We start from the raw sequence: 71742 nt of genomic DNA on the forward strand, positions 1-71742 counted from the left end.
CTGGTTTCTGTAGCTTAGTGGTAGTCGCGTTCGCCTAACACGCGAAAGTTCCCCAGTTCGAAACTGGGCAGAAACTGCTTTGTTCGTCAACTGCGGCCTTTTGCATGGACAAGAACGGAGCTTTCTTGCCTGCTTTCCCATCTGCAAACCTGCCTTCGAATTTGCTTGAAAGAACATGCTCTCGTCGTGAAATGTAAGGCAACTCCATTTAATTACTGTGTAAAGCATTATAAAGTTTTTCTCCAACCTGGTTCTGATGCATATGCCATTCTGTTTGAGAGTGTCCTTGCCGCGTTCTGATCCTTCCACGATAAGCATTACCGCATTTGCATTCCTTGCGCAGGCGGCCCGGTTCAAAGGCAGGGAAGAAGCTGCTGCGCTGGTGTCACAGCGCACCACGGATTCCTGAACTTGTCTGTCTGTCAAATGTACCCCAAAGTCGTCTCTGAAAGGCCTCATTTGGAAGCTGTCTGTCGTTATTCAACGCGCGAGAGTTGGTACCAGATTCCTGAATCATATTTTGGGGCAGTTCGCACGTTAGTGGCTCATTCAATCAGCAACAGCAATGAAATAATTTACACTCTCAGAGGAACCTTTGAACTTGTGCTTTCATAGCGCCGCTAATATTAAGGTGCGCCCCGAGATCTAAGCCATGTTGGAACTGAAACGGAGGAATCGACAGAGAGGCTACAGAATGACATCGCATCCATTTGGTTTTCTTTAAATCACTGACGAGAAGGAAAATGTAAACGGGGAGAGCGAGTGGGGAAGTGAGGCGGTTGCAGCTCTGGTAAAAGTCCTTCTTTGTGATTCACTCCGCAAACAGAGACTTGAAGGTGACTCAGAGGCGTGTGAGCTCTTCACATCGAGATCAAAAAGCACTCAAGGGCATTTAGCACCTCTTCCGGAGTGGGGGTGGGGTGAGGTAATTACCTTTTGACTTCTGTTACTATGTTCAGAAACTGCCTTTTCGATTGACTTGAACAGAAACTGCATTTCCAATAAGCACCATGGAAGTTAGCAAAATTTATTGAATCGCTTCTCGTCGATTCCCGCACAGGTTTCCGACTCAGTTGGTATCCACGTGGCTCATGTCCAGGAGTGAACATCTCTGCAGCAAATTGCACGGTTAAAGTAAAAGGCACGGAAAGTGGCATCTCGAACCGGCCCCGAGGTCAGAGCATGCTCACAATGTGATCTGTCGTTCTCGGATTGTAATGCGACCTCCGGTTTTAGGGTGGAGAACATTCTTTGGGACCCTTCATCTGCAAAACAGACACAGTGACTGAATAAATGCTGCACGGTTTGATGTGGAACACGGCCTGCTCAGCTTTGTGCATTTTCCCTGTAGTCAGGTGTGTTTCGTGTTCCGTGTAAACGTGAAAGTCGTCCTGTTTCGAGCAATGTGTGAAATCATTTAGCAAAGCAAGAATCGAAATTGTAGTAATGTCTAGCAGCTCATGGTTATTTGACCGAAGTGTCCAAGTGTCTCTGCTGTCATGATCGCGTTCGCCTCCCGCCCGGAAAATCGCAAACAGCTCTGCTGTTCCAAAGCGATTTGTGCTTTTACTGGAACCGAATGGAGACAATTATTTCATCGCTGTTGTGAAACAAAGTCCTGCGGTGACTCGACTCGTCGTTATTTGGTTTTCTGTCCAATGGGAAAATCGTTCCAATGAATTTCGGTGTCATATGTTATTGAATTTCTCCCATTTCCTTCATTTCCGTCCTGGAGACATCAGAAGGAAAAGGTAATCTCACCGAGACTGTGATTGGTGAAATTCACTTTTTATGGCCCGTTCTTATGATGTTCTTTCTATCTCTCTTTTCAGCATTGTCTGGAAAGTGGTGGTGCACTAACGCTGCAGTATGTTTGAAATTGCCCTGTTGGGAGTTGTGAGATTACTTTATGACTCATGCCCTCGGACTGTGACACATTTAGCATTCATGCATCTCTCTGTCTGAAAATGCATTCTGCATGCCAGTTTTGTTTGTGTTCCGTGTTAAATGCTTTCTGTTTTGCGATTCGCTCAGCACATTACGAGTTAACAGGGTTTCTGAGGTAACTTCGAGCAGCAAAAATCCTCAATTGAGGTCTGGGAAAATTTCACGGAGTATGGTCAGTCGGGGCAAAATTAAGGAAGTCGTTCGTTTCTGCAGTGTTTCACAATACTACCTTTCCCGTGAGCAGTCGAACAGACTAAACGATTGTGCCACAGACTGCGATGGATAACTCCGCTAAAAAGTAATCCTTTAAAGCCAGTGTAAGCAACAAGACGTTATGGGGGTACACGGCGTGGAAACAGATATTTAGGTGTATCTCATCCATGCTCACCACATAACCAAAATTAAACAAGTCCCGTTCCCCAGCATTTGGCCCCAATCCCTCTAAACCCATCCTGTCCAGAAACTCATCCGATTACCTTTGCAATTTTCTGAGTGTAATAGCCTCCTCCACTTCCTCTGGGAGCTCATTCCATACACGCACAACCTTCTGTGTGGGAAATGTGCCTCAGGTCTTTTGTCACTTTCAGCCCACTCACCTTAAACCTATGCTCTCGAGTTTTCAACTCACCCCAATTTGGGTAAAACACAGAAATACTCAGTTTACAACCCTTCCATAAGATCATATCGCAGCCGTTACGCTGCAGGGAAAGTCGTCCCAGCTTATTCCACCTCGCCCTACGGTCCAAACATTGACGAAATCATTGTCTATATATTGTCATCAATTTCACGTGTCTTTTTTTTTATCGTTTTCAAGATGTCAATTACGCTGGACAACAACGAGCGATTGGAAACAGAAAGGTGAAACGGAGAATGGCTTCAACTTTCAGTGCTGGATGCCACTGCGCCGCAGGGCGGCGACCGCGGCTGGTTTCTGTAGTGGGGTGGTCATCACGTTCGCCGAACACGCGAAAGGAACCCAGTTCGAAACTGGGCACAAACTGCTTTGTTCGTCAACTGCAGCCTTTTACATGGACAAGAACGGAGCTTTCTTGCTTGCTTTCCCATCTGCAAACCTGCCTTCGAATTTGCTTGAAAGAATCTGCTCTCGTAGTGAAATGTAAGGCAACTCCATTTAATTACTGTGTAAAGCATTATAAAGGTTTTCTCCAACCTGGTTCTGATGCATATGCCATTCTGTTTGAGAGTGTCCTTGCCGCGTTCTGATCCTTCCACGAAAAGCAGTACCGCATTTGCATTCCTTGCGCAGGCGGCCCGGTTCAAAGGCAGGGAAGAAGCTGCTGCGCTGGTGTCACAGCGCACCACGGATTCCTGAACTTGTCTGTCTGTCAAATGTACCCCAAAGTCGTCTCTGAAAGGCCTCATTTGGAAGCTGTCTGTCGTTATTCAACGCGCGAGAGTTGGTACCAGATTCCTGAATCATATTTTGGGGCAGTTCGCACGTTAGTGGCTCATTCAATCAGCAACAGCAATGAAATAATTTACACTCTCAGAGGAACCTTTGAACTTGTGCTTTCATAGCGCCGCTAATATTAAGGTGCGCCGCGAGATCTAAGCCATTTTGGAACTGAAACGGAGGAATCGACAGAGAGGCTACAGAATGACATCGCATCCATTTGGTTTTCTTTAAATCACTGACGAGCAGGAAAATGTAAACGGGGAGAGCGAGTGGGGAAGTGAGGCGGTTGCAGCTCTGGTAAAAGTCCTTCTTTGTGATTCACTTCGCAAACAGAGACTTGAAGGTGACTCAGAGGCGTGTGAGCTCTTCAAATCGAGATCAAAAAGCACTCAAGGGCAGTTAGCACCTCTTCCGGAGTGGGGGTGGCGTGAGGTAATTACCTTTTGTCTTTTGTTACTATGTTCAGAAACTGCCTTTTCGATTGACTTGAACAGAAACTGCATTTCCGATAAGCACCATGGAAGTTAGCAAAATTTATTGAATCGCTTCTCGTCGATTCCCGCACAGGCTTCCGACTCAGTTGGTATCCACGTGGCTCATGTCCAGGAGTGAACATCTCTGCAGCAAATTGCACGGTTAAAGTAAAAGGCACGGAAAGTGGCATCTCGAACCGGCCCCGAGGTCAGAGCATGCTCACAATGTGATCTGTCGTTCTCGGATTGTAATGCGACCTCCGGTTTTAGGGTGGAGAACATTCTTTGGGACCCTTCTTCTGCAAAACAGACACAGTGACTGAATAAATGCTGCACGGTTTGATGTGGAACACGGCCTGCTCAGCTTTGTGCATTTTCCCTGTAGTCAGGTGTGTTTCGTGTTCCGTGTAAACGTGAAAGTCGTCCTGTTTCGAGCAATGTGTGAAATCATTTAGCAAAGCAAGAATCGAAATTGTAGTAATGTCTAGCAGCTCATGGTTATTTGACCGAAGTGTCCAAGTGTCTCTGCTGTCATGATCGCGTTCGCCTCCCGCGCGGAAAATCGCAAACAGCTCTGCTGTTCCAAAGCGATTTGTGCTTTTACTGGAACCGAATGGAGACTATTATTTCATCGCTGTTGTGAAACAAAGTCCTGCGGTGACTCGACTCGTCGTTATTTGGTTTTCTGTCCAATGGGAAAATCGTTCCAATGAATTTCGGTGTCATATGTTATTGAATTTCTCCCATTTCCTTCATTTCCGTCCTGGAGACATCAGAAGGAAAAGGTAATCTAATCGAGACTGTGATTGGTGAAATTCACTTTTTATGGCCCGTTCTTATGATGTTCTTTCTATCTCTCTTTTCAGCATTGTCTGGAAAGTGGTGGTGCACTAACGCTGCAGTATGTTTGAAATTGCCCTGTTGTTAGTTGTGAGATTACTTTATGACTCATGCCCTCGGACTGTGACACATTTAGCATTCATGCATCTCTCTGTCTGAAAATGCATTCGGCATGCCAGTTTTGTTTGTTTTCCGTGAAAAATGCTTTCTGTTTTGCGATTCGCTCAGCACATTACGAGTTAACAGGGTTTCTGAGGTAACTTCGAGCAGCAAAACTCCTCAATTGAGGTCTGGGAAAATTTCACGTAGTATGGTCAGTCGGGGCAAAATTAAGGAAGTCGTTCGTATCTGCAGTGTTTCACAATACTACCTTTCCCGTGAGCAGTCGAACAGACTAAACGATTGTGCCACAGACTGCGATGGAAAACTCCGCTAAAAAATAATCCTTTAAAGCCAGTGTTAGCAACAAGACGTTATGGGGGTACACGGCGTGGAAACAGATATTTAGGTGTATCTCATCCATGCTCACCACATAACCAAAATTAAACAAGTCCCGTTCCCCAGCATTTGGCCCCAATCCCTCTAAACCCATCCTGTCCAGAAACTCATCCGATTACCTTTGCAATTTTCTGAGTGTAATAGCCTCCTCCACTTCCTCTGGGAGCTCATTCCATACACGCACAACCTTCTGTGTGGGAAATGTGCCTCAGGTCGTTTGTCAATTTCAGCCCACTCACCTTAAACCTATGCTCTCGAGTTTTCAACTCACCCCAATTTGGGTAAAACACAGAAATACTCAGTTTACAACCCTTCCATAAGATCATATCGCAGCCGTTACGCTGCAGGGAAAGTCGTCCCAGCTTATTCCACCTCGCCCTACGGTCCAAACATTGACGAAATCATTGTCTATATATTGTCATCAATTTCACGTGTCTTTTTTAACGTTTTCAAGATGTCAATTACGCTGGACAACAACGAGCGATTGGAAACAGAAAGGTGAAACGGAGAATGGCTTCAACTTTCAGTGCTGGATGCCACTGCGCCGCAGGGCGGCGACCGCGGTTGGTTTCTGTAGTGTAGTGGTCATCACGTTCGCCTAACACGCGAAAAGTCCCCAGTTCGAAACTGGGCAGATACCGCTTTGTTCGTCAACTGCAGCCTTTTCCATGGACAAGAACGGAGCTTTCTTGCTTGCTTTCCCATCTGCAAACCTGCCTTCGAATTTGCTTGAAAGAATCTGCTCTCGTAGTGAAATGTAAGGCAACTCCATTTAATTACTGTGTAAAGCATTATAAAGTTTTTCTCCAACCTGGTTCTGATGCATATGCCATTCTGTTTAAGAGTGTCCTTGCCGCGTTCTGATCCTTCCACGAAAAGCAGTACCGCATTTGCATTCCTTGCGCAGGCGACCCGGTTCAAAGGCAGGGAAGAAGCTGCTGCGCTGGTGTCACAGCGCACCACGGATTCCAGAACTTGTCTGTCTGTCAAATGTACCCCAAAGTCGTCTCTGAAAGGCCTCATTAGGAAGCTGTCTGTCGTTATTCAACGCGCGAGAGTTGGTACCAGATTCCTGAATCATATTTTGGGGCAGTTCGCACGTTAGTGGCTCATTCAATCCGCAACAGCAATGAAATAATTTACACTCTCAGAGGAACCTTTGAACTTGTGCTTTCATAGCGCCGCTAATATTAAGGTGCGCCCCGAGATCTAAGCCATGTTGGAACTGAAACGGAGGAATCGACAGAGAGGCTACAGAATGACATCGCATCCATTTGGTTTTCTTTAAATCACTGACGAGCAGGAAAATGTAAACGGGGAGAGCGAGTGGGGAAGTGAGGCGGTTGCAGCTCTGGTAAAAGTCCTTCTTTGTGATTCACTCCGCAAACAGAGACTTGAAGGTGACTCAGAGGCGTGTGAGCTCTTCACATCGAGATCAAAAAGCACTCAAGGGCAGTTAGCACCTCTTTCGGAGTGGGGGTGGGTGAGGTAATTACCTTTTGTCTTCTGTTACTATGTTCAGAAACTGCCTTTTCGATTGACTTGAACAGAAACTGCATTTCCAATAAGCACCATGGAAGTTAGCAAAATTTATTGAATCGCTTCTCGTCGATTCCCGCACAGGTTTCCGACTCAGTTGGTATCCACGTGGCTCATGTCCAGGAGTGAACATCTCTGCAGCAAATTGCACGGTTAAAGTAAAAGGCACGGAAAGTGGCATCTCGAACCGGCCCCGAGGTCAGAGCATGCTCACAATGTGATCTGTCGTTCTCGGATTGTAATGCGACCTCCGGTTTTAGGGTGGAGAACATTCTTTGGGACCCTTCTTCTGCAAAACAGACACAGTGACTGAATAAATGCTGCACGGTTTGATGTGGAACACGGCCTGCTCAGCTTTGTGCATTTTCCCTGTAGTCAGGTGTGTTTCGTGTTCCGTGTAAACGTGAAAGTCGTCCTGTTTCGAGCAATGTGTGAAATCATTTAGCAAAGCAAGAATCGAAATTGTAGTAATGTCTAGCAGCTCATGGTAATTTGACCGAAGTGTCCAAGTGTCTCTGCTGTCATGATCGCGTTCGCCTCCCGCGCGGAAAATCGCAAACAGCTCTGCTGTTCCAAAGCGATTTGTACTTTTACTGGAACCGAATGGAGACTATTATTTCATCGCTGTTGTGAAACAAAGTCCTGCGGTGACTCGACTCGTCGTTATTTGGTTTTCTGTCCAATGGGAAAATCGTTCCAATGAATTTCGGTGTCATATGTTATTGAATTTCTCCCATTTCCTTCATTTCCGTCCTGGAGACATCAGAAGGAAAAGGTAATCTAATCGAGACTGTGATTGGTGAAATTCACTTTTTATGGCCCGTTCTTATGATGTTCTTTCTATCTCTCTTTTCAGCATTGTCTGGAAAGTGGTGGTGCACTAACGCTGCAGTATGTTTGAAAGAGTAGTTTGGAATTGCCCTGTTGTTAGTTGTGAGATTACTTTATGACTCATGCCCTCGGACTGTGTCACATTTAGCATTCATGCATCTCTCTGTCTGAAAATGCATTCGGCATGCCAGTTTTGTTTGTGTTCCGTGTTAAATGCTTTCTGTTTTGCGATTCGCTCAGCACATTACGAGTTAACAGGGTTTCTGAGGTAACTTCGAGCAGCAAAAATCCTCAATTGAGGTCTGGGAAAATTTCACGGAGTATGGTCAGTCGGGGCAAAATTAAGGAAGTCGTTCGTTTCTGCAGTGTTTCACAATACTACCTTTCCCGTGAGCAGTCGAACAGACTAAACGATTGTGCCACAGACTGCGATGGAAAACTCCGCTAAAAAGTCATCCTTTAAAGCCAGTGTAAGCAACAAGATGTTATGGGGGTACACGGTGTGGAAACAGATATTTAGGTGTATCTCATCCATGCTCACCACATAACCAAAATTAAACAAGTCCCGTTCCCCAGCATTTGGCCCCAATCCCTCTAAACCCATCCTGTCCAGACACTCATCCGATTACCTTTGCAATTTTCTGAGTGTAATAGCCTCCTCCACTTCCTCTGGGAGCTCATTCCATACACGCACATCCTTCTGTGTGGGAAATGTGCCTCAGGTCGTTTGTCAATTTCAGCCCACTCACCTTAAACCTATGCTCTCGAATTTTCAACTCACCCCAATTTGGGTAAAACACAGAAATACTCAGTTTCCAACCCTTCCATAAGATCATATCGCAGCCGTGACGCTGCAGGGAAAGTCGTCCCAGCTTATTCCACCTCGCCCTACGGTCCAAACATTGACGAAATCATTGTCTATATATTGTCATCAATTTCACGTGTCTTTTTTTAATCGTTTTCAAGATGTCAATTACGCTGGACAACAACGAGTGATTGGAAACAGAAAGGTGAAACGGAGAATGGCTTCAACTTTCAGTGCTGGATGACACTGCGCCGCAGGGCGGCGACCGCGGCTGGTTTCTGTAGTGTAGTGGTCATCACGTTCGCCTAACACGCGAAAGGTCCCCAGTTCGAAACTGGGGAGAAACTGCTTTGTTCGTCAACTGCGGCCTTTTACATGGACAAGAACGGAGCTTTCTTGCTTGCTTTCCCATCTGCAAACCTGCCTTCGAATTTGCTTGAAAGAATCTGCTCTCGTTGTGAAATGTAAGGCAACTCCATTTAATTACTGTGTAAAGCATTATAAAGTTTTTCTCCAACCTGGTTCTGATGCATATGCCATTCTGTTTGAGAGTGTCCTTGCCGCGTTCTGATCCTTCCACGAAAAGCAGTACCGCATTTGCATTCCTTGCGCAGGCGGCCCGGTTCAAAGGCAGGGAAGAAGGTGCTGCGCTGGTGTCACAGCGCACCACGGATTCCTGAACTTGTCTGTCTGTCAAATGTACCCCAAAGTCGTCTCTGAAAGGCCTCATTTGGAAGCTGTCTGTCGTTATTCAACGCGCGAGAGTTGGGACCAGATTCCTGAATCATATTTTGGGGCAGTTCGCACGTTAGTGGCTCATTCAATCAGCAACAGCAATGAAATAATTTACACTCTCAGAGGAACCTTTGAACTTGTGCTTTCATAGCGCCGCTAGTATTAAAGTGCGCCCCGAGATCTAAGCCATGTTGGAACTGAAACGGAGGAATCGACAGAGAGGCTACAGAATGACATCGCATCCATTTGGTTTTCTTTAAATCACTGACGAGCAGGAAAATGTAAACGGGGAGAGCGAGTGGGGAAGTGAGGCGGTTGCAGCTCTTTTAAAAGTCCTTCTTTGTGATTCAGTCCGCAAACAGAGACTTGAAGGTGACTCAGAGGCGAGTGAGCTCTTCACATCGAGATCAAAAAGCACTCAAGGGCAGTTAGCACCTCTTCCGGAGTGGGGCTGCGGTGAGGTAATTACCTTTTGACTTCTGTTACTATGTTCAGAAACTGCCTTTTCGATTGACTTGAACAGAAACTGCATTTCCAATAAGCACCATGGAAGTTAGCAAAATTTATTGAATCGCTTCTCGTCGATTCCCGCACAGGTTTCCGACTCAGTTGGTATCCACGTGGCTCATGTCCAGGAGTGAACATCTCTGCAGCAAATTGCACGGTTAAAGTAAAAGGCACGGAAAGTGGCGTCTCGAACCGGCCCCGAGGTCAGAGCATGCTCACAATGTGATCTGTCGTTCTCGGATTGTAATGCGAATAATGGAGATAATTATTTGGGACCCTTCTTCTGCAAAACAGACACAGTGACTGAATAAATCCTGCACGGTTTGATGTGGAACACGGCCTGCTCAGCTTTGTGCATTTTCCCTGTAGTCAGGTGTGTTTCGTGTTCCGTGTAAACGTGAAAGTCGTCCTGTTTCGAGCAATGTGTGAAATCATTTAGCAAAGCAAGAATCGAAATTGTAGTAATGTCTAGCAGCTCATGGTTATTTGACCGAAGTGTCCAAGTGTCTCTGCTGTCATGATCGCGTTCGCCTCCCGCGCGGAAAATCGCAAACAGCTCTGCTGTTCCAGGCAATTTGTGCTTTTACTGGAACCGAATGGAGACTATTATTTCATCGCTGTTGTGAAACAAAGTCCTACGGTGACTCGACTCGTCGTTATTTGGTTTTCTGTCCAATGGGAAAATCGTTCCAATGAATTTCGGTGTCATATGTTATTGAATTTCTCCCATTTCCTTCATTTCCGTCCTGGAGACATCAGAAGGAAAAGGTAATCTAATCGAGACTGTGATTGGTGAAATTCACGTTTTATGGCCCGTTCTTATGATGTTCTTTCTATCTCTCTTTTCAGCATTGTCTGGAAAGTGGTGGTGCACTAACGCTGCAGTATGTTTGAAAGAGTATTTCGGAATTGCCCTGTTGTTAGTTGTGAGATTACTTTATGACTCATGCCCTCGGACTGTGTCACATTTAGCATTCATGCATCTCTCTGTCTGAAAATGCATTCGGCATGCCAGTTTTGTTTGTGTTCCGTGTTAAATGCTTTCTGTTTTGCGATTCGCTCAGCACATTACGAGTTAACAGGGTTTCTGAGGTAACTTTGAGCAGCAAAAATCCTCAATTGAGGTCTGGGAAAATTTCACGGAGTATGGTCAGTCGTGGCAAAATTAAGGAAGTTGTTCGTATCTGCAGTGTTTCACAGTACTACCTTTCCCGTGAGCAGTCGAACAGACTAAACGATTGTGCCACAGACTGCGATGGAAAAGTCCGCTAAAAAGTAATCCTTTAAAGCCAGTGTAAGCAACACGACGTTATGGGGGTACACGGCATGGAAACAGATATTTAGGTGTATCTCATCCATGCTCACCACATAACCAAAATTAAACAAGTCCCGTTCCCCAGCATTTGGCCCCAATCCCTCGAAACCCATCCTGTCCAGAAACTCATCCGATTACCTTTGCAATTTTCTGAGTGTAATAGCCTCCTCCACTTCCTCTGGGAGCTCATTCCATACACGCACAACCTTCTGTGTGGGAAATGTGCCTCAGGTCTTTTGTCAATTTCAGCCCACTCACCTTAAACCTATGTTCTCGAGTTTTCAACTCACCCCAATTTGGGTAAAACACAGAAATACTCAGTTTCCAACCCTTCCATAAGATTATATCGCAGCCGTTACGCTGCAGGGAAAGTCGTCCCAGCTTATTCCACCTCGCCCTACGGTCCAAACATTGACGAAATCATTGTCTATATATTGTCATCAATTTCACGTGTCTTTTTTTTATCGTTTTCAAGATGTCAATTACGCTGGACAACAACGAGCGATTGGAAACAGAAAGGTGAAACGGAGAATGGCTTCAACTTTCAGTGCTGGATGCCACTGCGCCGCAGGGCGGCGACCGCGGCTGGTTTCTGTAGTGTAGTGATCATCACGTTCACCTAGCACGCGAAAAGTCCCATGTTCGAAACTGGGCAGAAACTGCTTTGTTCGTCAACTGCAGCCTTTTACATGGACAAGAACGGAGCTTTCTTGCTTGCTTTCCCATCTGCAAACCTGCCTTCGAATTTGCTTGAAAGAATCTGCTCTCGTAGTGAAATGTAAGGCAACTCCATTTAATTACTGTGTAAAGCATTATAAAGTTTTTCTCCAACCTGGTTCTGATGCATATGCCATTCTGTTTGAGAGTGTCCTTGCCACGTTCTGATCCTTCCACGAAAAGCAGTACCGCATTTGCATTCCTTGCGCAGGCGGCCCGGTTCAAAGGCAGGGAAGAAGCTGCTGCGCTGGTGTCACAGCGCACCACGGATTCCTGAACTTGTCTGTCTGTCAAATGTACCCCAAAGTCGTCTCTGAAAGGCCTCATTTGGAAGCTGTCTGTCGTTATTCAACGCGCGAGAGTTGGTACCAGATTCCTGAATCATATTTTGGGGCAGTTCGCACGTTAGTGGCTCATTCAATCAGCAACAGCAATGAAATAATTTACACTCTCAGAGGAACCTTTGAACTTGTGCTTTCATAGCGCCGCTAGTATTAAGGTGCGCCCCGAGATCTAAGCCATGTTGGAACTGAAACGGAGGAATCGACAGAGAGGCTACAGAATGACATCGCATGCATTTGGTTTTCTTTAAATCACTGACGAGCAGGAAAATGTAAACGGGGAGAGCGAATGGGGAAGTGAGGCGGTTGCAGCTCTGGTAAAAGTCCTTCTTTGTGATTCACTCCGCAAACAGAGACTTGAAGGTGACTCAGAGGCGTGTGAGCTCTTCACATCGAGATCAAAAAGCACTCAAGGGCAGTTAGCACCTCTTCCGCAGTGGGGGTGGGGTGAGGTAATTATTTTTTGACTTCTGTTACTATGTTCAGAAACTGCCTTTTCGATTGACTTGAACAGAAACTGCATTTCCAATTAGCACCATGGAAGTTAGCTAAATTTATTGAATCGCTTCTCGTCGATTCCCGCACAGGTTTCCGACTCAGTTGGTATCCACGTGGCTCATGTCCAGGAGTGAACATCTCTGCAGCAAATTGCACGGTTAAAGTAAAAGGCACGGAAAGTGGCGTCTCGAACCGGCCCCGAGGTCAGAGCATGCTCACACTGTGATCTGTCATTCTCGGATTGTAATGCGACCTCCGGTTTTAGGGTGGAGAACATTCTTTGGGACCCTTCTTCTGCAAAACAGACACAGTGACTGAATAAATGCTGCACGGTTTGATGTGGAACACGGCCTGCTCAGCTTTGTGCATTTTCCCTGTAGTCAGGTGTATTTCGTGTTCCGTGTAAACGTGAAAGTCGTCCTGTTTCGAGCAATGTGTGAAATCATTTACCAAAGCAAGAATCGAAATTGTAGTAATGTCTAGCAGCTCATGGTTATTTGACCCAAGTGTCCAAGTGTCTCTGCTGTCATGATCGCGTTCGCCTCCCGCGCGGAATATCGCAAACAGCTCTGCTGTTCCAGGCAATTTGTGCTTTTACTGGAACCGAATGGAGACTATTATTTCATCGCTGTTGTGAAACAACGTCCTGCGGTAACTCGACTCGTCGTTATTTGGTTTTCTGTCCAATGGGAAAATCGTTCCAATGAATTTCGGTGTCATATGTTATTGAATTTCTCCCATTTCCTTCATTTCCGTCCTGGAGACATCAGAAGGAAAAGGTAATCTAATCGAGACTGTGATTGGTGAAATTCACTTTTTATGGCCCGTTCTTATGATGTTCTTTCTATCTCTCTTTTCAGCATTGTCTGGAAAGTGGTGGTGCACTAACGCTGCAGTATGTTTGAAATTGCCCTGTTGTTAGTTGTGAGATTACTTTATGACTCATGCCCTCGGACTGTGACACATTTAGCATTCATGCATCTCTCTGTATGAAAATGCATTCGGCATGCCAGTTTTGTTTGTGTTCCGTGAAAAATGCTTTCTGTTTTGCGATTCGCTCAGCACATTACGAGTTAACAGTGTTTCTGAGGTAACTGCGAGCAGCAAAACTCCTCAGTTGAGGTCTGGGAAAATTTGACGGAGTATGGTCAGACGGGGCAAAATTAAGGAAGTCGTTCGTATCTGCAGTGTTTCACAATACTACCTTTCCCGTGAGCAGTCGAACAGACTAAACGATTGTGCCACAGACTGCGATGGAAAACTCCGCTATAAAGTAATCCTTTAAAGCCAGTGTTAGCAACAAGACGTTATGGGGGTACACGGCGTGGAAACAGATATTTAGGTGCATCTCATCCATGCTCACCACATAACCAAAATTAAACAAGTCCCGTTCCCCAGCATTTGGCCCCAATCCCTCTAAACCCATCCTGTCCAGAAACTCATCCGATTACCTTTGCAATTTTCTGAGTGTAATAGCCTCCTCCACTTCCTCTGGGAGCTCATTCCATACACGCACAACCTTCTGTGTGGGAAATGTGCCTCAGGTCGTTTGTCAATTTCAGCCCACTCACCTTAAACCTATGCTCTCGAGTTTTCAACTCACCCCAATTTGGGTAAAACACAGAAATACTCAGTTTACAACCCTTCCATAGGATCATATCGCAGCCGTTCCGCTGCAGGGAAAGTCGTCCCAGCTTATTCCACCTCGCGCTACGGTCCAAACATTGACGAAATCATTGTCTATATATTGTCATCAATTTCACATGTCTTTTTTAACGTTTTCAAGATGTCAATTACGCTGGACAACAACGAGCGATTGGAAACAGAAAGGTGAAACGGAGAATGGCTTCAACTTTCAGTGCTGGATGCCACTGCGCCGCAGGGCTGCGACTTCGGCTGGTTTCTGTCGTGTAGTGGTCATCACGTTCGCCTAACACGCGAAAGGTCCCCAGTTCGACACTGGGTAGAAACTGCTTCGTTCGTCAACTGCAGCCTTTTACATGAACAAGAACGGAGCTTTCTTGCTTGCTTTCCCATCTGCAAACCTGCCTTCGAATTTGCTTGAAAGAATCTGCTCTCGTAGTGAAATGTAAGGCAACTCCATTTAATTACTGTGTAAAGCATTATAAAGTTTTTCTCCAACCTGGTTCTGATGCATATGCCATTCTGTTTGAGAGTGTCCTTGCCGCGTTCTGATCCTTCCACGAAAAGCAGTACCGCATTTGCATTCCTTGCGCAGGCGGCCCGGTTCAAAGGCAGGGAAGAAGGTGCTGCGCTGGTGTCACAGCGCACCACGGATTCCTGAACTTGTCTGTCTGTCAAATGTACCCCAAAGTCGTCTCTGAAAGGCCTCATTTGGAAGCTGTCTGTCGTTATTCAACGCGCGAGAGTTGGGACCAGATTCCTGAATCATATTTTGGGGCAGTTCGCACGTTAGTGGTTCATTCAATCAGCAACAGCAATGAAATAATTTACACTCTCAGAGGAACCTTTGAACTTGTGCTTTCATAGCGCCGCTAGTATTAAAGTGCGCCCCGAGATCTAAGCCATGTTGGAACTGAAACGGAGGAATCGACAGAGAGGCTACAGAATGACATCGCATCCATTTGGTTTTCTTTAAATCACTGACGAGCAGGAAAATGTAAACGGGGAGAGCGAGTGGGGAAGTGAGGCGGTTGCAGCTCTTTTAAAAGTCCTTCTTTGTGATTCAGTCCGCAAACAGAGACTTGAAGGTGACTCAGAGGCGAGTGAGCTCTTCACATCGAGATCAAAAAGCACTCAAGGGCAGTTAGCACCTCTTCCGGAGTGGGGCTGCGGTGAGGTAATTACCTTTTGACTTCTGTTACTATGTTCAGAAACTGCCTTTTCGATTGACTTGAACAGAAACTGCATTTCCAATAAGCACCATGGAAGTTAGCAAAATTTATTGAATCGCTTCTCGTCGATTCCCGCACAGGTTTCCGACTCAGTTGGTATCCACGTGGCTCATGTCCAGGAGTGAACATCTCTGCAGCAAATTGCACGGTTAAAGTAAAAGGCACGGAAAGTGGCGTCTCGAACCGGCCCCGAGGTCAGAGCATGCTCACAATGTGATCTGTCGTTCTCGGATTGTAATGCGAATAATGGAGATAATTATTTGGGACCCTTCTTCTGCAAAACAGACACAGTGACTGAATAAATCCTGCACGGTTTGATGTGGAACACGGCCTGCTCAGCTTTGTGCATTTTCCCTGTAGTCAGGTGTGTTTCGTGTTCCGTGTAAACGTGAAAGTCGTCCTGTTTCGAGCAATGTGTGAAATCATTTAGCAAAGCAAGAATCGAAATTGTAGTAATGTCTAGCAGCTCATGGTTATTTGACCGAAGTGTCCAAGTGTCTCTGCTGTCATGATCGCGTTCGCCTCCCGCGCGGAAAATCGCAAACAGCTCTGCTGTTCCAGGCAATTTGTGCTTTTACTGGAACCGAATGGAGACTATTATTTCATCGCTGTTGTGAAACAAAGTCCTACGGTGACTCGACTCGTCGTTATTTGGTTTTCTGTCCAATGGGAAAATCGTTCCAATGAATTTCGGTGTCATATGTTATTGAATTTCTCCCATTTCCTTCATTTCCGTCCTGGAGACATCAGAAGGAAAAGGTAATCTAATCGAGACTGTGATTGGTGAAATTCACGTTTTATGGCCCGTTCTTATGATGTTCTTTCTATCTCTCTTTTCAGCATTGTCTGGAAAGTGGTGGTGCACTAACGCTGCAGTATGTTTGAAAGAGTAGTTCGGAATTGCCCTGTTGTTAGTTGTGAGATTACTTTATGACTCATGCCCTCGGACTGTGTCACATTTAGCATTCATGCATCTCTCTGTCTGAAAATGCATTCGGCATGCCAGTTTTGTTTGTGTTCCGTGTTAAATGCTTTCTGTTTTGCGATTCGCTCAGCACATTACGAGTTAACAGGGTTTCTGAGGTAACTTTGAGCAGCAAAAATCCTCAATTGAGGTCTGGGAAAATTTCACGGAGTATGGTCAGTCGGGGCAAAATTAAGGAAGTTGTTCGTATCTGCAGTGTTTCACAGTACTACCTTTCCCGTGAGCAGTCGAACAGACTAAACGATTGTGCCACAGACTGCGATGGAAAAGTCCGCTAAAAAGTAATCCTTTAAAGCCAGTGTAAGCAACAAGACGTTATGGGGGTACACGGCGTGGAAACAGATATTTAGGTGTATCTCATCCATGCTCACCACATAACCAAAATTAAACAAGTCCCGTTCCCCAGCATTTGGCCCCAATCCCTCGAAACCCATCCTGTCCAGAAACTCATCCGATTACCTTTGCAATTTTCTGAGTGTAATAGCCTCCTCCACTTCCTCTGGGAGCTCATTCCATACACGCACAACCTTCTGTGTGGGAAATGTGCCTCAGGTCTTTTGTCAATTTCAGCCCACTCACCTTAAACCTATGTTCTCGAGTTTTCAACTCACCCCAATTTGGGTAAAACACAGAAATACTCAGTTTCCAACCCTTCCATAAGATTATATCGCAGCCGTTACGCTGCAGGGAAAGTCGTCCCAGCTTATTCCACCTCGCCCTACGGTCCAAACATTGACGAAATCATTGTCTATATATTGTCATCAATTTCTTGTGTCTTTTTTTTATCGTTTTCAAGATGTCAATTACGCTGGACAACAACGAGCGATTGGAAACAGAAAGGTGAAACGGAGAATGGCTTCAACTTTCAGTGCTGGATGCCACTGCGCCGCAGGGCGGCGACCGCGGCTGGTTTCTGTAGTGTAGTGATCATCACGTTCACCTAGCACGCGAAAAGTCCCATGTTCGAAACTGGGCAGAAACTGCTTTGTTCGTCAACTGCAGCCTTTTACATGGACAAGAACGGAGCTTTCTTGCTTGCTTTCCCATCTGCAAACCTGCCTTCGAATTTGCTTGAAAGAATCTGCTCTCGTAGTGAAATGTAAGGCAACTCCATTTAATTACTGTGTAAAGCATTATAAAGTTTTTCTCCAACCTGGTTCTGATGCATATGCCATTCTGTTTGAGAGTGTCCTTGCCGCGTTCTGATCCTTCCACGAAAAGCAGTACCGCATTTGCATTCCTTGCGCAGGCGGCCCGGTTCAAAGGCAGGGAAGAAGCTGCTGCGCTGGTGTCACAGCGCACCACGGATTCCTGAACTTGTCTGTCTGTCAAATGTACCCCAAAGTCGTCTCTGAAAGGCCTCATTTGGAAGCTGTCTGTCGTTATTCAACGCGCGAGAGTTGGTACCAGATTCCTGAATCATATTTTGGGGCAGTTCGCACGTTAGTGGCTCATTCAATCAGCAACAGCAATGAAATAATTTACACTCTCAGAGGAACCTTTGAACTTGTGCTTTCATAGCGCCGCTAGTATTAAGGTGCGCCCCGAGATCTAAGCCATGTTGGAACTGAAACGGAGGAATCGACAGAGAGGCTACAGAATGACATCGCATGCATTTGGTTTTCTTTAAATCACTGACGAGCAGGAAAATGTAAACGGGGAGAGCGAGTGGGGAAGTGAGGCGGTTGCAGCTCTGGTAAAAGTCCTTCTTTGTGATTCACTCCGCAAACAGAGACTTGAAGGTGACTCAGAGGCGTGTGAGCTCTTCACATCGAGATCAAAAAGCACTCAAGGGCAGTTAGCACCTCTTCCGCAGTGGGGGTGGGGTGAGGTAATTATTTTTTGACTTCTGTTACTATGTTCAGAAACTGCCTTTTCGATTGACTTGAACAGAAACTGCATTTCCAATTAGCACCATGGAAGTTAGCTAAATTTATTGAATCGCTTCTCGTCGATTCCCGCACAGGTTTCCGACTCAGTTGGTATCCACGTGGCTCATGTCCAGGAGTGAACATCTCTGCAGCAAATTGCACGGTTAAAGTAAAAGGCACGGAAAGTGGCGTCTCGAACCGGCCCCGAGGTCAGAGCATGCTCACACTGTGATCTGTCATTCTCGGATTGTAATGCGACCTCCGGTTTTAGGGTGGAGAACATTCTTTGGGACCCTTCTTCTGCAAAACAGACACAGTGACTGAATAAATGCTGCACGGTTTGATGTGGAACACGGCCTGCTCAGCTTTGTGCATTTTCCCTGTAGTCAGGTGTGTTTCGTGTTCCGTGTAAACGTGAAAGTCGTCCTGTTTCGAGCAATGTGTGAAATCATTTACCAAAGCAAGAATCGAAATTGTAGTAATGTCTAGCAGCTCATGGTTATTTGACCCAAGTGTCCAAGTGTCTCTGCTGTCATGATCGCGTTCGCCTCCCGCGCGGAATATCGCAAACAGCTCTGCTGTTCCAGGCAATTTGTGCTTTTACTGGAACCGAATGGAGACTATTATTTCATCGCTGTTGTGAAACAACGTCCTGCGGTAACTCGACTCGTCGTTATTTGGTTTTCTGTCCAATGGGAAAATCGTTCCAATGAATTTCGGTGTCATATGTTATTGAATTTCTCCCATTTCCTTCATTTCCGTCCTGGAGACATCAGAAGGAAAAGGTAATCTAATCGAGACTGTGATTGGTGAAATTCACTTTTTATGGCCCGTTCTTATGATGTTCTTTCTATCTCTCTTTTCAGCATTGTCTGGAAAGTGGTGGTGCACTAACGCTGCAGTATGTTTGAAATTGCCCTGTTGTTAGTTGTGAGATTACTTTATGACTCATGCCCTCGGACTGTGACACATTTAGCATTCATGCATCTCTCTGTCTGAAAATGCATTCGGCATGCCAGTTTTGTTTGTGTTCCGTGAAAAATGCTTTCTGTTTTGCGATTCGCTCAGCACATTACGAGTTAACAGTGTTTCTGAGGTAACTGCGAGCAGCAAAACTCCTCAGTTGAGGTCTGGGAAAATTTGACGGAGTATGGTCAGACGGGGCAAAATTAAGGAAGTCGTTCGTATCTGCAGTGTTTCACAATACTACCTTTCCCGTGAGCAGTCGAACAGACTAAACGATTGTGCCACAGACTGCGATGGAAAACTCCGCTATAAAGTAATCCTTTAAAGCCAGTGTTAGCAACAAGACGTTATGGGGGTACACGGCGTGGAAACAGATATTTAGGTGCATCTCATCCATGCTCACCACATAACCAAAATTAAACAAGTCCCGTTCCCCAGCATTTGGCCCCAATCCCTCTAAACCCATCCTGTCCAGAAAATCATCCGATTACCTTTGCAATTTTCTGAGTGTAATAGCCTCATCCACTTCCTCTGGGAGCTCATTCCATACACGCACAACCTTCTGTGTGGGAAATGTGCCTCAGGTCGTTTGTCAATTTCAGCCCACTCACCTTAAACCTATGCTCTCGAGTTTTCAACTCACCCCAATTTGGGTAAAACACAGAAATACTCAGTTTACAACCCTTCCATAAGATCATATCGCAGCCGTTCCGCTGCAGGGAAAGTCGTCCCAGCTTATTCCACCTCGCGCTACGGTCCAAACATTGACGAAATCATTGTCTATATATTGTCATCAATTTCACATGTCTTTTTTAACGTTTTCAAGATGTCAATTACGCTGGACAACAACGAGCGATTGGAAACAGAAAGGTGAAACGGAGAATGGCTTCAACTTTCAGTGCTGGATGCCACTGCGCCGCAGGGCTGCGACATCGGCTGGTTTCTGTCGTGTAGTGGTCATCACGTTCGCCTAACACGCGAAAGGTCCCCAGTTCGACACTGGGTAGAAACTGCTTCGTTCGTCAACTGCAGCCTTTTACATGAACAAGAACGGAGCTTTCTTGCTTGCTTTCCCATCTGCAAACCTGCCTTCGAATTTGCTTGAAAGAATCTGCTCTCGTAGTGAAATGTAAGGCAACTCCATTTAATTACTGTGTAAAGCATTATAAAGTTTTTCTCCAACCTGGTTCTGATGCATATGCCATTCTGTTTGAGAGTGTCCTTGCCGCGTTCTGATCCTTCCACGAAAAGCATTCCTTGCGCAGGCGGCCCGGTTCAAAGGCAGGGAAGAAGCTGCTGCGCTGGTGTCACAGCGCACCACGGATTCCTGAACTTGTCTGTCTGTCAAATGTACCCCAAAGTCGTCTCTGAAAGGCCTCATTTGGGAGCTGTCTGTCGTTATTCAACGCGCGAGAGTTGGTACCAGATTCCTGAATCATATTTTGGGGCAGTTCGCACGTTAGTGGCTCATTCAATCAGCAACAGCAATGAAATAATTTACACTCTCAGAGGAACCTTTGAACTTGTGCTTTCATAGCGCCGCTAATATTAAGGTGCGCCCCGAGATCTAAGCCATGTTGGAACTGAAACGGAGGAATCGACAGAGAGGCTACAGAATGACATCGCATCCATTTGGTTTTCTTTAAATCACTGACGAGCAGGAAAATGTGAAAGGGGAGCGCGAGTGGGGAAGTGAGGCGGTTGCAGCTCTGGTAAAAGTCTATCTTTGTGATTCACTCCGCAAACAGTGACTTGAAGGTGACTCAGAGGCGTGTGAGCTCTTCACATCGAGATCGAAAAGCACTCAAGGGCAGTTAGCACCTCTTCCGGAGTGGGGATGGGGTGAGGTAATTACCTATTGACTTCTGTTACTATGTTCAGAAACTGCCTTTTCGATTGACTTGAACAGAAACTGCATTTCCAAGAAGCACCATGGAAGTTAGCAAAATTTATTGAATCGCTTCTCGTCGATTCCCGCACAGGTTTCCGACTCAGTTGGTATCCACGTGGCTCATGTCCAGGAGTGAACATCTCTGCAGCAAATTGCACGGTTAAAGTAAAAGGCACGGAAAGTGGCATCTCGAACCGGCCCCGAGGTCAGAGCATGCTCACAATGTGATCTGTCGTTCTCGGATTGTAATGCGACCTCCGGTTTTAGGGTGGAGAACATTCTTTGGGACCCTTCTTCTGCAAAACAGACACAGTGACTGAATAAATGCTGCACGGTTTGATGTGGAACACGGCCTGCTCAGCTTTGTGCATTTTCCCTGTAGTCAGGTGTGTTTCGTGTTCCGTGTAAACGTGAAAGTCGTCCTGTTTCGAGCAATGTGTGAAATCATTTAGCAAAGCAAGAATCGAAATTGTAGTAATGTCTAGCAGCTCATGGTTATTTGACCGAAGTGTCCAAGTGTCTCTGCTGTCATGATCGCGTTCGCCTCCCGCGCGGAAAATCGCAAACAGCTCTGCTGTTCCAGGCAATTTGTGCTTTTACTGGAACCGAATGGAGACTATTATTTCATCGCTGTTGTGAAACAAAGTCCTGCGGTGACTCGACTCGTCGTTATTTGGTTTTCTGTCCAATGGGAAAATCGTTCCAATGAATTTCGGTGTCATATGATATTCAATTTCTCCCATTTCCTTCTTTTCCGTCCTGCAGACTTCAGAAGGAAAAGGTAATCTAATCGACACTGTGATTGGTGAAATTCACTTTTTATGGCCCGTTCTTATGATGTTCTTTCTATCTCTCTTTTCAGCATTGTCTGGAAAGTGGTGGTGCACTAAGGCTGCAGTATGTTTGAAAGATTAGTTTGGAATTGCCCTGTTGTTAGTTGTGAGATTACTTTATGACTAATGCCCTCGGACTGTGTCACATTTAGCATTCATGCATCTCTCTGTCTGAAAATGCATTCGGCATGCCAGTTTTGTTTGTGTTCCGTGTTAAATGCTTTCTGTTTTGCGATTCGCTCAGCACATTACGAGTTAACAAGGTTTCTGAGGTAACTTCGAGCAGCAAAAATCCTCAATTGAGGTATGGGAAAATTTCACGGAGTATGGTCAGTCGGGGCAAAATTAATGAAGTCGTTCGTTTCTGCAGTGTTTCGCAATACTACCTTTCCCGTGAGCAGTCGACCAGACTAAACGATTGTGCCACAGACTGCGATGGAAAACTCCGCTAAAAAGTAATCCTTTAAAGCCAGTGTTAGCAACAAGACGTTATGGGGGTACACGGCGTGGAAACAGATATTTAGGTGTATCTCATCCATGCTCACCACATAACCAAAATTAAACAAGTCCCGTTGCCCAGCATTTGGCCCCAATCCCTCTAAACCCATCCTGTCCAGAAACTCATCCGATTACCTTTGCAATTTTCTGAGTGTAATAGCCTCCTCCACTTCCTCTGGGAGCTCATTCCATACACGCACAACCTTCTGTGTGGGAAATGTGCCTCAGGTCGTTTGTCAATTTCAGCCCACTCACCTTAAACCTATGCTCTCGAGTTTTCAACTCACCCCAATTTGGGTAAAACACAGAAATACTCAGTTTACAACCCTTCCATAGGATCATATCGCAGCCGTTCCGCTGCAGGGAAAGTCGTCCCAGCTTATTCCACCTCGCGCTACGGTCCAAACATTGACGAAATCATTGTCTATATATTGTCATCAATTTCACATGTCTTTTTTAACGTTTTCAAGATGTCAATTACGCTGGACAACAACGAGCGATTGGAAACAGAAAGGTGAAACGGAGAATGGCTTCAACTTTCAGTGCTGGATGCCACTGCGCCGCAGGGCTGCGACATCGGCTGGTTTCTGTCGTGTAGTGGTCATCACGTTCGCCTAACACGCGAAAGGTCCCCAGTTCGACACTGGGTAGAAACTGCTTCGTTCGTCAACTGCAGCCTTTTACATGAACAAGAACGGAGCTTTCTTGCTTGCTTTCCCATCTGCAAACCTGCCTTCGAATTTGCTTGAAAGAATCTGCTCTCGTAGTGAAATGTAAGGCAACTCCATTTAATTACTGTGTAAAGCATTATAAAGTTTTTCTCCAACCTGGTTCTGATGCATATGCCATTCTGTTTGAGAGTGTCCTTGCCGCGTTCTGATCCTTCCACGAAAAGCATTCCTTGCGCAGGCGGCCCGGTTCAAAGGCAGGGAAGAAGCTGCTGCGCTGGTGTCACAGCGCACCACGGATTCCTGAACTTGTCTGTCTGTCAAATGTACCCCAAAGTCGTCTCTGAAAGGCCTCATTTGGGAGCTGTCTGTCGTTATTCAACGCGCGAGAGTTGGTACCAGATTCCTGAATCATATTTTGGGGCAGTTCGCACGTTAGTGGCTCATTCAATCAGCAACAGCAATGAAATAATTTACACTCTCAGAGGAACCTTTGAACTTGTGCTTTCATAGCGCCGCTAATATTAAGGTGCGCCCCGAGATCTAAGCCATGTTGGAACTGAAACGGAGGAATCGACAGAGAGGCTACAGAATGACATCGCATCCATTTGGTTTTCTTTAAATCACTGACGAGCAGGAAAATGTGAAAGGGGAGCGCGAGTGGGGAAGTGAGGCGGTTGCAGCTCTGGTAAAAGTCTATCTTTGTGATTCACTCCGCAAACAGTGACTTGAAGGTGACTCAGAGGCGTGTGAGCTCTTCACATCGAGATCGAAAAGCACTCAAGGGCAGTTAGCACCTCTTCCGGAGTGGGGATGGGGTGAGGTAATTACCTATTGACTTCTGTTACTATGTTCAGAAACTGCCTTTTCGATTGACTTGAACAGAAACTGCATTTCCAAGAAGCACCATGGAAGTTAGCAAAATTTATTGAATCGCTTCTCGTCGATTCCCGCACAGGTTTCCGACTCAGTTGGTATCCACGTGGCTCATGTCCAGGAGTGAACATCTCTGCAGCAAATTGCACGGTTAAAGTAAAAGGCACGGAAAGTGGCATCTCGAACCGGCCCCGAGGTCAGAGCATGCTCACAATGTGATCTGTCGTTCTCGGATTGTAATGCGACCTCCGGTTTTAGGGTGGAGAACATTCTTTGGGACCCTTCTTCTGCAAAACAGACACAGTGACTGAATAAATGCTGCACGGTTTGATGTGGAACACGGCCTGCTCAGCTTTGTGCATTTTCCCTGTAGTCAGGTGTGTTTCGTGTTCCGTGTAAACGTGAAAGTCGTCCTGTTTCGAGCAATGTGTGAAATCATTTAGCAAAGCAAGAATCGAAATTGTAGTAATGTCTAGCAGCTCATGGTTATTTGACCGAAGTGTCCAAGTGTCTCTGCTGTCATGATCGCGTTCGCCTCCCGCGCGGAAAATCGCAAACAGCTCTGCTGTTCCAGGCAATTTGTGCTTTTACTGGAACCGAATGGAGACTATTATTTCATCGCTGTTGTGAAACAAAGTCCTGCGGTGACTCGACTCGTCGTTATTTGGTTTTCTGTCCAATGGGAAAATCGTTCCAATGAATTTCGGTGTCATATGATATTCAATTTCTCCCATTTCCTTCTTTTCCGTCCTGCAGACTTCAGAAGGAAAAGGTAATCTAATCGACACTGTGATTGGTGAAATTCACTTTTTATGGCCCGTTCTTATGATGTTCTTTCTATCTCTCTTTTCAGCATTGTCTGGAAAGTGGTGGTGCACTAAGGCTGCAGTATGTTTGAAAGATTAGTTTGGAATTGCCCTGTTGTTAGTTGTGAGATTACTTTATGACTAATGCCCTCGGACTGTGTCACATTTAGCATTCATGCATCTCTCTGTCTGAAAATGCATTCGGCATGCCAGTTTTGTTTGTGTTCCGTGTTAAATGCTTTCTGTTTTGCGATTCGCTCAGCACATTACGAGTTAACAAGGTTTCTGAGGTAACTTCGAGCAGCAAAAATCCTCAATTGAGGTATGGGAAAATTTCACGGAGTATGGTCAGTCGGGGCAAAATTAATGAAGTCGTTCGTTTCTGCAGTGTTTCGCAATACTACCTTTCCCGTGAGCAGTCGACCAGACTAAACGATTGTGCCACAGACTGCGATGGAAAACTCCGCTAAAAAGTAATCCTTTAAAGCCAGTGTTAGCAACAAGACGTTATGGGGGTACACGGCGTGGAAACAGATATTTAGGTGTATCTCATCCATGCTCACCACATAACCAAAATTAAACAAGTCCCGTTGCCCAGCATTTGGCCCCAATCCCTCTAAACCCATCCTGTCCAGAAACTCATCCGATTACCTTTGCAATTTTCTGAGTGTAATAGCCTCCTCCACTTCCTCTGGGAGCTCATTCCATACACGCACAACCTTCTGTGTGGGAAATGTGCCTCAGGTCGTTTGTCAATTTCAGCCCACTCACCTTAAACCTATGCTCTCGAGTTTTCAACTCACCCCAATTTGGGTAAAACACAGAAATACTCAGTTTACAACCCTTCCATAAGATCATATCGCAGCCGTTACGCTGAGGGAAAGTCGTCCCAGCTTATTCCACCTCGCCCTACGGTCCAAACATTGACGAAATCATTGTCTATATATTGTCATCAATTTCACGTGTCCTTTTTTTTATCGTTTTCATGATGTCAATTACGCTGGACAACAACGAGCGATTGGAAACAGAATGCCTTCAACTTTCAGTGCTGGATGCCAGAGCGCCGCCGGGCGGCGCCCTCGGCTGGTTTCTGTAGTGTAGTGGTCATCACGTTCGCCTAACACGCGAAAGGTCCCCAGTTCGAAACTGGGCAGAAACGGCTTTGTTCGTCAACTGCAGCCTTTCACATGGACAAGAACGGAGCTTTCTTGCTTGCTTTCCCATCTGCAAACCTGCCTTCGAATTTGCTTGAAAGAATCTGCTCTCATAGTGAAATGTAAGGCAACTCCATTTAGACAATAGACAATAGATTCAGGAGTAGGCCATTCTGCCCTACGAGCCTGCACCACCATTCAATATGATCATGGCTGATCATTCCTAATCAGTATCCTGTTCCAGCCTTGACTCCACTATCTTTAAGAGCTCTAGCCAATTCTTTCTTAAAAGAATCCAGAGACTGGGCCTCCACTGCCCTCTGGGGCAGAGCATTCCACACAGCCACCACTCTCTGGGTGAAGTAGTTTCTCCTCATCTCTGTCCGAAATGGTCTACCCCGTATTTTTAAGTTGTGTCCTCTGGTTCGGCACTCCCCCATCAAAGGAAATATGTTCCCTCCAGCCAGAGTGTCCAGTCCTTTCATAAGCCTATACGTTTCATTACTGTGTAAAGCATTATAAAGTTTTTCTCCAACCTGGTTCTGATGGATATGCCATTCTGTTTGAGAGTGTCCTTGCCGCGTTCTGATCCTTCCACGAAAAGCAGTACCGCATTTGCATTCCTTGCGCAGGCGGCCCGGTTCAAAGGCAGGGAAGAAGCTGCTGCGCTGGTGTCACAGCGCACCACGGATTCCTGAACTTGTCTGTCTGTCAAATGTACCCCAAAGTCGTCTCTGAAAGGCCTCATTTGGAAGCTGTCTGTCGTTATTCAACGCGCGAGAGTTGGTACCAGATTCCTGAATCATATTTTGGGGCAGTTCGCACGTTAGTGGCTCATTCAATCAGCAACAGCAATGAAATAATTTACACTCTCAGAAGAACCTTTGAACTTGTGCTTTCATAGCGCCGCTAATATTAAGGTGCGCCCCGAGATCTAAGCCATGTTGGAACTGAAACGGAGGAATCGACAGAGAGGCTACAGAATGACATCGCATCCATTTGGTTTTCTTTAAATCACTGACGAGCAGGAAAATGTAAACGGGGAGAGCGAGTGGGGAAGTGAGGCGGTTGCAGCTCTGGTAAAAGTCCTTTGTGATTCACTCCGCAAACAGAGACTTGAAGGTGACTCAGAGGCGTGTGAGCTCTTCACATCGAGATCAAAAAGCACTCAAGGGCAGTTAGCACCTCTTCCGGAGTGGGGGTGGGGTGAGGTAATTACCTTTTGACTTCTGTTACTATGTTCAGAAACTGCCTTTTCGATTGACTTGAACAGAAACTGCATTTCCAAGAAGCACCATGGAAGTTAGCAAAATTTATTGAATCGCTTCTCGTCGATTCCCGCACAGGTTTCCGACTCAGTTGGTATCCACGTGGCTCATGTCCAGGAGTGAACATCTCTGCAGCAAATTGCACGGTTAAAGTAAAAGGCTTGGAAAGTGGCATCTCGAACCGGCCCCGAGGTCAGAGCATGCTCACAATGTGATCTGTCGTTCTCGGATTGTAATGCGACCTCCGGTTTTAGGGTGGAGAACATTCTTTGGGACCCTTCTTCTGCAAAACAGACACAGTGACTGAATAAGTGCTGCACGGTTTGATGTGGAACACGGCCTGCTCAGCTTTGTGCATTTTCCCTGTAGTCAGGTGTGTTTCGTGTTCCGTGTAAACATGAAAGTCGTCCTGTTTCGAGCAATGTGTGAAATCATTTAGCAAAGCAAGAATCGAAATTGTAGTAATGTCTAGCAGCTCATGGTTATTTGACCGAAGTGTCCAAGTGTCTCTGCTGTCATGATCGCGTTCGCCTCCCGCGCGGAAAATCGCAAACAGCTCTGCTGTTCCAGGCAATTTGTGCTTTTACTGGAACCGAATGGAGACTATTATTTCATCGCTGTTGTGAAACAAAGTCCTGCGGTGACTCGACTCGTCGTTATTTGGTTTTCTGTCCAATGGGAAAATCGTTCCAATGAATTTCGGTGTCATATGTTATTGAATTTCTCCCATTTCCTACATTTCCGTCCTGGAGACATCAGAAGGAAAAGGTAATCTAATCGAGACTGTGATTGGTGAAATTCACTTTTTATGGCCCGTTCTTATGATGTTCTTTCTATCTCTCTTTTCAGCATTGTCTGGAAAGTGGTGGTGCACTAACGCTGCAGTATGTTTGAAAGAGTTGTTTGGAATTGCCCTGTTGTTAGTTGTGAGATTACTTTATGACTCATGCCCTCGGACTGTGACACATTTAGCATTCATGCATCTCTCTGTCTGAAAATGCATTCGGCATGCTAGTTGTGTTTCTGTTCCGTGAAAAATGCTTTCTGTTTTGCGATTCGCTCAGCACATTACGAGTTAACAGGGTTTCTGAGGTAACTTCGAGCAGCAAAACTCCTCAGTTGAGTTCTGGGAAAATTTCACGGAGTATGGTCAGTCGGGGCAAAATTAAGGAAGTCGTTCGTATCTGCAGTGTTTCACAATACTACCTTTCCCGTGAGCAGTCGAACAGACTAAACGATTGTGCCACAGACTGCGATGGAAAACCCCGCTAAAAAGTAATCCTTTAAAGCCAGTGTTAGCAACAAGACGTTATGGGGGTACACGGCGTGGAAACAGATATTTAGGTGTATCTCATCCATGCTCACCACATAACCAAAATTAAAGAAGTCCCGTTCCCCAGCATTTGGCCCCAATCCCTCTAAACCCATCCTGTCCAGAAACTCATCCGATTACCTTTGCAATTTTCTGAGTGTAATAGCCTCCTCCACTTCCTCTGGGAGCTCATTCCATACATGCACAACCTTCTGTGTGGGAAATGTGCCTCAGGTCGTTTGTCAATTTCAGCCCACTCACCTTAAACCTATGCTCTCGAGTTTTCAACTCACCCCAATTTGGGTAAAACACAGAAATACTCAATTTACAACCCTTCCATAAGATCATATCGCAGCCGTTACGCTGCAGGGAAAGTCGTCCCAGCTTATTCCACCTCGCCCTACGGTCCAAACATTGACGAAATCATTGTCTATATATTGTCATCAATTTCACGTGTCTTTTTTAACGTTTTCAAGATGTCAATTACGCTGGACAACAACGAGAGATTGGAAACAGAAAGGTGAAACGGAGAATGGCTTCAACTTTCAGTGCTGGATGCCACTGCGCCGCAGGGCGGCGACCGCGGCTGGTTTCTGTAGTGTAGTGGTCATCACGTGCGCCTAACACGCGAAAGGTCCCCCGTTCGAAACTGGGTAGAAACGGCTTTGTTCGTCAACTGCAGCCTTTTACATGGACAAGAACGGAGCTTTCTTGCTTGCTTTCACATCTGCAAACCTGCCTTCGAATTTGCTTGAAAGAATCTGCTCTCGTAGTGACATGTAATTACTGTGTAAAGCATTATACAGTTTTTCTCCAACCTGGTTCTGATGCATATGCCATTCTGTTTGAGAGTGTCCTTGCCGCGTTCTGATCCTTCCACGAAAAGCAGTACCGCATTTGCATTCCTTGCGCAGGCGGCCCGGTTCAAAGGCAGGGAAGAAGCTGCTGCGCTGGTGTCACAGCGCACCACGGATTCCTGAACTTGTCTGTCTGTCAAATGTACCCCAAAGTCGTCTCTGAAAGGCCTCATTTGGAAGCTGTCTGTCGTTATTCAACGCGCGAGAGTTGGTACCAGATTCCTGAATCATATTTTGGGGCAGTTCGCACGTTAGTGGCTCATTCAATCAGCAACAGCAATGAAATAATTTACACTCTCAGAGGAACCTTTGGACTTGTGCTTTCATAGCGCCGCTAATATTAAGGTGCGCCCCGAGATCTAAGCCATGTTGGAACTGAAACGGAGGAATCGACAGAGAGGCTACAGAATGACATCGCATCCATTTGGTTTTCTTTAAATCACTGACGAGCAGGAAAATGTAAAAGGGGAGAGCGAGTGGGGAAGTGAGGCGGTTGCAGCTCTGGTAAAAGTCCTTCTTTGTGATTCACTCCGCAAACAGAGACTTGAAGGTGACTCAGAGGCGTGTGAGCTCTTCACATCGAGATCAAAAAGCACTCAAGGGCAGTTAGCACCTCTTCCGGAGTGGGGGTGGGGTGAGGTAATTACCTTTTGACTTCTGTTACTATGTTCAGAAACTGCCTTTTCGATTGACTTGAACAGAAACTGCATTTCCAAGAAGCACCATGGAAGTTAGCAAAATTTATTGAATCGCTTCTCGTCGATTCCCGCACAGGTTTCCGACTCAGTTGGTATCCACGTGGCTCATGTCCAGGAGTGAACATCTCTGCAGCAAATTGCACGGTTAAAGTAAAAGGCACGGAAAGTGGCGTCTCGAACCGGCCCCGAGGTCAGAGCATGCTCACAATGTGATCTGTCGTTCTCGGATTGTAATGCGACCTCCGGTTTTAGGGTGGAGAACATTCTTTGGGACCCTTCTTCTGCAAAACAGACACAGTGACTGAATAAATGCTGCACGGTTTGATGTGGAACACGGCCTGCTCAGCTTTGTGCATTTTCCCTGTAGTCAGGTGTGTTTCGTGTTCCGTGTAAACGTGAAAGTCGTCCTGTTTCGAGCAATGTGTGAAATCATTTAGCAAAGCAAGAATCGAAATTGTAGTAATGTCTAGCAGCTCATGGTTATTTGACCGAAGTGTCCAAGTGTCTCTGCTGTCATGATCGCGTTCGCCTCCCGCGCGGAAAATCGCAAACAGCTCTGCTGTTCCAAAGCGATTTGTGCTTTTACTGGAACCGAATGGAGACTATTATTTCATCGCTGTTGTGAAACAAAGTCCTGCGGTGACTCGACTCGTCGTTATTTGGTTTTCTGTCCAATGGGAAAATCGTTCCAATGAATTTCGGTGTCACATGTTATTGAATTTCTCCCATTTCCTTCATTTCCGTCCTGGAGACATCAGAAGGAAAAGGTAATCTAATCGAGACTGTGATTGGTGAAATTCACTTTTTATGGCCCGTTCTTATGATGTTCTTTCTATCTCTCTTTTCAGCATTGTCTGGAAAGTGGTGGTGCACTAACGCTGCAGTATGTTTGAAAGAGTAGTTTGGAATTGCCCTGTTGTTAGTTGTGAGATTACTTTATGACTCATGCCCTCGGACTGTGACACATTTAGCATTCATGCATCTCTCTGTATGAAAATGCATTCGGCATGCCAGTTTTGTTTGTGTTCCGTGAAAAATGCTTTCTGTTTTGCGATTCGCTCAGCACATTACGAGTTAACAGGGTTTCTGAGGTAACTTCGAGCAGCAAAACTCCTCAATTGAGGTCTGGGAAAATTTCACGGAGTATAGTCAGTCGGGGCAAAATTAAGGAAGTCGTTCGTATCTGCAGTGTTTCACAATACTACCTTTCCCGTGAGCAGTCGAACAGACTAAACGATTGTGCCACAGACTGCGATGGAAAACTCCGCTAAAAAGTAATCCTTTAAAGCCAGTGTTAGCAACAAGACGTTATGGGGGTACACGGCGTGGAAACAGATATTTAGGTGTATCTAATCCATGCTCACCACATAACCAAAATTAAACAAGTCCCGTTCCCCAGCATTTGGCCCCAATCCCTCTAAACCCATCCTGTCCAGAAACTCATCCGATTACCTTTGCAATTTTCTAAGTGTAATAGCCTCCTCCACTTCCTCTGGGAGCTCATTCCATACACGCACAAACTTCTGTGTGGGAAATGTGCCTCAGGTCGTTTGTCAATTTCAGCCCACTCACCTTAAACCTATGCTCTCGTGTTTTCAACTCACCCCAATTTGTTAAAACACAGAAATACTCAGTTTACAACCCTTCCATAAGATCATATCGCAGCCGTTACGCTGCAGGGAAAGTCATCCCAGCTTATTCCACCTCGCCCTACGGTCCAAACATTGACGAAATCATTGTCTATATATTGTCATCAATTTCACGTGTCTTTGTTAACGTTTACAAGATGTCAATTACGCTGGACAACAACGAGCGATTGGAAACAGAAAGGTGAAACGGAGAATGGCTTCAACTTTCAGTGCTGGATGCCACTGCGCCGCAGGGCGGCGATCGCGGCTGGTTTCTGTAGTGTAGTGGTCATCACGTTCGCCTAACACGCGAACGGTCCCCAGTTCGAAACTGGGCAGAAACTGCTTTGTTCGTCAACTGCAGCCTTTTACATGGACAAGAACGGAGCTTTCTTGCTTGCTTTCCCATCTGCAAACCTGCCTTCGAATTTGCTTGAAAGAATCTGCTCTCGTAGTGAAATGTAATGCAACTCCATTTAATTACTGTGTAAAGCATTATAAGGTTTTTCTCCAACCTGGTTCTGATGCATATGCCATTCTGTTTGAGAGTGTCCTTGCCGCGTTCTGATCCTTCCACGAAAAGCAGTACCGCATTTGCATTCCTTGCGCAGGCGGCCCGGTTCAAAGGCAGGGAAGAAGCTGCTGCGCTGGTGTCACAGCGCACCACGGATTCCTGAACTTGTCTGTCTGTCAAATGTACCCCAAAGTCGTCTCTGAAAGGCCTCATTTGGAAGCTGTCTGTCGTTATTCAACGCGCGAGAGTTGGTACCAGATTCCTCAATCATATTTTGGGGCAGTTCGCACGTTAGTGGCTCATTCAATCAGCAACAGCAATGAAATAATTTACACTCTCAGAGGAACCTTTGAACTTGTGCTTTCATAGCGCCGCTAATATTAAGGTGCGCCCCGAGATCTAAGCCATGTTGGAACTGAAACGGAGGAATCGACAGAGAGGCTACAGAATGACATCGCATCCATTTGGTTTTCTTTAAATCACTGACGAGCAGGAAAATGTAAAAGGGGAGAGCGAGTGGGGAAGTGAGGCGGTTGCAGCTCTGGTAAAAGTCCTTCTTTGTGATTCACTCCGCAAACAGAGACTTGAAGGTGACTCAGAGGCGTGTGAGCTCTTCACATCGAGATCAAAAAGCACTCAAGGGCAGTTAGCACCTCTTCCGGAGTGGGGGTGGGGTGAGGTAATTACCTTTTGACTTCTGTTACTATGTTCAGAAACTGCCTTTTCGATTGACTTGAACAGAAACTGCATTTCCGATAAGCACCATGGAAGTTAGCAAAATTTATTGAATCGCTTCTCGTCGATTCCCGCACAGGTTTCCGACTCAGTTGGTATCCACGTGGCTCATGTCCAGGAGTGAACATCTCTGCAGCAAATTGCACGGTTAAAGTAAAAGGCACGGAAAGTGGCATCTCGAACCGGCCCCGAGGTCAGAGCATGCTCACAATGTGATCTGTCGTTCTCGGATTGTAATGCGACCTCCGGTTTTAGGGTGGAGAACATTCTTTGGGACCCTTCTTCTGCAAAACAGACACAGTGACTGAATAAATGCTGCACGGTTTGATGTGGAACACGGCCTGCTCAGCTTTGTGCATTTTCCCTGTAGTCAGGTGTGTTTCGTGTTCCGTGTAAACGTGAAAGTCGTCCTGTTTCGAGCAATGTGTGAAATCATTTAGCAAAGCAAGAATCGAAATTGTAGTAATGTCTAGCAGCTCATGGTTATTTGACCCAAGTGTCCAAGTGTCTCTGCTGTCATGATCGCGTTCGCCTCCCGCGCGGAAAATCGCAAACAGCTCTGCTGTTCCAAAGCGATTTGTGCTTTTACTGGAACCGAATGGAGACTATTATTTCATCGCTGTTGTGAAACAAAGTCCTGCGGTGACTCGACTCGTCGTTATTTGGTTTTCTGTCCAATGGGAAAATCGTTCCAATGAATTTCGGTGTCATATGTTATTGAATTTCTCCCATTTCCTTCATTTCCGTCCTGGAGTCATCAGAAGGAAAAGGTAATCTAATCGAGACTGTGAATGGTGAAATTCACTTTTTATGGCCCGTTCTTATGATGTTCTTTGTATCTCTCTTTTCAGCATTGTCTGGAAAGTGGTGGTGCACTAACGCTGCAGTATGTTTGAAAGAGTAGTTTGGAATTGCCCTGTTGTTAGTTGTGAGATTACTTTATGACTCATGCCCTCGGACTGTGACACATTTAGCATTCATGCATCTCTCTGTCTGAAAATGCATTCGGCATGCCAGTTTTGTTTGTGTTCCGTGAAAAATGCTTTCTGTTTTGCGATTCGCTCAGCACATTACGAGTTAACAGGGTTTCTGAGGTAACTTCGAGCAGCAAAACTCCTCAATTGAGGTCTGGGAAAATTTCACGGAGTATGGTCAGTCGGGGCAAAATTAAGGAAGTTGTTCGTATCTGCAGTGTTTCACAATACTACCTTTCCCGTGAGCAGTCGAACAGACTAAACGATTGTGCCACAGACTGCGATGGAAAACTCCGCTAAAAAGTAATCCTTTACAGCCAGTGTTAGCAACAAGACGTTATGGGGGTACACGGCGTGGAAACAGATATTTAGGTGTATCTCATCCATGCTCACCACATAACCAAAATTAAACAAGTCCCGTTCCCCAGCATTTGGCCCCAATCCCTCTAAACCCATCCTGTCCAGAAACTCATCCGATTACCTTTGCAATTTTCTGAGTGTAATAGCCTTCTCCACTTCCTCTGGGAGCTCATTCCATACACGCACAACCTTCTGTGTGGGAAATGTGCCTCAGGTCGTTTGTCAATTTCAGCCCACTCACCTTAAACCTATGCTCTCGAGTTTTCAACTCACCCCAATTTGGGTAAAACACAGAAATACTCAGTTTACAACCCTTCCATAAGATCATATCGCAGCCGTTCCGCTGCAGGGAAAGTCGTCCCAGCTTATTCCACCTCGCCCTGCGGTCCAAACATTGACGAAATCATTGTCTATATATTGTCATCAATTTCACGGCGACCGCGGCTGGTTTCTGTAGTGTAGTGGTCATCACGTTCGCCTAACACGCGAAAGGTCCCTAGATCGAAACTGGGCAGAAACTGCTTTGTTCGTCAACTGCAGCCTTTTACATGGACAAGAACGGAGCTTTCTTGCTTGCTTTCCCATCTGCAAACCTGCCTTCGAATTTGCTTGAAAGAATCTGCTCTCGTCGTGAAATGTAAGGCAACTCCATTTAATTACTGTGTAAAGCATTATAAAGTTTTTCTCCAACCTGGTTCTGATGCATATGCCATTCTGTTTGAGAGTGTCCTTGCCGCGTTCTGATCCTTCCACGAAAAGCAGTACCGCATTTGCATTCCTTGCGCAGGCGGCCCGGTTCAAAGGCAGGGAAGAAGCTGCTGCGCTGGTGTCACAGCGCACCACGGATTCCTGAACTTGTCTGTCTGTCAAATGTACCCCAAAGTCGTCTCTGAAAGGCCTCATTTGGAAGCTGTCTGTCGTTATTCAACGCGCGAGAGTTGGTACCAGATTCCTGAATCATATTTTGGGGCAGTTCGCACGTTAGTGGCTCATTCAATCAGCAACAGCAATGAAATAATTTACACTCTCAGAGGAACCTTTGAACTTGTGCTTTCATAGCGCCGCTAATATTAAGGTGCGCCCCGAGATCTAAGCCATGTTGGAACTGAAACGGAGGAATCGACAGAGAGGCTACAGAATGACATCGCATCCATTTGGTTTTCTTTAAATCACTGACGAGCAGGAAAATGTAAAAGGGGAGAGCGAGTGGGGAAGTGAGGCGGTTGCAGCTCTGGTAAAAGTCCTTCTTTGTGATTCACTCCGCAAACAGAGACTTGAAGGTGACTCAGAGGCGTGTGAGCTCTTCACATCGAGATCAAAAAGCACTCAAGGGCAGTTAGCACCTCTTCCGGAGTGGGGGTGGGGTGAGGTAATTACCTTTTGACTTCTGTTACTATGTTCAGAAACTGCCTTTTCGATTGACTTGAACAGAAACTGCATTTCCAATAAGCACCATGGAAGTTAGCAAAATTTATTGAATCGCTTCTCGTCGATTCCCGCACAGGTTTCCGACTCAGTTGGTATCCACGTGGCTCATGTCCAGGAGTGAACATCTCTGCAGCAAATTGCACGGTTAAAGTAAAAGGCACGGAAAGTGGCATCTCGAACCGGCCCCGAGGTCAGAGCATGCTCACAATGTGATCTGTCGTTCTCGGATTGTAATGCGACCTCCGGTTTTAGGGTGGAGAACATTCTTTGGGACCCTTCTTCTGCAAAACAGACACAGTGACTGAATAAATGCTGCACGGTTTGATGTGGAACACGGCCTGCTCAGCTTTGTGCATTTTCCCTGTAGTCAGGTGTGTTTCGTGTTCCGTGTAAACGTGAAAGTCGTCCTGTTTCGAGCAATGTGTGAAATCATTTAGCAAAGCAAGAATCGAAATTGTAGTAATGTCTAGCAGCTCATGGTTATTTGACCGAAGTGTCCAAGTATCTCTGCTGTCATGATCGCGTTCGCCTCCCGCGCGGAAAATCGCAAACAACTCTGCTGTTCCAAAGCGATTTGTGCTTTTACTGGAACCGAATGGTGACTATTATTTCATCGCTGTTGTGAAACAAAGTCCTGCGGTGACTCGACTCGTCGTTATTTGGTATTCTGTCCAATGGGAAAATCGTTCCAATGAATTTCGGTGTCATATGTTATTGAATTTCTCCCATTTCCTTCATTTCCGTCCTGGAGTAATCAGAAGGAAAAGGAAATCTAATCGAGACTGTGAATGGTGAAATTCACTTTTTATGGCCCGTTCTTATGATGTTCTTTCTATCTCTCTTTTCAGCATTGTCTGGAAAGTGGTGGTGCACTAACGCTGCAGTATGTTTGAAAGAGTAGTTTGGAATTGCCCTGTTGTTAGTTGTGAGATTACTTTATGACTCATGCCCTCGGACTGTGACACATTTAGCATTCATGCATCTCTCTGTCTGAAAATGCATTCGGCATGCCAGTTTTGTTTGTGTTCCGTGAAAAATGCTTTCTGTTTTGCGATTCGCTCAGCACATTACGAGTTAACAGGGTTTCTGAGGTAACTTCGAGCAGCAAAACTCCTCAATTGAGGTCTGGGAAAATTTCACGGAGTATGGTCAGTCGGGGCAAAATTAAGGAAGTCGTTCGTATCTGCAGTGTTTCACAATACTACCTTTCCCGTGAGCAGTCGAACAGACTAAACGATTGTGCCACAGACTGCGATGGAAAACTCCGCTAAAAAGTAATCCTTTACAGCCAGTGTTAGCAACAAGACGTTATGGGGGTACACGGCGTGGAAACAGATATTTAGGTGTATCTCATCCATGCTCACCACATAACCAAAATTAAACAAGTCCCGTTCCCCAGCATTTGGCCCCAATCCCTCTAAACCCATCCTGTCCAGAAACTCATCCGATTACCTTTGCAATTTTCTGAGTGTAATAGCCTTCTCCACTTCCTCTGGGAGCTCATTCCATACACGCACAACCTTCTGTGTGGGAAATGTGCCTCAGGTCGTTTGTCAATTTCAGCCCACTCACCTTAAACCTATGCTCTCGAGTTTTCAACTCACCCCAATTTGGTTAAAACACAGAAATACTCAGTTTACAACCCTTCCATAAGATCATATCGCAGCCGTTCCGCTGCAGGGAAAGTCGTCCCAGCTTATTCCACCTCGCCCTACGGTCCAAACATTGACGAAATCATTGTCTATATATTGTCATCAATTTCACGGCGACCGCGGCTGGTTTCTGTAGTGTAGTGGTCATCACGTTCGCCTAACACGCGAAAGGTCCCTAGTTCGAAACTGGGCAGAAACTGCTTTGTTCGTCAACTGCAGCCTTTTTCCATGGACAAGAACGGAGCTTTCTTGCTTGCTTTCCCATCTGCAAACCTGCCTTCGAATTTGCTTGAAAGAATCTGCTCTCGTAGTGAAATGTAAGGCAACTCCATTTAATTACTGTGTAAAGCATTATAAAGTTTTTCTCCAACCTGGTTCTGATGCATATGCCATTCTGTTTGAGAGTGTCCTTGCCGCGTTCTGATCCTTCCACGAAAAGCAGTACCGCATTTGCATTCCTTGCGCAGGCGGCCCGGTTCAAAGGCAGGGAAGAAGCTGCTGCGCTGGTGTCACAGCGCACCACGGATTCCTGAACTTGTCTGTCTGTCAAATGTACCCCAATGTCGTCTCTGAAAGGCCTCATTTGGAAGCTGTCTGTCGTTATTCAACGCGCGAGAGTTGGTACCAGATTCCTGAATCATATTTTGGGGCAGTTCGCACGTTAGTGGCTCATTCAATCAGCAACAGCAATGAAATAATTTACACTCTCAGAGGAACCTTTGAACTTGTGCTTTCATAGCGCCGCTAATATTAAGGTGCGCCCCGAGATCTAAGCCATGTTGGAACTGAAACGGAGGAATCGACAGAGAGGCTTCAGAATGTCATCGCATCCATTTGGTTTTCTTTAAATCACTGACGAGCAGGAAAATGTAAAAGGGGAGAGCGAGTGGGGAAGTGAGGCGGTTGCAGCTCTGGTAAAAGTCCTTCTTTGTGATTCTCTCCGCAAACAGAGACTTGAAGGTGACTCAGAGGCGTGTGAGCTCTTCACATCGAGATCAAAAATCACTCAAGGGCAGTTAGCACCTCTTCCGGAGTGGGGGTGGGGTCAGGTAATTACCTTTTGACTTCTGTTACTATGTTCAGAAACTGCCTTTTCGATTGACTTGAACAGAAACTGCATTTCCAATAAGCACCATGGAAGTTAGCAAAATTTATTGAATCGCTTCTCGTCGATTCCCGCACAGGTTTCCGACTCAGTTGGTATCCACGTGGCTCATGTCCAGGAGTGAACATCTCTGCAGCAAATTGCACGGTTAAAGTAAAAGGCACGGAAAGTGGCATCTCGAACCGGCCCCGAGGTCAGAGCATGCTCACAATGTGATGTGTCGTTCTCGGATTGTAATGCGACCTCCGGTTTTAGGGTGGAGAACATTCTTTGGGACCCTTCTTCTGCAAAACAGACACAGTGACTGAATAAATGCTGCACGGTTTGATGTGGAACACGGCCTGCTCAGCTTTGTGCATTTTCCCTGTAGTCAGGTGTGTTTCGTGTTCCGTGTAAACGTGAAAGTCGTCCTGTTTCGAGCAATGTGTGAAATCATTTAGCAAAGCAAGAATCGAAATTGTAGTAATGTCTAGCAGCTCATGGTTATTTGACCCAAGTGTCCAAGTGTCTCTGCTGTCATGATCGCGTTCGCCTCCCGCGCGGAAAATCGCAAACAGCTCTGCTGTTCCAAAGCGATTTGTGCTTTTACTGGAACCGAATGGAGACTATTACTTCATCGCTGTTGTGAAACAAAGTCCTGCGGTGACTCGACTCGTCGTTATTTGGTTTTCTGTCCAATGGGAAAATCGTTCCAATGAATTTCGGTGTCATATGTTATTGAATTTCTCCCATTTCCTTCATTTCCGTCCTGGAGACATCAGAAGGAAAAGGTAAACTAATCGAGACTGTGATTGGTGAAATTCACTTGTTATGGCCCATTCTTATGATGTTCTTTCTATCTCTCTTTTCAGCATTGTCTGGAAAGTGGTGGTGCACTAACGCTGCAGTATGTTTGAAAGAGTAGTTTGGAATTGCCCTGTTGTTAGTTGTGAGATTACTTTATGACTCATGCCCTCGGACTGTGACACATTTAGCATTCATGCATCTCTCTGTCTGAAAATGCATTCGGCATGCCAGTTTTGTTTGTGTTCCGTGAAAAATGGTTTCTGTTTTGCGATTCGCTCAGCACATTACGAGTTAACAGGGTTTCTGAGGTAACTTCGAGCAGCAAAACTCCTCAATTGAGGTCTGGGAAAATTTCACGGAGTATGGTCAGTCGGGGCAAAATTAAGGAAGTTGTTCGTATCTGCAGTGTTTCACAGTACTACCTTTCCCGTGAGCAGTCGAACAGACTAAACGATTGTGCCACAGACTGCGATGGAAAACTCCGCTAAAAAGTAATCCTTTAAAGCCAGTGTTAGCAACAAGACGTTATGGGGGTACACGGCGTGGAAACAGATATTTAGGTGTATCTCATCCATGCTCACCACATAACCAAAATTAAACAAGTCCCGTTCCCCAGCATTTGGCCCCAATCCCTCTAAACCCATCCTGTCCAGAAACTCATCCGATTACCTTTGCAATTTTCTGAGTGTAATAGCCTCCTCCACTTCCTCTGGGAGCTCATTCCATACACGCACAACCTTCTGTGTGGGAAATGTGCCTCAGGTCGTTTGTCAATTTCAGCCCACTCACCTTAAACCTATGCTCTCGAGTTTTCAACTCACCCCAGTTTGGTTAAAACACAGAAATACTCAGTTTACAACCCTTCCATAAGATCATATCGCAGCCGTTACGCAGGGAAAGTCGTCCCAACTTATTCCACCTCGCCCTACGGTCCAAACATTGACGAAATCATTGTCTATATATTGTCATCAATTTGACGGCGACCGCGGCTGGTTTCTGTAGTGTAGTGGTCATCACGTTCGCCTAACACGTGAAAGGTCCCCAGTTCGAAACTGGGCAGAAACTGCTTTGTTCGTCAACTGCAGCCTTTTACATGGACAAGAACGGAGCTTTCTTGCTTGCTTTCCCATCTGCAAACCTGCCTTCGAATTTGCTTGAAAGAATCTGCTCTCGTAGTGAAATGTAAGGCAACTCCATTTAATTACTGTGTAAAGCATTATAAAGTTTTTCTCCAACCTGGTTCTGATGCATATGCCATTCTGTTTGAGAGTGTCCTTGCCGCGTTCTGATCCTTCCACGAAAAGCATTACCGCATTTGCATTCCTTGCGCAGGCGGCCCGGTTCAAAGGCAGGGAAGAAGCTGCTGCGCTGGTGTCACAGCGCACCACGGATTCCTGAACTTGTCTGTCTGTAAAATGTACCCCAAAGTCGTCTCTGAAAGGCCTCATTTGGAAGCTGTCTGTCGTTATTCAACGCGCGAGAGTTGGTACCAGATTCCTGAATCATATTTTGGGGCAGTTCGCACGTTAGTGGCTCATTCAATCAGCAACAGCAATGAAATAATTTACACTCTCAGAGGAACCTTTGAACTTGTGCTTTCATAGCGCCGCTAATATTAAGGTGCGCCCCGAGATCTAAGCCATGTTGGAACTGAAACGGAGGAATCGACAGAGAGGCTACAGAATGACATCGCATCCATTTGGTTTTCTTTAAATCACTGACGAGCAGGAAAATGTAAAAGGGGAGAGCGAGTGGGGAAGTGAGGCGGTTGCAGCTCTGGTAAAAGTCCTTCTTTGTGATTCACTCCGCAAACAGAGACTTGAAGGTGACTCAGAGGCGTGTGAGCTCTTCACATCGAGATCAAAAAGCACTCAAGGGCAGTTAGCACCTCTTCCGGAGTGGGGGTGGGGTGAGGTAATTACCTTTTGACTTCTGTTACTATGTTCAGAAACTGCCTTTTCGATTGACTTGAACAGAAACTGCATTTCCAATAAGCACCATGGAAGTTAGCAAAATTTATTGAATCGCTTCTCGTCGATTCCCGCACAGGTTTCCGACTCAGTTGGTATCCACGTGGCTCATGTCCAGGAGTGAACATCTCTGCAGCAAATTGCACGGTTAAAGTAAAAGGCACGGAAAGTGGCATCTCGAACCGGCCCCGAGGTCAGAGCATGCTCACAATGTGATCTGTCGTTCTCGGATTGTAATGCGACCTCCGGTTTTAGGGTGGAGAACATTCTTTGGGACCCTTCTTCTGCAAAACAGACACAGTGACTGAATAAATGCTGCACGGTTTGATGTGGAACACGGCCTGCTCAGCTTTGTGCATTTTCCCTGTAGTCAGGTGTGTTTCGTGTTCCGTGTAAACGTGAAAGTCGTCCTGTTTCGAGCAATGTGTGAAATCATTTAGCAAAGCAAGAATCGAAATTGTAGTAATGTCTAGCAGCTCATGGTTATTTGACCGAAGTGTCCAAGTATCTCTGCTGTCATGATCGCGTTCGCCTCCCGCGCGGAAAATCGCAAACAGCTCTGCTGTTCCAAAGCGATTTGTGCTTTTACTGGAACCGAATGGTGACTATTATTTCATCGCTGTTGTGAAACAAAGTCCTGCGGTGACTCGACTCGTCGTTATTTGGTATTCTGTCCAATGGGAAAATCGTTCCAATGAATTTCGGTGTCATATGTTATTGAATTTCTCCCATTTCCTTCATTTCCGTCCTGGAGTAATCAGAAGGAAAAGGAAATCTAATCGAGACTGTGAATGGTGAAATTCACTTTTTATGGCCCGTTCTTATGATGTTCTTTCTATCTCTCTTTTCAGCATTGTCTGGAAAGTGGTGGTGCACTAACGCTGCAGTATGTTTGAAAGAGTAGTTTGGAATTGCCCTGTTGTTAGTTGTGAGATTACTTTATGACTCATGCCCTCGGACTGTGACACATTTAGCATTCATGCATCTCTCTGTCTGAAAATGCATTCGGCATGCCAGTTTTGTTTGTGTTCCGTGAAAAATGCTTTCTGTTTTGCGATTCGCTCAGCACATTACGAGTTAACAGGGTTTCTGAGGTAACTTCGAGCAGCAAAACTCCTCAATTGAGGTCTGGGAAAATTTCACGGAGTATGGTCAGTCGGGGCAAAATTAAGGAAGTCGTTCGTATCTGCAGTGTTTCACAATACTACCTTTCCCGTGAGCAGTCGAACAGACTAAACGATTGTGCCACAGACTGCGATGGAAAACTCCGCTAAAAAGTAATCCTTTACAGCCAGTGTTAGCAACAAGACGTTATGGGGGTACACGGCGTGGAAACAGATATTTAGGTGTATCTCATCCATGCTCACCACATAACCAAAATTAAACAAGTCCCGTTCCCCAGCATTTGGCCCCAATCCCTCTAAACCCATCCTGTCCAGAAACTCATCCGATTACCTTTGCAATTTTCTGAGTGTAATAGCCTTCTCCACTTCCTCTGGGAGCTCATTCCATACACGCACAACCTTCTGTGTGGGAAATGTGCCTCAGGTCGTTTGTCAATTTCAGCCCACTCACCTTAAACCTATGCTCTCGAGTTTTCAACTCACCCCAATTTGGTTAAAACACAGAAATACTCAGTTTACAACCCTTCCATAAGATCATATCGCAGCCGTTCCGCTGCAGGGAAAGTCGTCCCAGCTTATTCCACCTCGCCCTACGGTCCAAACATTGACGAAATCATTGTCTATATATTGTCATCAATTTCACGGCGACCGCGGCTGGTTTCTGTAGTGTAGTGGTCATCACGTTCGCCTAACACGCGAAAGGTCCCTAGTTCGAAACTGGGCAGAAACTGCTTTGTTCGTCAACTGCAGCCTTTTTCCATGGACAAGAACGGAGCTTTCTTGCTTGCTTTCCCATCTGCAAACCTGCCTTCGAATTTGCTTGAAAGAATCTGCTCTCGGAGTGAAATGTAAGGCAACTCCATTTAATTACTGTGTAAAGCATTATAAAGTTTTTCTCCAACCTGGTTCTGATGCATATGCCATTCTGTTTGAGAGTGTCCTTGCCGCGTTCTGATCCTTCCACGAAAAGCAGTACCGCATTTGCATTCCTTGCGCAGGCGGCCCGGTTCAAAGGCAGGGAAGAAGCTGCTGCGCTGGTGTCACAGCGCACCACGGATTCCTGAACTTGTCTGTCTGTCAAATGTACCCCAAAGTCGTCTCTGAAAGGCCTCATTTGGAAGCTGTCTGTCGTTATTCAACGCGCGAGAGTTGGTACCAGATTCCTGAATCATATTTTGGGGCAGTTCGCACGTTAGTGGCTCATTCAATCAGCAACAGCAATGAAATAATTTACACTCTCAGAGGAACCTTTGAACTTGTGCTTTCATAGCGCCGCTAATATTAAGGTGCGCCCCGAGATCTAAGCCATGTTGGAACTGAAACGGAGGAATCGACAGAGAGGCTACAGAATGTCATCGCATCCATTTGGTTTTCTTTAAATCACTGACGAGCAGGAAAATGTAAAAGGGGAGAGCGAGTGGGGAAGTGAGGCGGTTGCAGCTCTGGTAAAAGTCCTTCTTTGTGATTCTCTCCGCAAACAGAGACTTGAAGGTGACTCAGAGGCGTGTGAGCTCTTCACATCGAGATCAAAAATCACTCAAGGGCAGTTAGCACCTCTTCCGGAGTGGGGGTGGGGTGAGGTAATTACCTTTTGACTTCTGTTACTATGTTAAGAAACTGCCTTTTCGATTGACTTGAACAGAAACTGCATTTCCAATAAGCACCATGGAAGTTAGCAAAATTTATTGAATCGCTTCTCGTCGATTCCCGCACAGGTTTCCGACTCAGTTGGTATCCACGTGGCTCATGTCCAGGAGTGAACATCTCTGCAGCAAATTGCACGGTTAAAGTAAAAGGCACGGAAAGTGGCATCTCGAACCGGCCCCGAGGTCAGAGCATGCTCACAATGTGATCTGTCGTTCTCGGATTGTAATGCGACCTCCGGTTTTAGGGTGGAGAACATTCTTTGGGACCCTTCTTCTGCAAAACAGACACAGTGACTGAATAAATGCTGCACGGTTTGATGTGGAACACGGCCTGCTCAGCTTTGTGCATTTTCCCTGTAGTCAGGTGTGTTTCGTGTTCCGTGTAAACGTGAAAGTCGTCCTGTTTCGAGCAATGTGTGAAATCATTTAGCAAAGCAAGAATCGAAATTGTAGTAATGTCTGGCAGCTCATGGTTATTTGAACCAAGTGTCCAAGTGTCTCTGCTGTCATGATCGCGTTCGCCTCCCGCGCGGAAAATCGCAAACAGCTCTGCTGTTCCAAAGCGATTTGTGCTTTTACTGGAACCGAATGGAGACTATTATTTCATCGCTGTTGTGAAACAAAGTCCTGCGGTGACTCGACTCGTCGTTATTTGGTTTTCTGTCCAATGGGAAAATCGTTCCAATGAATTTCGGTGTCATATGTTATTGAATTTCTCCCATTTCCTTCATTTCCGTCCTGGAGACATCAGAAGGAAAAGGTAAACTAATCGAGACTGTGATTGGTGAAATTCACTTGTTATGGCCCATTCTTATGATGTTCTTTCTATCTCTCTTTTCAGCATTGTCTGGAAAGTGGTGGTGCACTAACGCTGCAGTATGTTTGAAAGAGTAGTTTGGAATTGCCCTGTTGTTAGTTGTGAGATTACTTTATGACTCATGCCCTCGGACTGTGACACATTTAGCATTCATGCATCTCTCTGTCTGAAAATGCATTCGGCATGCCAGTTTTGTTTGTGTTCCGTGAAAAATGGTTTCTGTTTTGCGATTCGCTCAGCACATTACGAGTTAACAGGGTTTCTGAGGTAACTTCGAGCAGCAAAACTCCTCAATTGAGGTCTGGGAAAATTTCACGGAGTATGGTCAGTCGGGGCAAAATTAAGGAAGTTGTTCGTATCTGCAGTGTTTCACAGTACTACCTTTCCCGTGAGCAGTCGAACAGACTAAACGATTGTGACACAGACTGCGATGGAAAACTCCGCTAAAAAGTAATCCTTTAAAGCCAGTGTTAGCAACAAGACGTTATGGGGGTACACGGCGTGGAAACAGATATTTAGGTGTATCTCATCCATGCTCACCACATAACCAAAATTAAACAAGTCCCGTTCCCCAGCATTTGGCCCCAATCCCTCTAAACCCATCCTGTCCAGAAACTCATCCGATTACCTTTGCAATTTTCTGAGTGTAATAGCCTCCTCCACTTCCTCTGGGAGCTCATTCCATACACGCACAACCTTCTGTGTGGGAAATGTGCCTCAGGTCGTTTGTCAATTTCAGCCCACTCACCTTAAACCTATGCTCTCGAGTTTTCAACTCACCCCAGTTTGGTTAAAACACAGAAATACTCAGTTTACAACCCTTCCATAAGATCATATCGCAGCCGTTACGCAGGGAAAGTCGTCCCAACTTATTCCACCTCGCCCTACGGTCCAAACATTGACGAAATCATTGTCTATATATTGTCATCAATTTGACGGCGACCGCGGCTGGTTTCTGTAGTGTAGTGGTCATCACGTTCGCCTAACACGTGAAAGGTCCCCAGTTCGAAACTGGGCAGAAACTGCTTTGTTCGTCAACTGCAGCCTTTTACATGGACAAGAACGGAGCTTTCTTGCTTGCTTTCCCATCTGCAAACCTGCCTTCGAATTTGCTTGAAAGAATCTGCTCTCGTAGTGAAATGTAAGGCAACTCCATTTAATTACTGTGTAAAGCATTATAAAGTTTTTCTCCAACCTGGTTCTGATGCATATGCCATTCTGTTTGAGAGTGTCCTTGCCGCGTTCTGATCCTTCCACGAAAAGCATTACCGCATTTGCATTCCTTGCGCAGGCGGCCCGGTTCAAAGGCAGGGAAGAAGCTGCTGCGCTGGTGTCACAGCGCACCACGGATTCCTGAACTTGTCTGTCTGTCAAATGTACCCCAAAGTCGTCTCTGAAAGGCCTCATTTGGAAGCTGTCTGTCGTTATTCAACGCGCGAGAGTTGGTACCAGATTCCTGAATCATATTTTGGGGCAGTTCGCACGTTAGTGGCTCATTCAATCAGCAACAGCAATGAAATAATTTACACTCTCAGAGGAACCTTTGAACTTGTGCTTTCATAGCGCCGCTAATATTAAGGTGCGCCCCGAGATCTAAGCCATGTTGGAACTGAAACGGAGGAATCGACAGAGAGGCTACAGAATGACATCGCATCCATTTGGTTTTCTTTAAATCACTGACGAGCAGGAAAATGTAAAAGGGGAGAGCGAGTGGGGAAGTGAGGCGGTTGCAGCTCTGGTAAAAGTCCTTCTTTGTGATTCACTCCGCAAACAGAGACTTGAAGGTGACTCAGAGGCGTGTGAGCTCTTCACATCGAGATCAAAAAGCACTCAAGGGCAGTTAGCACCTCTTCCGGAGTGGGGGTGGGGTGAGGTAATTACCTTTTGACTTCTGTTACTATGTTCAGAAACTGCCTTTTCGATTGACTTGAACAGAAACTGCATTTCCAATAAGCACCATGAAAGTTAGCAAAATTTATTGAATCGCTTCTCGTCGATTCCCGCACAGGTTTCCGACTCAGTTGGTATCCACGTGGCTCATGTCCAGGAGTGAACATCTCTGCAGCAAATTGCACGGTTAAAGTAAAAGGCACGGAAAGTGGCATCTCGAACCGGCCCCGAGGTCAGAGCATGCTCACAATGTGATGTGTCGTTCTCGGATTGTAATGCGACCTCCGGTTTTAGGGTGGAGAACATTCTTTGGGACCCTTCTTCTGCAAAACAGACACAGTGACTGAATAAATGCTGCACGGTTTGATGTGGAACACGGCCTGCTCAGCTTTGTGCATTTTCCCTGTAGTCAGGTGTGTTTCGTGTTCCGTGTAAACGTGAAAGTCGTCCTGTTTCGAGCAATGTGTGAAATCATTTAGCAAAGCAAGAATCGAAATTGTAGTAATGTCTAGCAGCTCATGGTTATTTGACCGAAGTGTCCAAGTGTCTCTGCTGTCATGATCGCGTTCGCCTCCTGCGCGGAAAATCGCAAACAGCTCTGCTGTTCCAAAGCGATTTGTGCTTTTACTGGAACCGAATGGAGACTATTATTTCATCGCTGTTGTGAAACAAAGTCCTGCGGTGACTCGACTCGTCGTTATTTGGTTTTCTGTCCAATGGGAAAATCGTTCCAATGAATTTCGGTGTCATATGTTATTGAATTTCTCCCATTTCCTTCATTTCCGTCCTGGAGACATCAGAAGGAAAAGGTAATCTAATCGAGACTGTGATTGGTGAAATTCTCTTTTTATGGCCCGTTCTTATGATGTTCTTTCTATCTCTCTTTTCAGCATTGTCTGGAAAGTGGTGGTGCACTAACGCTGCAGTATGTTTGAAAGAGTAGTTTGGAATTGCCCTGTTGTTAGTTGTGAGATTACTTTATGACTCATGCCCTCGGACTGTGACACATTTAGCATTCATGCATCTCTCTGTCTGAAAATGCATTCGGCATGCCAGTTTTGTTTGTGTTCCGTGAAAAATGCTTTCTGTTTTGCGATTCGCTCAGCACATTACGAGTTAACAGGGTTTCTGAGGTAACTTCGAGCAGCAAAACTCCTCAATTGAGGTCTGGGAAAATTTCACGGAGTATGGTCAGTCGGGGCAAAATTAAGGAAGTTGTTCGTATCTGCAGTGTTTCACAGTACTACCTTTCCCGTGAGCAGTCGAACAGACTAAACGATTGTGCCACAGACTGCGATGGAAAACTCCGCTAAAAAGTAATCCTTTAAAGCCAGTGTTAGCAACAAGACGTTATGGGGGTACACGGCGTGGAAACAGATATTTAGGTGTATCTCATCCATGCTCACCACATAACCAAAATTAAACAAGTCCCGTTCCCCAGCATTTGGCCCCAATCCCTCTAAACCCATCCTGTCCAGAAACTCATCCGATTACCTTTGCAATTTTCTGAGTGTAATAGCCTCCTCCACTTCCTCTGGGAGCTCATTCCATACACGCACAACCTTCTGTGTGGGAAATGTGCCTCAGGTCGTTTGTCAATTTCAGCCCACTCACCTTAAACCTATGCTCTCGAGTTTTCAACTCACCCCAGTTTGGTTAAAACACAGAAATACTCAGTTTACAACCCTTCCATAAGATCATATCGCAGCCGTTACGCAGGGAAAGTCGTCCCAGCTTATTCCACCTCGCCCTACGGTCCAAACATTGACGAAATCATTGTCTATATATTGTCATCAATTTGACGGCGACCGCGGCTGGTTTCTGTAGTGTAGTGGTCATCACGTTCGCCTAACACGCGAAAGGTCCCCAGTTCGAAACTGGGCAGAAACTGCTTTGTTCGTCAACTGCAGCCTTTTACATGGACAAGAACGGAGCTTTCTTGCTTGCTTTCCCATCTGCAAACCTGCCTTCGAATTTGCTTGAAAGAATCTGCTCTCGTAGTGAAATGTAAGGCAACTCCATTTAATTACTGTGTAAAGCATTATAAAGTTTTTCTCCAACCTGGTTCTGATGCATATGCCATTCTGTTTGAGAGTGTCCTTGCCGCGTTCTGATCCTTCCACGAAAAGCAGTACCGCATTTGCATTCCTTGCGCAGGCGGCCCGGTTCAAAGGCAGGGAAGAAGCTGCTGCGCTGGTGTCACAGCGCACCACGGATTCCTGAACTTGTCTGTCTGTCAAATGTACCCCAAAGTCGTCTCTGAAAGGCCTCATTTGGAAGCTGTCTGTCGTTATTCAACGCGCGAGAGTTGGTACCAGATTCCTGAATCATATTTTGGGGCAGTTCGCACGTTAGTGGCTCATTCAATCAGCAACAGCAATGAAATAATTTACACTCTCAGAGGAACCTTTGAACTTGTGCTTTCATAGCGCCGCTAATATTAAGGTGCGCCCCGAGATCTAAGCCATGTTGGAACTGAAACGGAGGAATCGACAGAGAGGCTACAGAATGACATCGCATCCATTTGGTTTTCTTTAAATCACTGACGAGCAGGAAAATGTAAAAGGGGAGAGCGAGTGGGGAAGTGAGGCGGTTGCAGCTCTGGTAAAAGTCCTTCTTTGTGATTCACTCCGCAAACAGAGACTTGAAGGTGACTCAGAGGCGTGTGAGCTCTTCACATCGAGATCAAAAAGCACTCAAGGGCAGTTAGCACCTCTTCCGGAGTGGGGGTGGGGTGAGGTAATTACCTTTTGACTTCTGTTACTATGTTCAGAAACTGCCTTTTCGATTGACTTGAACAGAAACTGCATTTCCAATAAGCACCATGAAAGTTAGCAAAATTTATTGAATCGCTTCTCGTCGATTCCCGCACAGGTTTCCGACTCAGTTGGTATCCACGTGGCTCATGTCCAGGAGTGAACATCTCTGCAGCAAATTGCACGGTTAAAGTAAAAGGCACGGAAAGTGGCATCTCGAACAGCCCCGAGGTCAGAGCATGCTCACAATGTGATGTGTCGTTCTCGGATTGTAATGCGACCTCCGGTTTTAGGGTGGAGAACATTCTTTGGGACCCTTCTTCTGCAAAACAGACACAGTGACTGAATAAATGCTGCACGGTTTGATGTGGAACACGGCCTGCTCAGCTTTGTGCATTTTCCCTGTAGTCAGGTGTGTTTCGTGTTCCGTGTAAACGGGAAAGTCGTCCTGTTTCGAGCAATGTGTGAAATCATTTAGCAAAGCAAGAATCGAAATTGTAGTAATGTCTAGCAGCTCATGGTTATTTGACCGAAGTGTCCAAGTGTCTCTGCTGTCATGATCGCGTTCGCCTCCCGCGCGGCAAATCGCAAACAGCTCTGCTGTTCCAAAGCGATTTGTGCTTTTACTGGAACCGAATGGAGACTATTATTTCATCGCTGTTGTGAAACAAAGTCCTGCGGTGACTCGACTCGTCGTTATTTGGTTTTCTGTCCAATGGGAAAATCGTTCCAATGAATTTCGGTGTCATATGTTATTGAATTTCTCCCATTTCCTTCATTTCCGTCCTGGAGACATCAGAAGGAAAAGGTAATCTAATCGAGACTGTGATTGGTGAAATTCTCTTTTTATGGCCCGTTCTTATGATGTTCTTTCTATCTCTCTTTTCAGCATTGTCTGGAAAGTGGTGGTGCACTAACGCTGCAGTATGTTTGAAAGAGTAGTTTGGAATTGCCCTGTTGTTAGTTGTGAGATTACTTTGTGACTCATGCCCTCGGACTGTGACACATTTAGCATTCATGCATCTCTCTGTCTGAAAATGCATTCGGCATGCCAGTTTTGTTTGTGTTCCGTGAAAAATGCTTTCTGTTTTGCGATTCGCTCAGCACATTACGAGTTAACAGGGTTTCTGAGGTAACTTCGAGCAGCAAAACTCCTCAATTGAGGTCTGGGAAAATTTCACGGAGTATGGTCAGTCGGGGCAAAATTAAGGAAGTTGTTCGTATCTGCAGTGTTTCACAGTACTACCTTTCCCGTGAGCAGTCGAACAGACTAAACGATTGTGCCACAGACTGCGATGGAAAACTCCGCTAAAAAGTAATCCTTTAAAGCCAGTGTTAGCAACAAGACGTTGTGGGGGTACACGGCGTGGAAACAGATATTTAGGTGTATCTCATCCATGCTCACCACATAACCAAAATTAAACAAGTCCCGTTCCCCAGCATTTGGCCCCAATCCCTCTAAACCCATCCTGTCCAGAAACTCATCCGATTACCTTTGCAATTTTCTGAGTGTAATAGCCTCCTCCACTTCCTCTGGGAGCTCATTCCATACACGCACAACCTTCTGTGTGGGAAATGTGCCTCAGGTCGTTTGTCAATTTCAGCCCACTCACCTTAAACCTATGCTCTCGAGTTTTCAACTCACCCCAGTTTGGTTAAAACACAGAAATACTCAGTTTACAACCCTTCCATAAGATCATATCGCAGCCGTTACGCAGGGAAAGTCGTCCCAGCTTATTCCACCTCGCCCTACGGTCCAAACATTGACGAAATCATTGTCTATATATTGTCATCAATTTGACGGCGACCGCGGCTGGTTTCTGTAGTGTAGTGGTCATCACATTCGCCTAACACGCGAAAGGTCCCTAGTTCGAAACTGGGTAGAAACTGCTTTGTTCGTCAACTGCAGCCTTTTACATGGACAAGAACGGAGCTTTCTTGCTTGCTTTCCCATCTGCAAACCTGCCTTCGAATTTGCTTGAAAGAATCTGCTCTCGTAGTGAAATGTAAGGCAACTCCATTTAATTACTGTGTAAAGCATTATAAAGTTTTTCTCCAACCTGGTTCTGATGCATATGCCATTCTGTTTGAGAGTGTCCTTGCCGCGTTCTGATCCTTCCACGAAAAGCAGTACCGCATTTGCATTCCTTGCGCAGGCGGCCCGGTTCAAAGGCAGGGAAGAAGCTGCTGCGCTGGTGTCACAGCGCACCACGGATTCCTGAACTTGTCTGTCTGTCAAATGTACCCCAAAGTCGTCTCTGAAAGGCCTCATTTGGAAGCTGTCTGTCGTTATTCAACGCGCGAGAGTTGGTACCAGATTCCTGAATCATATTTTGGGGCAGTTCGCACGTTAGTGGCTCATTCAATCAGCAACAGCAATGAAATAATTTACACTCTCAGAGGAACCTTTGAACTTGTGCTTTCATAGCGCCGCTAATATTAAGGTGCGCCCCGAGATCTAAGCCATGTTGGAACTGAAACGGAGGAATCGACAGAGAGGCTACAGAATGACATCGCATCCATTTGGTTTTCTTTAAATCACTGACGAGCAGGAAAATGTAAAAGGGGAGAGCGAGTGGGGAAGTGAGGCGGTTGCAGCTCTGGTAAAAGTCCTTCTTTGTGATTCACTCCGCAAACAGAGACTTGAAGGTGACTCAGAGGCGTGTGAGCTCTTCACATCGAGATCAAAAAGCACTCAAGGGCAGTTAGCACCTCTTCCGGAGTGGGGGTGGGGTGAGGTAATTACCTTTTGACTTCTGTTACTATGTTCAGAAACTGCCTTTTCGATTGACTTGAACAGAAACTGCATTTCCAATAAGCACCATGAAAGTTAGCAAAATTTATTGAATCGCTTCTCGTCGATTCCCGCACAGGTTTCCGACTCAGTTGGTATCCACGTGGCTCATGTCCAGGAGTGAACATCTCTGCAGCAAATTGCACGGTTAAAGTAAAAGGCACGGAAAGTGGCATCTCGAACCGGCCCCGAGGTCAGAGCATGCTCACAATGTGATGTGTCGTTCTCGGATTGTAATGCGACCTCCGGTTTAAGGGTGGAGAACATTCTTTGGGACCCTTCTTCTGCAAAACAGACACAGTGACTGAATAAATGCTGCACGGTTTGATGTGGAACACGGCCTGCTCAGCTTTGTGCATTTTCCCTGTAGTCAGGTGTGTTTCGTGTTCCGTGTAAACGTGAAAGTCGTCCTGTTTCGAGCAATGTGTGAAATCATTTAGCAAAGCAAGATTCGAAATTGTAGTAATGTCTAGCAGCTCATGGTTATTTGACCGAAGTGTCCAAGTGTCTCTGCTGTCATGATCGCGTTCGCCTCCCGCGCGGAAAATCGCAAACAGCTCTGCTGTTCCAAAGCGATTTGTGCTTTTACTGGAACCGAATGGAGACTATTATTTCATCGCTGTTGTGAAACAAAGTCCTGCGGTGACTCAACTCGTCGTTATTTGGTTTTCTGTCCAATGGGAAAATCGTTCCAATGAATTTCGGTGTCATATGTTATTGAATTTCTCCCATTTCCTTCATTTCCGTCCTGGAGACATCAGAAGGAAAAGGTAATCTAATCGAGACTGTGATTGGTGAAATTCACGTTTTATGGCCCGTTCTTATGATGTTCTTTCTATCTCTCTTTTCAGCATTGTCTGGAAAGTGGTGGTGCACTAACGCTGCAGTATGTTTGAAAGAGTAGTTTGGAATTGCCCTGTTGTTAGTTGTGAGATTACTTTATGACTCATGCCCTCGGACTGTGACACATTTAGCATTCATGCATCTCTCTGTCTGAAAATGCATTCGGCATGCCAGTTTTGTTTGTGTTCCGTGAAAAATGCTTTCTGTTTTGCGATTCGCTCAGCACATTACGAGTTAACAGGGTTTCTGAGGTAACTTCGAGCAGCAAAACTCCTCAATTGAGGTCTGGGAAAATTTCACGGAGTATGGTCAGTCGGGGCAAAATTAAGGAAGTTGTTCGTATCTGCAGTGTTTCACAGTACTACCTTTCCCGTGAGCAGTCGAACAGACTAAACGATTGTGCCACAGACTGCGATGGAAAACTCCGCTAAAAAGTAATCCTTTAAAGCCAGTGTTAGCAACAAGACGTTGTGGGGGTACACGGCGTGGAAACAGATATTTAGGTGTATCTCATCCATGCTCACCACATAACCAAAATTAAACAAGTCCCGTTCCCCAGCATTTGGCCCCAATCCCTCTAAACCCATCCTGTCCAGAAACTCATCCGATTACCTTTGCAATTTTCTGAGTGTAATAGCCTCCTCCGCTTCCTCTGGGAGCTCATTCCATACACGCACAACTTTCTGTGTGGGAAATGTGCCTCAGGTCGTTTGTCAATTTCAGCCCACTCACCTTAAACCTATGCTCTCGAGTTTTCAACTCACCCCAGTTTGGTTAAAACACAGAAATACTCAGTTTACAACCCTTCCATAAGATCATATCGCAGCCGTTACGCTGCAGGGAAAGTCGTCCCAGCTTATTCCACCTCGCCCTACGGTCCAAACATTGACGAAATCATTGTCTATATATTGTCATCAATTTGACGGCGTCCGCGGCTGGTTTCTGTAGTGTAGTGGTCATCACGTTCGCCTAACACGCGAAAGGTCCCCAGTTCGAAACTGGGCAGAAACTGCTTTGTTCGTCAACTGCAGCCTTTTACATGGACAAGAACGGAGCTTTCTTGCTTGCTTTCCCATCTGCAAACCTGCCTTCGAATTTGCTTGAAAGAATCTGCTCTCGTAGTGAAATGTAAGGCATCTCCATTTAATTACTGTGTAAAGCATTATAAAGTTTTTCTCCAACCTGGTTCTGATGCATATGCCATTCTGTTTGAGAGTGTCCTTGCCGCGTTCTGATCCTTCCACGAAAAGCAGTACCGCATTTGCATTCCTTGCGCAGGCGGCCCGGTTCAAAGGCAGGGAAGAAGCTGCTGCGCTGGTGTCACAGCGCACCACGGATTCCTGAATTTGTCTGTCTGTCAAATGTACCCCAAAGTCGTCTCTGAAAGGCCTCATTTGGAAGCTGTCTGTCGTTATTCAACGCGCGAGAGTTGGTACCAGATTCCTGAATCATATTTTGGGGCAGTTCGCACGTTAGTGGCTCATTCAATCAGCAACAGCAATGAAATAATTTACACTCTCAGAGGAACCTTTGAACTTGTGCTTTCATAGCGCCGCTAATATTAAGGTGCGCCCCGAGATCTAAGCCATGTTGGAACTGAAACGGAGGAATCGACAGAGAGGCTACAGAATGACATCGCATCCATTTGGTTTTCTTTAAATCACTGACGAGCAGGAAAATGTAAAAGGGGAGAGCGAGTGGGGAAGTGAGGCGGTTGCAGCTCTGGTAAAAGTCCTTCTTTGTGATTCACTCCGCAAACAGAGACTTGAAGGTGACTCAGAGGCGTGTGAGCTCTTCACATCGAGATCAAAAAGCACTCAAGGGCAGTTAGCACCTCTTCCGGAGTGGGGGTGGGGTGAGGTAATTACCTTTTGACTTCTGTTACTATGTTCAGAAACTGCCTTTTCGATTGACTTGAACAGAAACTGCATTTCCAATAAGCACCATGAAAGTTAGCAAAATTTATTGAATCGCTTCTCGTCGATTCCCGCACAGGTTTCCGACTCAGTTGGTATCCACGTGGCTCATGTCCAGGAGTGAACATCTCTGCAGCAAATTGCACGGTTAAAGTAAAAGGCACGGAAAGTGGCATCTCGAACCGGCCCCGAGGTCAGAGCATGCTCACAATGTGATGTGTCGTTCTCGGATTGTAATGCGACCTCCGGTTTTAGGGTGGAGAACATTCTTTGGGACCCTTCTTCTGCAAAACAGACACAGTGACTGAATAAATGCTGCACGGTTTGATGTGGAACACGGCCTGCTCAGCTTTGTGCATTTTCCCTGTAGTCAGGTGTGTTTCGTGTTCCGTGTAAACGTGAAAGTCGTCCTGTTTCGAGCAATGTGTGAAATCATTTAGCAAAGCAAGAATCGAAATTGTAGTAATGTCTAGCAGCTCATGGATATTTGACCCAAGTGTCCAAGTGTCTCTGCTGTCATGATCGCGTTCGCCTCCCGCGCGGAAAATCGCAAACAGCTCTGCTGTTCCAAAGCGATTTGTGCTTTTACTGGAACCGAATGGAGACTATTATTTCATCGCTGTTGTGAAACAAAGTCCTGCGGTGACTCGACTCGTCGTTATTTGGTTTTCTGTCCAATGGGAAAATCGTTCCAATGAATTTCGGTGTCATATGTTATTGAATTTCTCCCATTTCCTTCATTTCCGTCCTGGAGACATCAGAAGGAAAAGGTAATCTAATCGAGACTGTGATTGGTGAAATTCACGTTTTATGGCCCGTTCTTATGATGTTCTTTCTATCTCTCTTTTCAGCATTGTCTGGAAAGTGGTGGTGCACTAACGCTGCAGTATGTTTGAAAGAGTAGTTTGGAATTGCCCTGTTGTTAGTTGTGAGATTACTTTATGACTCATGCCCTCGGACTGTGACACATTTAGCATTCATGCATCTCTCTGTCTGAAAATGCATTCGGCATGCCAGTTTTGTTTGTGTTCCGTGAAAAATGCTTTCTGTTTTGCGATTCGCTCAGCACATTACGAGTTAACAGGGTTTCTGAGGTAACTTCGAGCAGCAAAACTCCTCAATTGAGGTCTGGGAAAATTTCACGGAGTATGGTCAGTCGGGGCAAAATTAAGGAAGTTGTTCGTATCTGCAGTGTTTCACAGTACTACCTTTCCCGTGAGCAGTCGAACAGACTAAACGATTGTGCCACAGACTGCGATGGAAAACTCCGCTAAAAAGTAATCCTTTAAAGCCAGTGTTAGCAACAAGACGTTGTGGGGGTACACGGCGTGGAAACAGATATTTAGGTGTATCTCATCCATGCTCACCACATAACCAAAATTAAACAAGTCCCGTTCCCCAGCATTTGGCCCCAATCCCTCTAAACCCATCCTGTCCAGAAACTCATCCGATTACCTTTGCAATTTTCTGAGTGTAATAGCCTCCTCCACTTCCTCTGGGAGCTCATTCCATACACGCACAACCTTCTGTGTGGGAAATGTGCCTCAGGTCGTTTGTCAATTTCAGCCCACTCACCTTAAACCTATGCTCTCGAGTTTTCAACTCACCCCAGTTTGGTTAAAACACAGAAATACTCAGTTTACAACCCTTCCATAAGATCATATCGCAGCCGTTACGCTGCAGGGAAGGTCGTCCCAGCTTATTCCACCTCGCCCTACGGTCCAAACATTGACGAAATCATTGTCTATATATTGTCATCAATTTGACGGCGACCGCGGCTGGTTTCTGTAGTGTAGTGGTCATCACGTTCGCCTAACACGCGAAAGGTCCCCAGTTCGAAACTGGGCAGAAACTGCTTTGTTCGTCAACTGCAGCCTTTTACATGGACAAGAACGGAGCTTTCTTGATTGCTTTCCCATCTGCAAACCTGCCTTCGAATTTGCTTGAAAGAATCTGCTCTCGTAGTGAAATGTAAGGCATCTCCATTTAATTACTGTGTAAAGCATTATAAAGTTTTTCTCCAACCTGGTTCTGATGCATATGCCATTCTGTTTGAGAGTGTCCTTGCCGCGTTCTGATCCTTCCACGAAAAGCAGTACCGCATTTGCATTCCTTGCGCAGGCGGCCCGGTTCAAAGGCAGGGAAGAAGCTGCTGCGCTGGTGTCACAGCGCACCACGGATTCCTGAACTTGTCTGTCTGTCAAATGTACCCCAAAGTCGTCTCTGAAAGGCCTCATTTGGAAGCTGTCTGTCGTTATTCAACGCGCGAGAGTTGGTACCAGATTCCTGAATCATATTTTGGGGCAGTTCGCACGTTAGTGGCTCATTCAATCAGCAACAGCAATGAAATAATTTACACTCTCAGAGGAACCTTTGAACTTGTGCTTTCATAGCGCCGCTAATATTAAGGTGCGCCCCGAGATCTAAGCCATGTTGGAACTGAAACGGAGGAATCGACAGAGAGGCTACAGAATGACATCGCATCCATTTGGTTTTCTTTAAATCACTGACGAGCAGGAAAATGTAAAAGGGGAGAGCGAGTGGGGAAGTGAGGCGGTTGCAGCTCTGGTAAAAGTCCTTCTTTGTGATTCACTCCGCAAACAGAGACTTGAAGGTGACTCAGAGGCGTGTGAGCTCTTCACATCGAGATCAAAAAGCACTCAAGGGCAGTTAGCACCTCTTCCGGAGTGGGGGTGGGGTCAGGTAATTACCTTTTGACTTCTGTTACTATGTTCAGAAACTGCCTTTTCGATTGACTTGAACAGAAACTGCATTTCCAATAAGCACCATGAAAGTTAGCAAAATTTATTGAATCGCTTCTCGTCGATTCCCGCACAGGTTTCCGACTCAGTTGGTATCCACGTGGCTCATGTCCAGGAGTGAACATCTCTGCAGCAAATTGCACGGTTAAAGTAAAAGGCACGGAAAGTGGCATCTCGAACCGGCCCCGAGGTCAGAGCATGCTCACAATGTGATGTGTCGTTCTCGGATTGTAATGCGACCTCCGGTTTTAGGGTGGAGAACATTCTTTGGGACCCTTCTTCTGCAAAACAGACACAGTGACTGAATAAATGCTGCACGGTTTGATGTGGAACACGGCCTGCTCAGCTTTGTGCATTTTCCCTGTAGTCAGGTGTGTTTCGTGTTCCGTGTAAACGTGAAAGTCGTCCTGTTTCGAGCAATGTGTGAAATCATTTAGCAAAGCAAGAATCGAAATTGTAGTAATGTCTAGCAGCTCATGGTTATTTGACCCAAGAGTCCAAGTGTCTCTGCTGTCATGATTGCGTTCGCCTCCCGCGCGGAAAATCGCAAACAGCTCTGCTGTTCCAAAGCGATTTGTGCTTTTACTGGAACCGAATGGAGACTATTATTTCATCGCTGTTGTGAAACAAAGTCCTGCGGTGACTCGACTCGTCGTTATTTGGTTTTCTGTCCAATGGGAAAATCGTTCCAATGAATTTCGGTGTCATATGTTATTGAATTTCTCCCATTTCCTTCATTTCCGTCCTGGAGACATCAGAAGGAAAAGGTAATCTAATCGAGACTGTGATTGGTGAAATTCTCTTTTTATGGCCCGTTCTTATGATGTTCTTTCTATCTCTCTTTTCAGCATTGTCTGGAAAGTGGTGGTGCACTAACGCTGCAGTATGTTTGAAAGAGTAGTTTGGAATTGCCCTGTTGTTAGTTGTGAGATTACTTTATGACTCATGCCCTCGGACTGTGACACATTTAGCATTCATGCATCTCTCTGTCTGAAAATGCATTCGGCATGCCAGTTTTGTTTGTGTTCCGTGAAAAATGCTTTCTGTTTTGCGATTCGCTCAGCACATTACGAGTTAACAGGGTTTCTGAGGTAACTTCGAGCAGCAAAACTCCTCAATTGAGGTCTGGGAAAATTTCACGGAGTATGGTCAGTCGGGGCAAAATTAAGGAAGTTGTTTGTATCTGCAGTGTTTCACAATACTACCTTTCCCGTGAGCAGTCGAACAGACTAAACGATTGTGCCACAGACTGCGATGGAAAACTCCGCTAAAAAGTAATCCTTTAAAGCCAGTGTTAGCAACAAGACGTTATGGGGGTACACGGCGTGGAAACAGATATTTAGGTGTATCTCATCCATGCTCACCACATAACCAAAATTAAACAAGTCCCGTTCCCCAGCATTTGGCCCCAATCCCTCTAAACCCATCCTGTCCAGAAACTCATCCGATTACCTTTGCAATTTTCTGAGTGTAATAGCCTCCTCCACTTCCTCTGGGAGCTCATTCCATACACGCACAACCTTCTGTGTGGGAAATGTGCCTCAGGTCGTTTGTCAATTTCAGCCCACTCACCTTAAACCTATGCTCTCGAGTTTTCAACTCACCCCAATTTGGGTAAAACACAGAAATACTCAGTTTACAACCCTTCCATAAGATCATATCGCAGCCGTTCCGCTGCAGGGAAAGTCGTCCCAGCTTATTCCACCTCGCCCTACGGTCCAAACATTGACGAAATCATTGTCTATATATTGTCATCAATTTCACGGCGACCGCGGCTGGTTTCTGTAGTGTAGTGGTCATCACGTTCGCCTAACACGCGAAAGGTCCCTAGTTCGAAACTGGGCAGAAACTGCTTTGTTCGTCAACTGCAGGCTTTTACATGGACAAGAACGGAGCTTTCTTGCTTGCTTTCCCATCTGCAAACCTGCCTTCGAATTTGCTTGAAAGAATCTGCTCTCGTAGTGAAATGTAAGGCAACTCCATTTAATTACTGTGTAAAGCATTATAAAGTTTTTCTCCAACCTGGTTCTGATGCATATGCCATTCTGTTTGAGAGTGTCCTTGCCGCGTTCTGATCCTTCCACGAAAAGGAGTACCGCATTTGCATTCCTTGCGCAGGCGGCCCGGTTCAAAGGCAGGGAAGAAGCTGCTGCGCTGGTGTCACAGCGCACCACGGATTCCTGAACTTGTCTGTCTGTCAAATGTACCCCAAAGTCGTCTCTGAAAGGCCTCATTTGGAAGCTGTCTGTCGTTATTCAACGCGCGAGAGTTGGTACCAGATTCCTGAATCATGTTTTGGGGCAGTTCGCACGTTAGTGGCTCATTCAATCAGCAACAGCAATGAAATAATTTACACTCTCAGAGGAACCTTTGAACTTGTGCTTTCATAGCGCCGCTAATATTAAGGTGCGCCCAGAGATCTAAGCCATGTTGGAACTGAAACGGAGGAATCGACAGAGAGGCTACAGAATGACATCGCATCCATTTGGTTTTCTTTAAATCACTGACGAGCAGGAAAATGTAAAAGGGGAGAGCGAGTGGGGAAGTGAGGCGGTTGCAGCTCTGGTAAAAGTCCTTCTTTGTGATTCACTCCGCAAACAGAGACTTGAAGGTGACTCAGAGGCGTGTGAGCTCTTCACATCGAGATCAAAAAGCACTCAAGGGCAGTTAGCACCTCTTCCGGAGTGGGGGTAGGGTGAGGTAATTACCTTTTGACTTCTGTTACTATGTTCAGAAACTGCCTTTTCGATTGACTTGAACAGAAACTGCATTTCCAATAAGCACCATGGAAGTTAGCAAAACTTATTGAATCGCTTCTCGTCGATTCCCGCACAGGTTTCCGACTCAGTTGGTATCCACGTGACTCATGTCCAGGAGTGAACATCTCTGCAGCAAATTGCACGGTTAAAGTAAAAGGCACGGAAAGTGGCATCTCGAACCGGCCCCGAGGTCAGAGCATGCTCACAATGTGATGTGTCGTTCTCGGATTGTAATGCGACCTCCGGTTTTAGGGTGGAGAACATTCTTTGGGACCCTTCTTCTGCAAAACAGACACAGTGACTGAATAAATGCTGCACGGTTTGATGTGGAACACGGCCTGCTCAGCTTTGTGCATTTTCCCTGTAGTCAGGTGTGTTTCGTGTTCCGTGTAAACGTGAAAGTCGTCCTGTTTCGAGCAATGTGTGAAATCATTTAGCAAAGCAAGAATCGAAATTGTAGTAATGTCTAGCAGCTCATGGTTATTTGACCGAAGTGTCCAAGTGTCTCTGCTGTCATGATCGCGTTCGCCTCCCGCGCGGAAAATCGCAAACAGCTCTGCTGTTCCAAAGCGATTTGTGCTTTTACTGGAACCGAATGGAGACTATTATTTCATCGCTGTTGTGAAACAAAGTCCTGCGGTGACTCGACTCGTCGTTATTTGGTTTTCTGTCCAATGGGAAAATCGTTCCAATGAATTTCTGTGTCATATGTTATTGAATTTCTCCCATTTCCTTCATTTTCGTCCTGGAGACATCAGAAGGAAAAGGTAATCTAATCGAGACTGTGATTGGTGAAATTCTCTTTTTATGGCCCGTTCTTATGATGTTCTTTCTATCTCTCTTTTCAGCATTGTCTGGAAAGTGGTGGTGCACTAACGCTGCAGTATGTTTGAAAGAGTAGTTTGGAATTGCCCTGTTGTTAGTTGTGAGATTACTTTATGACTCATGCCCTCGGACTGTGACACATTTAGCATTCATGCATCTCTCTGTCTGAAAATGCATTCGGCATGCCAGTTTTGTTTGTGTTCCGTGAAAAATGCTTTCTGTTTTGCGATTCGCTCAGCACATTACGAGTTAACAGGGTTTCTGAGGTAACTTCGAGCAGCAAAACTCCTCAATTGAGGTCTGGGAAAATTTCACGGAGTATGGTCAGTCGGGGCAAAATTAAGGAAGTTGTTTGTATCTGCAGTGTTTCACAGTACTACCTTTCCCGTGAGCAGTCGAACAGACTAAACGATTGTGCCACAGACTGCGATGGAAAACTCCGCTAAAAAGTAATCCTTTAAAGCCAGTGTTAGCAACAAGACGTTATGGGGGTACACGGCGTGGAAACAGATATTTAGGTGTATCTCATCCATGCTCACCACATAACCAAAATTAAACAAGTCCCGTTCCCCAGCATTTGGCCCCAATCCCTCTAAACCCATCCTGTCCAGAAACTCATCCGATTACCTTTGCAATTTTCTGAGTGTAATAGCCTCCTCCACTTCCTCTGGGAGCTCATTCCATACACGCACAACCTTCTGTGTGGGAAATGTGCCTCAGGTCGTTTGTCAATTTCAGCCCACTCACCTTAAACCTATGCTCTCGAGTTTTCAACTCACCCCAATTTGGGTAAAACACAGAAATACTCAGTTTACAACCCTTCCATAAGATCATATCGCAGCCGTTCCGCTGCAGGGAAAGTCGTCCCAGCTTATTCCAACTCGCCCTACGGTCCAAACATTGACGAAATCATTGTCTATATATTGTCATCAATTTCACGGCGACCGCGGCTGGTTTCTGTAGTGTAGTGGTCATCACGTTCGCCTAACACGCGAAAGGTCCCTAGTTCGAAACTGGGCAGAAACTGCTTTGTTCGTCAACTGCAGCCTTTTACATGGTCAAGAACGGAGCTTTCTTGCTTGCTTTCCCATCTGCAAACCTGCCTTCGAATTTGCTTGAAAGAATCTGCTCTCGTAGTGAAATGTAAGGCAACTCCATTTAATTACTGTGTAAAGCATTATAAAGTTTTCCTCCAACCTGGTTCTGATGCATATGCCATTCTGTTTGAGAGTGTCCTTGCCGCGTTCTGATCCTTCCACGAAAAGCAGTACCGCATTTGCATTCCTTGCGCAGGCGGCCCGGTTCAAAGGCAGGGAAGAATCTGCTGCGCTGGTGTCACAGCGCACCACGGATTCCTGAACTTGTCTGTCTGTCAAATGTACCCCAAAGTCGTCTCTGAAAGGCCTCATTTGGAAGCTGTCTGTCGTTATTCAACGCGCGAGAGTTGGTACCAGATTCCTGAATCATATTTTGGGGCAGTTCGCACGTTAGTGGCTCATTCAATCAGCAACAGCAATGAAATAATTTACACTCTCAGAGGAACCTTTGAACTTGTGCTTTCATAGCGCCGCTAATATTAAGGTGCGCCCCGAGATCTAAGCCATGTTGGAACTGAAACGGAGGAATCGACAGAGAGGCTACAGAATGACATCGCATCCATTTGGTTTTCTTTAAATCACTGACGAGCAGGAAAATGTAAAAGGGGAGAGCGAGTGGGGAAGTGAGGCGGTTGCAGCTCTGGTAAAAGTCCTTCTTTGTGATTCACTCCGCAAACAGAGACTTGAAGGTGACTCAGAGGCGTGTGAGCTCTTCACATCGAGATCAAAAAGCACTCAAGGGCAGTTAGCACCTCTTCCGGAGTGGGGGTGGGGTGAGGTAATTACCTTTTGACTTCTGTTACTATGTTCAGAAACTGCCTTTTCGATTGACTTGAACAGAAACTGCATTTCCAATAAGCACCATGGAAGTTAGCAAAATTTATTGAATCGCTTCTCGTCGATTCCCGCACAGGTTTCCGACTCAGTTGGTATCCACGTGGCTCATGTCCAGGAGTGAACATCTCTGCAGCAAATTGCACGGTTAAAGTAAAAGGCACGGAAAGTGGCATCTCGAACCGGCCCCGAGGTCAGAGCATGCTCACAATGTGATCTGTCGTTCTCGGATTGTAATGCGACCTCCGGTTTTAGGGTGGAGAACATTCTTTGGGACCCTTCTTCTGCAAAACAGACACAGTGACTGAATAAATGCTGCACGGTTTGATGTGGAACACGGCCTGCTCAGCTTTGTGCATTTTCCCTGTAGTCAGGTGTGTTTCGTGTTCCGTGTAAACGTGAAAGTCGTCCTGTTTCGAGCAATGTGTGAAATCATTTAGCAAAGCAAGAATCGAAATTGTAGTAATGTCTAGCAGCTCATGGTTATTTGACCGAAGTATCCAAGTGTCTCTGCTGTCATGATCGCGTTCGCCTCCCGCGCGGAAAATCGCAAACAGCTCTGCTGTTCCAAAGCGATTTGTGCTTTTACTGGAACCGAATGGAGACTATTATTTCATCGCTGTTGTGAAACAAAGTCCTGCGGTGACTCGACTCGTCGTTATTTGGTTTTCTGTCCAATGGGAAAATCGTTCCAATGAATTTCGGTGTCATATGTTATTGAATTTCTCCCATTTCCTTCATTTCCGTCCTGGAGACATCAGAAGGAAAAGGTAATCTAATCGAGACTGTGAATGGTGAAATTCTCTTTTTATGGCCCGTTCTTATGATGTTCTTTCTATCTCTCTTTTCAGCATTGTCTGGAAAGTGGTGGTGCACTAACGCTGCAGTATGTTTGAAAGAGTAGTTTGGAATTGCCCTGTTGTTAGTTGTGAGATTACTTTATGACTCATGCCCTCGGACTGTGACACATTTAGCATTCATGCATCTCTCTGTCTGAAAATGCATTCGGCATGCCAGTTTTGTTTGTGTTCCGTGAAAAATGCTTTCTGTTTTGCGATTCGCTCAGCACATTACGAGTTAACAGGGTTTCTGAGGTAACTTCGAGCAGCAAAACTCCTCAATTGAGGTCTGGGAAAATTTCACGGAGTATGGTCAGTCGGGGCAAAATTAAGGAAGTTGTTCGTATCTGCAGTGTTTCACAGTACTACCTTTCCCGTGAGCAGTCGAACAGACTAAACGATTGTGCCACAGACTGCGATGGAAAACTCCGCTAAAAAGTAATCCTTTAAAGCCAGTGTTAGCAACAAGACGTTATGGGGGTACACGGCGTGGAAACAGATATTTAGGTGTATCTCATCCATGCTCACCACATAACCAAAATTAAACAAGTCCCGTTCCCCAGCATTTGGCCCCAATCCCTCTAAACCTATCCTGCCCAGAAACTCATCCGATTACCTTTGCAATTTTCTGAGTGTAATAGCCTCCTCCACTTCCTCTGGGAGCTCATTCCATACACGCACAACCTTCTGTGTGGGAAATGTGCCTCAGGTCGTTTGTCAATTTCAGCCCACTCACCTTAAACCTATGCTCTCGAGTTTTCAACTCACCCCAATTTGGGTAAAACACAGAAATACTCAGTTTACAACCCTTCCATAAGATCATATCGCAGCCGTTCCGCTGCAGGGAAAGTCGTCCCAGCTTATTCCACCTCGCCCTACGGTCCAAACATTGACGAAATCATTGTCTATATATTGTCATCAATTTCACGGCGACCGCGGCTGGTTTCTGTAGTGTAGTGGTCATCACGTTCGCCTAACACGCGAAAGGTCCCTAGTTCGAAACTGGGCAGAAACTGCTTTGTTCGTCAACTGCAGCCTTTCACATGGACAAGAACGGAGCTTTCTTGCTTGCTTTCCCATCTGCAAACCTGCCTTCGAATTTGCTTGAAAGAATCTGCTCTCGTAGTGAAATGTAAGGCAACTCCATTTAATTACTGTGTAAAGCATTATAAAGTTTTTCTCCAACCTGGTTCTGATGCATATGCCATTCTGTTTGAGAGTGTCCTTGCCGCGTTCTGATCCTTCCACGAAAAGCAGTACCGCATTTGCATTCCTTGCGCAGGCGGCCCGGTTCAAAGGCAGGGAAGAAGCTGCTGCGCTGGTGTCACAGCGCACCACGGATTCCTGAACTTGTCTGTCTGTCAAATGTACCCCAATGTCGTCTCTGAAAGGCCTCATTTGGAAGCTGTCTGTCGTTATTCAACGCGCGAGAGTTGGTACCAGATTCCTGAATCATATTTTGGGGCAGTTCGCACGTTAGTGGCTCATTCAATCAGCAACAGCAATGAAATAATTTACACTCTCAGAGGAACCTTTGAACTTGTGCTTTCATAGCGCCGCTAATATTAAGGTGCGCCCCGAGATCTAAGCCATGTTGGAACTGAAACGGAGGAATCGACAGAGAGGCTACAGAATGACATCGCATCCATTTGGTTTTCTTTAAATCACTGACGAGCAGGAAAATGTAAAAGGGGAGAGCGAGTGGGGAAGTGAGGCGGTTGCAGCTCTGGTAAAAGTCCTTCTTTGTGATTCACTCCGCAAACAGAGACTTGAAGGTGACTCAGAGGCGTGTGAGCTCTTCACATCGAGATCAAAAAGCACTCAAGGGCAGTTAGCACCTCTTCCGGAGTGGGGGTGGGGTCAGGTAATTACCTTTTGACTTCTGTTACTATGTTCAGAAACTGCCTTTTCGATTGACTTGAACAGAAACTGCATTTCCAATAAGCACCATGGAAGTTAGCACAATTTATTGAATCGCTTCTCGTCGATTCCCGCACAGGTTTCCGACTCAGTTGGTATCCACGTGGCTCATGTCCAGGAGTGAACATCTCTGCAGCAAATTGCACGGTTAAAGTAAAAGGCACGGAAAGTGGCATCTCGAACCGGCCCCGAGGTCAGAGCATGCTCACAATGTGATGTGTCGTTCTCGGATTGTAATGCGACCTCCGGTTTTAGGGTGGAGAACATTCTTTGGGACCCTTCTTCTGCAAAACAGACACAGTGACTGAATAAATGCTGCACGGTTTGATGTGGAACACGGCCTGCTCAGCTTTGTGCATTTTCCCTGTAGTCAGGTGTGTTTCGTGTTCCGTGTAAACGTGAAAGTCGTCCTGTTTCGAGCAATGTGTGAAATCATTTAGCAAAGCAAGAATCGAAATTGTAGTAATGTCTAGCAGCTCATGGTTATTTGACCGAAGTGTCCAAGTGTCTCTGCTGTCATGATCGCGTTCGCCTCCCGCGCGGAAAATTGCAAACAGCTCTGCTGTTCCAAAGCGATTTGTGCTTTTACTGGAACCGAATGGAGACTATTATTTCATCGCCGTTGTGAAACAAAGTCCTGCGGTGACTCGACTCGTCGTTATTTGGTTTTCTGTCCAATGGGAAAATCGTTCCAATGAATTTCGGTGTCATATGTTATTGAATTTCTCCCATTTCCTTCATTTCCGTCCTGGAGACATCAGAAGGAAAAGGTAATCTAATCGAGACTGTGAATGGTGAAATTCACTTTTTATGGCCCGTTCTTATGATGTTCTTTCTATCTCTCTTTTCAGCATTGTCTGGAAAGTGGTGGTGCACTAACGCTGCAGTATGTTTGAAAGAGCAGTATGGAATTGCCCTGTTGTTAGTTGTGAGATTACTTTATGACTCATGCCCTCGGACTGTGACACATTTAGCATTCATGCATCTCTCTGTCTGAAAATGCATTCGGCATGCCAGTTTTGTTTGTGTTCCGTGAAAAATGCTTTCTGTTTTGCGATTCGCTCAGCACATTACGAGTTAACAGGGTTTCTGAGGTAACTTCGAGCATCAAAACTCCTCAATTGAGGTCTTGGAAAATTTCATATGGTCAGTCGGGGCAAAATTAAGGAAGTTGTTCGTATCTGCAGTGTTTCACAATACTACCTTTCCCGTGAGCAGTCGAACAGACTAAACGATTGTGCCACAGACAGCGATGGAAAACTCCGCTAAAAAGTAATCCTTTAAAGCCAGTGTTAGCAACAAGACGTTATGGGGGTACACGGCGTGGAAACAGATATTTAGGTGTATCTCATCCATGCTCACCACATAACCAAAATTAAACAAGTCCCGTTCCCCAGCATTTGGCCCCAATCCCTCTAAACCCATCCTGTCCAGAAACTCATCCGATTACCTTTGCAATTTTCTGAGTGTAATAGCCTCCTCCACTTCCTCTGGGAGCTCATTCCATACACGCACAACCTTCTGTGTGGGAAATGTGCCTCAGGTCGTTTGTCAATTTCAGCCCACTCACCTTAAACCTATGCTCTCGAGTTTTCAACTCACCCCAAATTGGGTAAAACACAGAAATACTCAGTTTACAACCCTTCCATAAGATCATATCGCAGCCGTTCCGCTGCAGGGAAAGTCGTCCCAGCTTATTCCAACTCGCCCTACGGTCCAAACATTGACGAAATCATTGTGTATATATTGTCATCAATTTCACGGCGACGGCGGCTGGTTTCTGTAGTGTAGTGGTCATCACGTTCGCCTAACACGCGAAAGGTCCCTAGTTCGAAACTGGGCAGAAACTGCTTTGTTCGTCAACTGCAGCCTTTTACATGGTCAAGAACGGAGCTTTCTTGCTTGCTTTCCCATCTGCAAACCTGCCTTCGAATTTGCTTGAAAGAATCTGCTCTCGTAGTGAAATGTAAGGCAACTCCATTTAATTACTGTGTAAAGCATTATAAAGTTTTTCTCCAACCTGGTTCTGATGCATATGCCATTCTGTTTGAGAGCGTCCTTGCCGCGTTCTGATCCTTCCACGAAAAGCAGTACCGCATTTGCATTCCTTGCGCAGGCGGCCCGGTTCAAAGGCAGGGAAGAAGCTGCTGCGCTGGTGTCACAGCGCACCACGGATTCCTGAACTTGTCTGTCTGTCAAATGTACCCCAAAGTCGTCTCTGAAAGGCCTCATTTGGAAGCTGTCTGTCGTTATTCAACGCGCGAGAGTTGGTACCAGATTCCTGAATCATATTTTGGGGCAGTTCGCACGTTAGTGGCTCATTCAATCAGCAACAGCAATGAAATAATTTACACTCTCAGAGGAACCTTTGAACTTGTGCTTTCATAGCGCCGCTAATATTAAGGTGCGCCCCGAGATCTAAGCCATGTTGGAACTGAAACGGAGGAATCGACAGAGAGGCTACAGAATGACATCGCATCCATTTGGTTTTCTTTAAATCACTGACGAGCAGGAAAATGTAAAAGGGGAGAGCGAGTGGGGAAGTGAGGCGGTTGCAGCTCTGGTAAAAGTCCTTCTTTGTGATTCACTCCGCAAACAGAGACTTGAAGGTGACTCAGAGGCGTGTGAGCTCTTCACATCGAGATCAAAAAGCACTCAAGGGCAGTTAGCACCTCTTCCGGAGTGGGGGTGGGGTGAGGTAATTACCTTTTGACTTCTGTTACTATGTTCAGAAACTGCCTTTTCGATTGACTTGAACAGAAACTGCATTTCCAATAAGCACCATGGAAGTTAGCAAAATTTATTGAATCGCTTCTCGTCGATTCCCGCACAGGTTTCCGACTCAGTTGGTATCCACGTGGCTCATGTCCAGGAGTGAACATCTCTGCAGCAAATTGCACGGTTAAAGTAAAAGGCACGGAAAGTGGCATCTCGAACCGGCCCCGAGGTCAGAGCATGCTCACAATGTGATCTGTCGTTCTCGGATTGTAATGCGACCTCCGGTTTTAGGGTGGAGAACATTCTTTGGGACCCTTCTTCTGCAAAACAGACACAGTGACTGAATAAATGCTGCACGGTTTGATGTGGAACACGGCCTGCTCAGCTTTGTGCATTTTCCCTGTGTTCAGGTGTGTTTCGTGTTCCGTGTAAACGTGAAAGTCGTCCTGTTTCGAGCAATGTGTGAAATCATTTAGCAAAGCAAGAATCGAAATTGTAGTAATGTCTAGCAGCTCATGGTTATTTGACCGAAGTGTCCAAGTGTCTCTGCTGTCATGATCGCGTTCGCCTCCCGCGCGGAAAATCGCAAACAGGTCTGCTGTTCCAAAGCGATTTGTGCTTTTACTGGAACCGAATGGAGACTATTATTTCATCGCTGTTGTGAAACAAAGTCCTGCGGTGACTCGACTCGTCGTTATTTGGTTTTCTGTCCAATGGGAAAATCGTTCCAATGAATTTCGGTGTCATATGTTATTGAATTTCTCCCATTTCCTTCATTTCTGTCCTGGAGTCATCAGAAGGAAAAGGTAATCTAATCGAGACTGTGAATGGTGAAATTCTCTTTTTATGGCCCGTTCTTATGATGTTCTTTCTATCTCTCTTTTCAGCATTGTCTGGAAAGTGGTGGTGCACTAACGCTGCAGTATGTTTGAAAGAGTAGTTTGGAATTGCCCTGTTGTTAGTTGTGAGATTACTTTATGACTCATGCCCTCGGACTGTGACACATTTAGCATTCATGCATCTCTCTGTCTGAAAATGCATTCGGCATGCCAGTTTTGTTTGTGTTCCGTGAAAAATGCTTTCTGTTTTGCGATTCGCTCAGCACATTACGAGTTAACAGGGTTTCTGAGGTAACTTCGAGCAGCAAAACTCCTCAATTGAGGTCTGGGAAAATTTCACGGAGTATGGTCAGTCGGGGCAAAATTAAGGAAGTTGTTCGTATCTGCAGTGTTTCACAGTACTACCTTTCCCGTGAGCAGTCGAACAGACTAAACGATTGTGCCACAGACTGCGATGGAAAACTCCGCTAAAAAGTAATCCTTTAAAGCCAGTGTTAGCAACAAGACGTTATGGGGGTACACGGCGTGGAAACAGATATTTAGGTGTATCTCATCCATGCTCACCACATAACCAAAATTAAACAAGTCCCGTTCCCCAGCATTTGGCCCCAATCCCTCTAAACCTATCCTGCCCAGAAACTCATCCGATAACCTTTGCAATTTTCTGAGTGTAATAGCCTCCTCCACTTCCTCTGGGAGCTCATTCCATACACGCACAACCTTCTGTGTGGGAAATGTGCCTCAGGTCGTTTGTCAATTTCAGCCCACTCACCTTAAACCTATGCTCTCGAGTTTTCAACTCACCCCAATTTGGGTAAAACACAGAAATACTCAGTTTACAACCCTTCCATAAGATCATATCGCAGCCGTTCCGCTGCAGGGAAAGTCGTCCCAGCTTATTCCACCTCGCCCTACGGTCCAAACATTGACGAAATCATTGTCTATATATTGTCATCAATTTCACGGCGACCGCGGCTGGTTTCTGTAGTGTAGTGGTCATCACGTTCGCCTAACACGCGAAAGGTCCCTAGTTCGAAACTGGGCAGAAACTGCTTTGTTCGTCAACTGCAGCCTTTTACATGGACAAGAACGGAGCTTTCTTGCTTGCTTTCCCATCTGCAAACCTGCCTTCGAATTTGCTTGAAAGAATCTGCTCTCGTAGTGAAATGTAAGGCAACTCCATTTAATTACTGTGTAAAGCATTATAAAGTTTTTCTCCAACCTGGTTCTGATGCATATGCCATTCTGTTTGAGAGTGTCCTTGCCGCGTTCTGATCCTTCCACGAAAAGCAGGACCGCATTTGCATTCCTTGCGCAGGCGGCCCGGTTCAAAGGCAGGGAAGAAGCTGCTGCGCTGGTGTCACAGCGCACCACGGATTCCTGAACTTGTCTGTCTGTCAAATGTACCCCAAAGTCGTCTCTGAAAGGCCTCATTTGGAAGCTGTCTGTCGTTATTCAACGCGCGAGAGTTGGTACCAGATTCCTGAATCATATTTTGGGGCAGTTCGCACGTTAGTGGCTCATTCAATCAGCAACAGCAATGAAATAATTTACACTCTCAGAGGAACCTTTGAACTTGTGCTTTCATAGCGCCGCTAATATTAAAGTGCGCCCCGAGATCTAAGCCATGTTGGAACTGAAACGGAGGAATCGACAGAGAGGCTACAGAATGACATCGCATCCATTTGGTTTTCTTTAAATCACTGACGAGCAGGAAAATGTAAAAGGGGAGAGCGAGTGGGGAAGTGAGGCGGTTGCAGCTCTGGTAAAAGTCCTTCTTTGTGATTCACTCCGCAAACAGAGACTTGAAGGTGACTCAGAGGCGTGTGAGCTCTTCACATCGAGATCAAAAAGCACTCAAGGGCAGTTAGCACCTCTTCCGGAGTGGGGGTGGGGTGAGGTAATTACCTTTTGACTTCTGTTACTATGTTCAGAAACTGCCTTTTCGATTGACTTGAACAGAAACTGCATTTCCAGTAAGCACCATGGAAGTTAGCAAAATTTATTGAATCGCTTCTCGTCGATTCCCGCACAGGTTTCCGACTCAGTTGGTATCCACGTGGCTCATGTCCAGGAGTGAACATCTCTGCAGCAAATTGCACGGTTAAAGTAAAAGGCACGGAAAGTGGCATCTCGAACCGGCCCCGAGGTCAGAGCATGCTCACAATGTGATGTGTCGTTCTCGGATT

At 45.8% G+C, this 71742-nt stretch overlaps 4 non-coding genes across 4 annotated transcripts; all 4 read left to right on the plus strand.

Moving 5' to 3' along the window:
* Positions 1–25819: 25819 nt before the first annotated feature.
* trnav-aac (transfer RNA valine (anticodon AAC)) lies at positions 25820–25892 on the plus strand. Its single transcript has one exon. It is a non-coding gene; the product is annotated as a tRNA-Val (tRNA).
* A 22576-nt stretch (positions 25893–48468) lies between these two features.
* Positions 48469–48541, plus strand: trnav-aac (transfer RNA valine (anticodon AAC)). The gene has a single exon. It is a non-coding gene; the product is annotated as a tRNA-Val (tRNA).
* A 5441-nt stretch (positions 48542–53982) lies between these two features.
* On the plus strand, positions 53983–54055 carry trnav-aac (transfer RNA valine (anticodon AAC)). Its single transcript has one exon. It is a non-coding gene; the product is annotated as a tRNA-Val (tRNA).
* A 2686-nt stretch (positions 54056–56741) lies between these two features.
* trnav-aac (transfer RNA valine (anticodon AAC)) lies at positions 56742–56814 on the plus strand. Its single transcript has one exon. It is a non-coding gene; the product is annotated as a tRNA-Val (tRNA).
* The last annotated feature ends 14928 nt before the right edge of the window (positions 56815–71742 follow it).

The sequence above is a fragment of the Chiloscyllium punctatum genome, chromosome 50, assembly GCF_047496795.1.
Source record: "Chiloscyllium punctatum isolate Juve2018m chromosome 50, sChiPun1.3, whole genome shotgun sequence".
Lineage (NCBI taxonomy): Eukaryota > Metazoa > Chordata > Chondrichthyes > Orectolobiformes > Hemiscylliidae > Chiloscyllium > Chiloscyllium punctatum.